At 40.7% G+C, this 72,089-nt stretch overlaps 1 protein-coding gene across 4 annotated transcripts; it reads right to left on the bottom strand.

Annotated features, from left to right (window-relative positions):
• Positions 1–14,308: 14,308 nt before the first annotated feature.
• LOC148016869 (CRM-domain containing factor CFM2, chloroplastic-like) lies at positions 14,309–47,304 on the bottom strand. Of its 4 annotated transcripts, none has more exons than XM_087663421.1 (12): positions 45,700–47,304; positions 44,965–45,487; positions 44,655–44,785; positions 44,251–44,562; positions 43,757–43,913; positions 43,288–43,580; positions 43,067–43,126; positions 42,902–42,982; positions 19,248–19,458; positions 15,846–15,976; positions 15,193–15,710; positions 14,309–15,036 (listed from the first exon to the last, which is right to left on the bottom strand). In XM_087663421.1, the coding sequence occupies exons 1-12, from the start codon at positions 47,221–47,223 to the stop codon at positions 14,868–14,870; spliced, it is 4,110 nt and encodes a 1,369-aa protein (XP_087519547.1). In that variant the 5' UTR covers positions 47,224–47,304; the 3' UTR covers positions 14,309–14,867. The 4 variants fall into 4 exon arrangements, with proteins under 4 accessions (XP_087519547.1, XP_087519545.1, XP_087519546.1 ...); XM_087663419.1 differs by having other exon boundaries at positions 14,309–15,026; XM_087663420.1 differs by having other exon boundaries at positions 14,309–15,026; positions 19,248–19,446.
• Between the last annotated feature and the right edge of the window lie 24,785 nt (positions 47,305–72,089).

Here is a 72,089-nt window from a genome sequence, read left to right as displayed (position 1 = left end):
AATTGAGCCTAGTACCATTGAAGTAATGCTAACTATCTTGACAATGAACTTAGAACCATCTTGGCATACCATCATGGGGTTAAATGTCCCCATCAACCATTGGGAGCTAAGGAAAATCCTCACTTTGTGGTGCTGGTGTCTCAAGGACCATCCTAAAGTAGGCCTACTCATTTTTCAAGAATTGCATCACCAATAAGAACAAAAATGGACAATAACCTTATTTGACTATCATGTGAAACTAGTGGCATCACTATTGGAATCTCAAAGGTCCCAAAGAAGAGGAATTCTATGATGCTTTGAAGATTATTTTTTTTAGGAGGATAGTGACAAAAAACAACAAACAATACAAAAAATCCCAAGATTATGAATCCAATGGAAAAATCATATAGTAGATTGCAACTAATCCCAAGCATGAAAAGGTGGAAGCATTGCTTATTGATGTTGGAGTAGTAAGAATGAAGCCAAAACTAGCATGGCTAGAGTATATAGGGTTCCTTGACAACAAATGAACAGGGTTTTAGCCCTTGGATCTTATCCTTGTTCTCAATGTTCTTATAGCAGAAGGAACCATAGAGTGCCAAAGACTCTCTACAAGAGTCACACTAATGAGCTTAGAGTCAAATGATAGCATGGATACCAATCTAAAGATTCCATAGTTGACCCAATCAAATCAATCTAAGATAAGTCAATGTGTTCATCTAAGGCAATGGGGAGATTGAATGAAACTTGGAAGAATTGAGACTTTGGACCATGATAACCAAAAGAAATTGCGAAATCTCCCAAGAAGGGGGATCACTTGTCACGTTGCTTGGAGTCAAACAATAAGAAAAATCAAAGTGAACCTCTCCAAACCCATCCACATTGCCAATGACCTTTCAAAAGGGGACAAGGGGCAACTTATCAAACTCCTCAAAAAAGGAATTCCAAGACATGTTCACATAGATATATACTAATCTTAAGGGAGTACTACCACACATACTCACCCATGCAATATCAATAGACCCAATTGTCAAACCTACTAAATAGAGACTCTACTTGTTGATGAACCCTATATACACATGGAAGAGATAGACTAACTTCTCAAGTTAGGGTTCATCTACAAAATAGAGATACAAACCGGCATCACTAATCATAGTTGTGCTAAAAAAACAAAAAGATCCAAGTATGCATAAATTACAAAAAGGTGAACGTAGCTACCAAGAGAGACTATTACCAATTACCATATAGTGAAACATGATTGATCATGTGGTGTGCAAGGAGACATATAGCTTCTTGGATGGCTTCTCAAGAAATAATGAAGTGCAAGTGATTGGCACAAGATTGCCTTTGCCACTGAATGGGGAGTGTATATTGTCATCCCCTTCAAGTTGACAAATGAATATGCAAATTTCCAATGCTTGACATGCAGAATCTTCAAGGATATGCATTGCAAGTATCTTGAAGTATTGTGGATGATCTCCACATTGATACTTCATGGAACAAACACTTGGAGAAGCTTTGAGCAATCTTTGAGATATGTAACTAATATCAATTCTCATTGAATCCACTCAAATATCAGTTTAGAGTAGAGTATAGCATCATTCTTGCCTATGCACTATCTAAGAATAGAATTGTAATGGATTCATCAAAGACTAGTTCAGCTCAAACTTGTTGCCTCTAGAGAATTCCAAAGAAGCACAATGATTCCCTTCGATACAACAATTACTATAGACACTTCCTGCCTAATCACACAATATTGGTACCACCACTGTATAAGGTCTTGGTAAACTAAGAGTGGACCAAGTAATATCAACAAGATTATGAAGTATTTAATATGGTTCTAATCACACACCTATTTTACAAGCACCTAACTTAGAAGATGACATTCCATGTGCACATTGATGCCTCTAAATCACAATAGAAGCACTACTTTACTAGCTAGGAGAACATAATATGAACTTTCCTATGGCTTCATAAGCTAACAACTCATGCAAAAATAAACGAATCATTTGAACATAGAATATGAGTGACTTGTCATGATGTACATTGTCAACAAGAAGTTTTGCTACTACCTTCTATAGCCACTCTCTTCACCTTCTTCTTAGACCATCAAGCCTTGTTGTCTCTAGTAATTGAGCCATGCACCACATGGCACATTGTGAGATGGCTACTACTACTATTCCAATTTGAGTTTAATGTTTTTGCAACAAATGAAAAAAAAATACTATATTATAGACCAAATGTCAAGAGTGGCAAATGGAGAAAAAGCAATGAGGATTGACACTAATCCTCTAGATTTCCAAATATTCATCTTATGGAAAGAGTCTTATGGTTAACCTAACCCCCTCTAATGGGTTGATGATGTTGTGGACATATTGGATAGTGGATTACCCAAACACCTCATAGAGAAATCTCAACTTATATGCCTACTCATTAAATTGAGGCCTAACTAGCTAATTGTAATTTAGTGGTATAGGCTAGGATAGAACATATCATTGAGGAGATCCATATGTGAACACAAATCCAAAAGCATATCTCAAGAGGCACATGCTAGAATAGTTGGAGGCCATTTCAATGCCACCACCATAGCTGGATAGATATTGCAATCAAAACTTTGGTAGCCAATACTATTTAAGGATGCAATACAATTATCAAGCATTGCAAGGAATACTCACACGTGAAGGTCCCCATTGAAAAGAACAAAAAGGGAGCTAGTACCAATTTTAGTCCACCAACCCTTTGAAAAATGGGGAATTGACTTTATGGAATCCATCACCCTCACATCATAGTATTCTCAAGTACCATACATCATAGTTGCCATAGACTCCATAATGCCCAAATAGGCTAAGTTATAAGCTACATAGAATAATAATGCAAGAAGAATATCCAAGTTCTTGTGGGGATAACTAATATCTAGGTTCCGGTGTCCAATAGAGATTGTAAGTGATTGAGGAACTCAATTCACAAAACGAAGTCACAGACAATCTATTCTCTACATTTCTAATCATTCACTAAAAGTTAGCACATTATTATCCATAGAAGAAATGACTATGCAAAGTCAATCAATGGAATTCCAGTCAACATATCAACAAAGATAGAAAATTCACTTTTTGGCCAACCTATGATATCAATGCTATTATGCCTATAGAATTTTTAATCCTTAGACCATGCATTCCAATATAAGAAATCTAGGAAGGAAAGAACAACACAATGAGTTAGAATGGTTGATGGAAACTCAACTTTTAGCGACCCATATAGTAATTATAGAGAATGCCCACAAAGAAGCTTGGTTTGACAAGCATGTACAATGACAATCTTTTGACCAATGAGATTGAGTTCTACTCTATTCATTCAAGGGACATAAACAAAACCTAAAATTTAGAGGTTGGGACCCTACTAAGTTTGTGTTATTATCCAAAACAAAAAATGTATGTAGAGCTTGAGATCATTGAAGGGGAAGGGATTTTTCACTTTAATGGTAGTGTTAGATATGCTGAATACCTTGCCCTTGTAAGATGCCACCAATGATCCATAATGCTCAAAGTTGTAAGGCCCCCATTAATGAGAAGAAGCCATGCGTGAGCATGGACATTGGTTGGGTCCTAACTTATATGTCAAATGAGGTCTATGTGGCTAGGTGGCAAAAAGGTGACCTTTGTGCATTTGGCTTTTGGGTTAATTAGAGTAGTTATGCTCATGGTAACTTAAGTGTAATGGGTTTACCTAATGGATATTGGTAGAACATATTTTAATAGCTCATCAAGAAGTAATTAGGGATACTCTCATTTGGAGCTCGTTAGAATAATTGGGCATTCGTAGTCTTGAGTTACTTAAGTCCACCTCGCTAGGGAAGCTACATGTCAACCCCATAAGGATAGACCCAAAAACAAGAATCTAATTTAAATGCTAAAGTCTCCTATTAGTCATCTAGCATTAGCTTCTAAGGTGACTGCATTGCTATCACCTCTAAAGCTAAAGCAAACCATTCTTACACTTGGTTCAAAGAGAGTGAGAAACAAGGGGAAGCGATGCACATCAAACCCTCTACATGTAGGATAAAGTCTCAGCTTTAGCCCCCCTAAAATGGTACAAGTTGGATTCTGATGATGACATACTAGGATAATCAACATTTGGCTCTTCTTAGACTTGCTTAACTAACGCTTAAATTGTGATGGAAGCTGCTCTGTGATCTAAGACCACTCTACCTTTGGCAAGATCTATCAGGGATCTAGCCAGCTACTTTCATGTTTTCTTTAGTTTACTAATTACTCCTACATGATTTAATTTGACATATAGCAACAAAATTTCTTAATTGACCTTTTAAAACAATGTTCCTTCACATAAATTAGGCATGGAGAAGAAAACAAAGAAAAATAATCTTTTGAAAAAGAAATTATATTTATTCAATGTTTATTTCAATAATTGTTCTAGTTGTCCATGTCCGGACTTTACGTGAAGGCCAAAATAACAATTTCAAGTTTGCCCATAGCTAGCATCGGGCCTTCCAAGAGATCCAGCCAAGATTGTAGGGGGTAGGCACATCCTAGAATACCTAAGGAATTATGACCAAAGGCCCCTAGCTCCTTGGCATCTCCTAGCCTACGAGGGGTCCCTATGGAGAGACCTCTTGCATCTGATGCTAGTCCTAACAATCGAGAGTGAAAAATAAAACTCCCTTGGTCCATAGCCCATACAACTATCCTTAGGGGAGGCACAGTGCATTCAATCATAGGCTTAATATGTATTTAAGTATTCCTTTTTTTAGAAAAAACAAAAATATTTTTTCAAAAAATATTTCAATGCAATAAGCAAATGCTCTTGTGCGTAAGTATCTCTATAGGTCCTAAGATTATAAACATAGGTTCCATAGTCTTGAATCATGAATTTAAGATCTTTCTTAATTGAGTTAGCCCCATCTAGGCAATAGTAATGCCTTTTTTTGAGTATCAGGGTCTATTTCCTAAGGATCGATTCCTATGCCTTTGGCCCTAACAAGATGTTTATCTCTCCTAGTAATGTTGATTCAATATCTCTTCATAACTAGATCTCCCATAGCCCATCACTTCTAAGGAAGCAATTGAATTGTCTAAAATCATAATTCCTTTCTAGTGGAAAATCATCAATTTATTTAAGACTCGATATGTGGACTAAGATGCTATCATCGAAGGATAATTCTAGTAAAATTCCCTCCTAAAAGTACCTAGTGTTCGTCCTTCTACTTGACATCCTAGGTGTCCACAAGAATCCTAGTCTGCTTAGTAGCTTATGAAACTATTTTTCTAACCATATTTTTATTAAAAAGATTACTATGAAAGAATAGCCTAGACTTGGGGTTGCAAAATGGTGGCATCATTTACACATGCTATCTCATGCCTAGCTCTCAAAATTCTTTGTTTAGGGACCATCTTTGTTAACACTTCCTTGAATTTCTCCCTCTCGTTGAACTTTGAATCATGAGTTGTAGAAGTAGGAGAGCACATATGAGGGAAGTGTGAATGGGATTTAGGAGATCAAAAATTTTGGTTGAGGGTGTTTGAGTAATGAGATTATGGCAAAACCTACTGAGAGTTTGAGGTGTAGTTCCATGGATAGAGAATATGATAAGAGTAAGGTGATGATATTAAGGGGTGGAGAGAGATGCAAGAGTTAGATAGGTTGCTCAAGTATAGGCAAACTAGGTGAAGAGAATGGTGAAGTACTTCAGTTGAACAAGGGGATCTTGGCACATTGAATGTGACCCGACCTTCAATCCTTGAGTATAGAGCAAGATCCTTGAATTCTATACCCAAGTCCGTGACTCCCCCCTCCCCTTCTATCTGCTACTTTCCTTCTCTCTCTCTCTCTCTCTCTCTCTCTCTCTCTCTCTCTCTCTCTCTCTCTCTCTCTCTCTCTCTCTCTCTCTCTCTCTCTCTCTCTCTCTCTCAAATATATATATATATATAGTGCAATGACCATGTGAACTAATCAATCATCCCAAGCCTTCATAGCAATAGTCTTTATATAGCCTCTATGCCATGCTCTTTTAGTGAGCCATGCCCTGCCAATTGATCAAAGTGTTGATTTTGTGATCAATGTTTCAGCTTTGTGATCCCAAGGATAACCACTCTACGAGCTTTTCTAGAGACAATCCTAATGTTAGAATTGAGCATGAAGGTGATGGCATACATGATGATGATGATGCGTGGGACACTGATGTTTTTGTTCTATGATAACCATTTTTTTGTTTTTATTTTTAAACATTTTAAATGGTCATTACATTCTCTCCCCTTAGAGGAATTGAGATGTCCTCATCTTGAAAGAATCTCGGCATATTGCTTAGTTAGGGCTTTCTCATCAACCCAAGTGACATCTTATTCAAGATCGTTTTTCCATTGGACAAGAAATTCCCTCAAAGTTCCATTTCTAAATATTTTCTCTTTTACATCAAGGATTCTCTTAAGTTGAAGCTCAAGAACTCCTTGGCTTGGCATTACAATTTTTCGATCATCCAATACATGATCGAGATTGGGTACATAAGATTTTACTAGACTAACATGAAAAACATTGTGGATCTTTAAGTGCTTGGGGAGCTATAACTTATAAGCATTGGTTCCTAGACACTTGAGAATCTTGTAGGGTCCATAGTATCTTAGGCTTAGCTTCTTGAATCCTCCCAATGATAGCAAGCTCTTCTTTGGATGAACATGAAGAAACACTATATCTCCCTCTTTAAAGATTTGCTCTTATCTTCCAAGGTCAGTGTCAGATTTTTGAGGATCCTAGCAGTTTGAATATAATGTCTTATGGCTCTAACTTTCTCAGCTATGTCCTCCAACCTTTTTTGAGAGGCTTCTATCCTCAATGTTGGATCAGAGAAATTAAGCAAAGTAAGACAATCATATCCATACAATGCCTAGAATGACTTAATGCCTTAATGGTAAGAGACATTGTAGGTGAATTCCATTAAGGGTAGATATTGCATCCACCACTTAGGTTCTCTATAGCAATATGCCCATATAATATCCTCTATGACCTCATTGACTCACTCTCTTTGGCCATCATTTTTTAGGTGATATGTTGTGCTAGAACATAGCTGCATGCAAATAGCTTCAAATAAGCTTTATAGTTTGTCATGACTAGAATAAGCTAGACGTCATGTACATGCACTTGGGGGGACTATCACAAAGGATTGATAGTACCGTAGGAGTGACTAGAATAAGCTAGCCATCATGTACACACTTGGGGGGCTATCACAAAGGATTGACATTACCATAGGAGTGACACAAGGTACTTAGAGAGTGCACAAAATCATGCTTTATCCGACCATCAATGGTGCTAATCCATAGTTACGCACTCTTTCTGATTTTGATCAGTGGTGGTTATGACACTAGAGTGTATTTTGTCTTAGTGCTTCATGTACATCATGGTGGAGGAAAAAGCATCTTGTTGTAAAATCCAATTATAAGGAAATCTTTATATCTATAATTAAGTGTATGTGGATCAATCAATGCATTGCAAACTTGGTTGTTGATTAGTCATTGCTTGCTGCTATCAATATTGATAGCCAAAAGGCTTTGACATTTGCAAATAACTTATTCTTTCATACTTACAAAGGGCATATAGAAGTGCATTATCATTATGTATGGGAGCAACTCTCTGTGGGTAATATTAACTTGGTATATATGCATACACTGGATAAATTGGCAACTCTGATCTTCCAAGAAACTTATAGCATATACTATGATAGTGATGCACATGGACACAATCAAATCCACCTAGGTATTTTTCCTCCTTAAGAGGTTTATTCTCTAGAGCTTGTATACAATTTTTCCAATCTATTTTAGGTCCGCTTGCTTATCTTTTATATCTTCTTCATTTTCATTATATGGCTAATAGTGCTATAAGCTTTGTTTTGCTCCTCTATTACTTTCTCCATTGTTGTTCTTGCTCTTGTTTTGCCCTCTTTCCATTGTTTTCGACATTTGGCTTTCATGGAAATCTTTCGTGTGTTGTCTCTTAGCTACTTTCTCACCTTCTAACATACTAAAGTGCACGTGCTTAGTCACTTATCTCCATATAAGTTTTCATTAGTACCCCACCCTCATAAGGTGCCACCAATGTTCCATGGTGCTCACTATTACAAGGCACCCATTATGAGGGGAAGCCATGTGTGATCTTGGGCACTTGTTAGGTCTTGATTTTGAGATCAAATGATGTCTATGTGGTTGAATGGTAAAAGGGTGACCTATGTGGGTCTAGCTTATGGGTTAGATAGACTAGTTAAGTTTGTAGCAACTTAAGACACAGTATGTGAAGTTGCAAGATGTGGGGGGCTATCAAGCATTCCTTATTTGAGTCCCACAAAATATTATTAGAATATGTCCTAATAGTAGCCTCCTATGAAATATTCCTAAAAACATTCTAGAATATTCCCAAAAGGGATATTCTAGGAATGTAAGTGATATTCTAAAACATTCCTAGAATATTATCTAGAATGTTCTTGTACAATACTCACATCCCTAGATATTCTTAGAATACTCTTTATACTTGGCACTTGTGTAAAAAGGTTATCCATTTACCCAAAAAAAGATCATCCAAGAAGCTTTAAGCTCCTTGCCTAGAATTCATCTAGATCACCATCTAAGCTTCAATGTGGAAGCATGCGAGTGCACACTGGTGAAAAAATCCATCATTATATCACTCGTTAGAAAATTAAAAGATATCAATCATGTAATTGATTGTGTGGTCTCTATTCTTCTTATCGTATAATTTTTCATAGTATCAAAACCTAGGGAGCTATAAGGATTGAAGAGTACAAGAGAGACAAGGGCTTCAACAACAAAAATGAATGATTTCTATATCAGGAAGTTCTAGTATATTAGGAAACAATACTACTACACCAATGATTCAAACCTCTAGGATTCATTCACTTCAATTAAGGCTAGTTAGATGGTGCACATTCCACTATGTAGAAGTTCAATGTTACAACTATCCATGATTTGTATAAGCTTCTCGAGACATTACCACCTACCCTTGACCCATCAAACTTGAATGTAATGGTTGATCTATCAAGATCTTGGAATGAAGGAAGGAAGATGCTCTATGTGCCTTAGTTAACAAAACAATTTGACATCCATCCATAAATGATTTGCATAAAAATAGAATAAGGCTAGTCTTATCACATTCAAATATGGCTAGATGTACATGAAATGAGATTCCATTGGGGAGATACTTTCAACCAGAAAACCATGTTGATGAATTGTTCAACTTAGAGCAAAGAGAGCCTCCCCTTACACTAAAATCTAGTAGCTGAAAGTAGACATAGCTTGCTCTGTGGCCTAGTCCATTGACCAACTACATGTGAGGTAGCATGTTTGTGCTCACCAACAAGGTTGACTTCTCATTTTCTCCACCCATGTCCCAAGATCGCCATCACATGCTATAATACAAAAAGCAATGGCCCATGCTTTTGACAAGTTGACGAGGATTATTAAAGACTAGATAGATGCATAGCATACCTTCTCCAAGCATACATCTCTTGTGATCTATGCCCAATTCCTCATGGCCATGCTACAATGTGCCATCACTTTTTTCATATTAGCACACTAGATAAGGAGTCAAGGTGGTGAGCCATTGGAATCAAAGAAGTATAAAGTGAAAAACAATTAACTTTTAATGGAATAATTGAGTGACATGGCTAATATGTAGAATACAAGGGTGGAGGCTCTAAAAGTTTTGGAACCCCACAAAAGAGGTTTCCTTAAGCATGTAAATATTACAAGTGGCAAAAAGGAAACTACCTTAAGTCACCATATTTCTCACCTAATATTAGGGTCTAGGTCACCTGCATATTCATACAATTGTGCCTTAATATGACAAGCTCTTAAAGAACAACATATGGTGGAAGGAGTTAAGCTTTGGGTATCTCCCCTAAGCCTTTGTGAAGGGTACATATACAACAAAATGACATGCATTTGTTCTCTCATATCAAAGTCCAAACCTATCAAAATTCAACATGCAATCCTTTATTTCTTCCCAAAATACTTACACATTTTCCTCTTTTCAGCAGCATTTGCCTTTGTGGAGAAATAATCAAATTATTGCCCTTTATAGGATAATGCATCTAGAGGCGTTCACTATGAAACTAGGGTAGCCTATGGTCCTCTAGAAAATGATGTTGCTAGAATTGAGCACTACTTAGTACCACTCAAACATTTTTCTAGCATTACTCAACCCTTCATTTTTCTAGTAGAAGTACCCCCTTTCTTGTGATAAGAAGTGGTTCAAATAGCTTGTTTTCTACAAAATCAATTTGAAGTCAAACATCACCCCATATTACTCCATGTAAATATTGGTGTCACCAAAACTAGGGTCTGTGATATCTAGATCTATGAAACTCCTTGTGCCTTTGTTCCTGAAGATAACCACTATAAAGTGCAATCTCCTACTAGCAAACATATATCAATCATTTGTTCATCTTGATAGGCTCGGTATAAATGCATATCTTCTTCTTGATCCCACAACTTGGACCCTTAAAGTTGGCAATCTTTGTTAGAGTAAGAGAGCTTTATTTTAAATAGATGACTCTTTTCTAGGTTTTTTTTCATCTATCCTATGCCAAATTTAATATGCCTAGACATCTAACTAATTTAGCACTTCAATAGAGCTTATCATTGACTTTCTAAACTTCAAACTTTGTTGTAGGCCATTATGGTGGCAATATGATTAAATTTGGTAGTACAATAGCATAAAGTTGATGCAACACAAAGGGATATGCATGGAATGATGTCCAAATTTATGACAAAGCATGTGCCGCAACCCCCCATTTGAGCTCAAAGTATATCTCTCCCATTGCACATTTTCTACCTCCATGCTTGTGAGGAGTGAGCTTATATCTTTCTCACAAGTTGTGGACTCTCTTCTAATCTTTTGTTCCTCTTATCACGCATAACCCAAATAGGCTACCACACCTAGAAGTTTTTCTCAAGTAGTTTGGGAAATTTATTCGCCCAACGCTCTCACATTGTTATATTGACATCATCAATCATCATGAATTGTTATAGTCTTGTTTGTGCAAACACACACTCATGCACACCCACACCCACACCGGCACCCCCACTCCTCAAATGGAGCTCCCAATATTTTTAACTTATATATTATGTTGTTGCGAATTTTCACTCTTTTTCTTCATCCTCTAAAATGCAACTTTCTAACCAAGCAAGGATCTTACTGCAACACGATAGTTGAGCATTGAACTTTATTAAGATGGCAAAATCATTGAAGGATAGAGAGAAGCAAGCTTTTGTCCAACCAAGCATGAGTACAATTTCATCAACCACACAATGATAGTAAGATGTACTAAAGGAGCATGCAAAGCATTGTATTCTTTATTTTTTGACTTTTCTAAGCCCCTTTGATAGACTATTGTGAAGCAAGCTTGGAGAGGCTTAAACCTTTGAATAATGCATTGGTGTCTAGTAAGGATGCCCACTACCACCAACACTTTCCATTGATGGACTTGAAGACTAGCAACTACGAATGCACAAACACAAACACTTCACAAGCCATTTCTCTCCATGTTGAAGTTGTAGTGCTACTTCCAAGAATGGAAACATGCTTCCCACAAAAAGGACGTCTTTTCTAGGGCAGCGAAGATGACCAATGACCATTACCAAAACTAACCCAAATAATTGTTTAACTACAAAAGACAAGCATCAATGGAGCTTGAAGGGAAGTCTTTTGAAAAAAACTATGAAATTTGCTCCTTCCAAGAAAATTTGCGCTTCAAACCAAATTATATACAATCTACTAAAAATTGTTGCAATGTAGTGTTTCTATTAAACTCTTGGTGGTTACCTTAGTAAGAGAATAGGCTAGAGAGACATATGTACGAAATCATAGTGTATGCTTCAAACAACTAACTATATGGGCAAATATAAACTGTACGTAGGAAACCAAAAATATTCTTGTGTTATCGCTAAATGAAGGTAGAGGATGAACAACATGCTTTCCCAAAGTGCCCAATTTTTCCAAAACATATAAGAATTTCACATGATATATCTTGTGTTATCACTACATGAAGGTAGAGCATAAACAACACACTAGTCTAACTGGACTAATTTTTCAAAACCTACAAAAATAATCACATGATAACTATGCATCTATTTCAATTGAGCTCCTATAAACATGGCCACCAAAGCTCAAGGACTAATTCACACTTAGTGAAACTACGTGAGGTGTTAAGATTACAAAATATTAATTGAATACTTGGAGATATGAAACTATGGAGGACTGGCTCTAGTGTATAGATGTCACCTATGTGGGGTGTATTGGTGTTTCCTTCTTCGTTATAGCATAAATGGGTGCTTGATGGGGCTTATAGGGCTTTCAACTAGCTAATGAACGAGTGTTCTTCAAACTAAATTGATAGCCCAAAGGCTTAGAGTGAGACCAAACAATGAAACAAGTGGTGCACAAAAAGGCTACTTAGCACTTGGAGGGCTACTGTGAGAGAAGACTAATGTTAAGGCTATTAAGAAAAATTTTGGGTTGGTGTTTGGTGGGACAAGAAATGTAGCCCATATGATAGATTTTTCATGAGAAAGTCCCATTAGGTGTACCAAGATTTAATTTTATCTATAGTAACCAAAAAAAGATATCTCCAATCATTAATAAGATAAATAATCAAGCCTACTTTTATCCCCTAATGCCCTCATCCACTTATTTTGAAAACAAGACACGTCATAATAGCACAATAAAGGATATATATATCTTGCATTCTATTCATCAAATGATATAGAAGGGATAAATTTTAGTAAAATATGTAACAAAAAATTGAAGTTATCATGATACTTATTACCTTAACTTTATAGCATGCTTTTCATTTATATCTTCACTCATGCATGTAATATTCACATTCTCTGCTACAAGGCTTTTTCTTGCACTCTTAAGGTGATTTAAAAAAGGATCACATCCTCTATCTTCAAATGCTGAACAAATTATTTATTTGTAAACTTAGCCCTTACAAGGTAACTTTTCCATAAATGTGTTGTTTAGTTGCAATAGGTTTTCTTCTAGCTTTTATACTTGCAACTAATTTATAAATCTAAATAATCTTTTTCAAAGTATGATGTGATGTAAAATCAAAGGTGTCATTATTTAATATATTTTACATTCTAAAACCTTATTATGTGTTGTCAATGTAGAAAGAGAGAAAACGTAGTGTTTCGTTGGTTTTTTCCTCTATAAGAAATAAAATGTGCATGTATCAAGCGCACACACGTGCATGCATGCATGTATGTGTGTGTGTGTGTGTGTGTGTGTGTGTGTGTGTGTGTGTGTGTGTGTGTGTGTGTGTGTGTGTGAAGGGATAGAGAAAGGGAGAGAGCGATGTCCAACTAATTCATCCATGCACATATAGAGAGAGAGAGAGAGAGAGAGAGAGAGAGAGTGTGTGTGTGTGTGTGTGTGTGTGTGTGTGTGTGACTTAGGTATACCAAGCATGTCATGATACCCATGCTTTACATTGATGAGCATGAAACACTACATGACCCTAAGGGGGGGGAAATAGATGAAGTATGGTCTTGCAAGGGTGGGGGGTACATTACCTTAGAGGGTGGTTGGAGGGGTTGTGCACATGCATGTGCAAGCACGCAAGTGCATAGTTCGTATACTCATATGCACCTTTATATATGCTTACCATGTCTTTTTGTGTGCAAGTATATGAGAGAGAGAGAGAGAGAGAGAGATTGAATACAATCTCAATTCTTACCATCATCAAATATCTTAATCCCCAATATTAAAGACCACATTAGCACACCATGTGCATTGCGAGTGTGTTGCTCCCTCTTCTCTTTTGGTAAGCGGCAACACAATCGGTGGGAAGGGGGGGGGGGGCGCTGTGAGTTGCTAGAGGTCTCTAGTTCAAAACCCACAAAGGCTGCTCTAGCTCGCACTGTACCAATCATATCAAATCTACCGCGTTTTTTTTATTGACAATGTTATCCCCCAAGTATGGACATCACTGAGTGAGTTCTATAGTCTCATGCTTAGGACGACACAACCTCAACCAGTGTTGGCTAACCAAACCAGGACTCCCTAGCTTCCTTACATACATCCTTCTCTATAGAGGATCCTGGAAACTTGGGTCGCCCACTAGAGCCGATTCAACACTTGGAGGACTATCCTTTCCCTGTGCAAACCTGACAGAAAATTTGATGCTAACACAAGCAAATTTGCTCATCCAAGACATTTTGATGATGTGCCGGGATGGAAACATTCCACAATACCCAAGTCAGTAAATTAAGGCAGCTCCCTCGTTCCGAATGCAGGAGCCATGATTCCAAGCCCATAGAAACTGGACAACCTGACCACATTCGTGTTAGTAGGAATCCTCTCCGAGAGCTTAAACGATTACAAACGAGGCCCAGTGGACATGCATATGTACAATGTGCATATCGACTGTGCTGCATTACATTAAGTACAGTATAGGTGCTATTGTTTGAGACTCCGAATTGAGGTGGTCCCTTAAGTACAGTTCCAACTCAGACCCGCTACACCCTTGAACAAATTCATACACTTCAAGGGGAGATTTGTGAATCTGCTATAGCTTCTTCTTAGCTATAGCTTCCTGATAAAGTCAGATTTATTGGAACACTTGGGTCAGAGACCGACCTCAAGGTGGCAAGAAGAATTACAATGATGCTACAGAGAGGGCCTTTTCTTTCTCCAAAGCCTCATAACTCAGGCCATTTTCCTCTCCAGCTTCTCTCCAATAGTAAATCACAGAGGGATCTGTAAAGCATCATAGAAATGCAGAGTGAAATTCTGACTTTCAACCCCAAGGAGCAGGGGTCTAAATTTTCTGGCAGCTACAAGAACAAGCTGACTGCAGGTGGACACTGCATCTCTCAACAACTGCAACAGGGGCCTCCATTTTCTGGCATCGAAAACAACAAAGCTGACTGCAGGTGGAGAGACCATCTCTTAACAACTGCAACAGCAGCCTCAATTTTCTGGCATCTAAAACAAGAAGATGACTGTAGATGGAAACTGCACCTCTTAAGAACCTGCAAAAATCTATGGTACAGATTTAATGTGAGCAGCACCAGAATCATGGAGATGCACAATTGTGTTCTATGAGAACTGTCCTTAAATGCAGATTTCCCTTTACAATAACTGTTTACCTCAGCCACTCCTTATAAATCATGGGACAACATAGCTATCATTTTTCACCTATCATTTGAGAATTTGTTGTCATCTGAAAACATTCCTGCTATGTAGTGGTCATCTTCATCTTCTCCTTCCTCGTAATCAGTACTATCCTCTTCCACAAAGTGATGTTCAAATTTGCCACCACCTTCCTCATCATCAGATGTATCATTTCTCGTCATGTAATCTTCATCTTCGTTGTATCCTTCTTGATCATCAGACATCATTCCTGAAAAAGGGCCATCCTCCGTATCTTTTCCTGCCTCGTCCACATCACCATCCGAAAGAATGTCTGTAATGCAATCTTCAACTTCATCTTCCTCATTATCTGTGTCAGAAGCATCATTCTCATATGGAGTAATACAGTCATCAACAGCTAGAGCATCATTCCAGAAACTTTGACCTTGTTCTAAAGCATCACACTGCTCTGGAGATAGCACATCATACAGGTCAGATGTAGGCATTTCTTCCCTGCTTTGCCACCCCCGATATAAGATGATATTCTTAGTGCCTTGATAATACAAAGTTCCACCAGTCAAGTCCTGAAAAAAGACAAAGTATCTTTTTGGTCCCTTCATAATACTAACTCCAGCAAGCAGGTCCCGAAGAAAGACGAAAAACAACATGAGCATGATAAGAATGGTGAGATAAGCAACAAGTTGAGAAGAAATACTGACCTCTAACTCTTGCACCACATCTTGGACTGATAAGCCAGCTGGTCTACCTTTTACTCCGATCTTCACAAGTGCATGGTCTACAAAGTGCACTCGAATAGCTCTGGCAATGGCTGATAAAGGGTGGGTGATCCCTGCCATTAATAGAAACAAAAATATCACACCCACTTCGATGCTGAACAAGAAAGAAAGAAATATTATGGCAGTAGAAATCGCAAATCAGAAGGGACATTAATAGCATAATGGGGGCAGTCTGAGACTTAAGAGACCACGGGACAGTGGATATAACTCTGTCCTCATTCCACTCCTACTCTCAGCTACATTTATCTGACCTTTCACTGTGCTCCTGCATGATGTACATGCAATCAAAGGCAAAACATTTCCATTGGCAGGACTACAGAAACATCCATGTGTATGTTATAACAGATCATGTTGCCCAGGATATCCTACCGACCATGTATGCATCCACTGGAGCCACATTGAAATACTATAAGCAATACTGGTAGCATGGTCACTTGGGTTCAGGATTCAAGTATTGCTGAAGGCAGTGTGGTACCACCATTGCGATAAAGTTGCTTGAGGTTAAGAAGCAAAATCTGACAGCTAACACTTGTGTATTACATAGAGGATGGTATGCATAGAGTGGTCCTTCCACACCTCAATCGTTCAAGAAAAGGGCTATTGCAACTGGGACAGACTGTAAACTGGAAAAACACAGCAGTTTGCAGCCACAAACAGGTGTCAAAGGCTAGGGAACTGCTGAATGCTGCTCAACCAGCACACATGATCAGCCAGAGGACTTGTGTCACGAAACATGTGTCTGGACTGCAATGCCCCCATGAACAACGATTATCCACCTTCTGGATAAGCTTCAATGGTAAGGGTAGGGTCTATGCTCTAATATCGTGATGATAGAGAATGGACAGGAGTAGACAGAAAATAAAAAATGGACATGAAGTTTTGTGAAGGTAGAAGCAAGGAAAACTGAAACTAGGTGCACTATGCAGAGGAGCTGTCTATATAAATAAGCAAACATGGAAAAACAGGTCCAACGGTGGGCTAGCTGGTTGGCCAAAAGTAAGACCTGTACCTGGAACCATAAAGTCTTTGAAAAGGTCCCCGGATAATATGTACAACCAGGAGTTAAGTTGTTTTTGAGAGAACTAGCTATAACCAGTAACGCCATGGCTCCTGGACAGTGCTCAATGACTGTGAAGTGTACAATAGCTGCAAGCTGCAGCCCTCTATCTACTATCATTGGAAGGATTTGAAAACTAAACACTTCCTCCTCGGCCTCATCAAGCTGACCAAGCTTCGCTTGAGCTCAAAACTTATTTGTAGTGATAATCATTTGTATTTAAGTGGTCATGATGTGTTAAAAGTGCAATATACAGAAGATTTACTGAAAGAGACAGTGCACATTTCTGCAATGCAGAGGACAAAGTACACAGGAATATAAGTCCACTTTGAAAATCAAGTTTATATCAGTCCAGCGTCAGCTCATCGGAGGATAAATAGAAATCAAGTTCTGTTCACTCTAGATTAAATATCTTCCAAAAAGGCATATAAAAGCCTCCTACCACCTCCTATAATAATGCACCTTTCCATCAACTTCACATGCGAATGGATTCCAATAGCGGCAAGTGGGCAATCTTATAAACTGTGATCCACCACTGTATGCATCTAGTTTGCTATTGCACAAAATCACACAGAATGTATCAAAGGGCGCAACTAAAATGGAGACATCACCATCTCCAAGAGAAATGCAATCATACAGGATGGCTGTAACAATCTATGGAACCAAAGGAAAGGACGGGCTTTCTTCTCCTCTAATAAAACATGAAGAGTCCAAAGAGCTCAATGTGTAGCCAAAACAAAGGACTCAGCATGCCAAGCACAGAGCCCTGAAAGCCATCGAAAAGGCCATAACTGCATTTGCCTGTTCCAAAATCTGAATCCATTGATCCAGCAAGTATTATATACATTAACTAGGCACTCAAACAAAAAGTTCTGGGAAGCTTAGTTTTGGTTAAGGAGAAGAATATGGCACGAGGTGGAAAGATCTATGGCACGGTGCACAGCTCAATAACTTCTCAGAAGAAACTCTTGTCAATGGAATAGTAAGAACAAGTGCTAATCATTGTGAACTCTACCTTTGTCACCAACTCTTAACCAATAAAGGGAGAATTCAAGAGAGGATTAGGTCATGTCCGACATGCATATATTTCAGAAAGGAAAAACACGGCAACCTCACATGAGGTCCAAAGCACATGTTATAGCTCCAAAACATTTAAATGACAAGAGTTGTATAGGCTTGAGGCAAACAACACAAGGGATGGGATTTGAGATAAAAGAGACTCTCTCTATTGAGGTCGTGTTTTTTCTCCCTTATAAATGTATACGTGTAGGCAAACATTTAAAACACAAAATACATGTTATAAAATAAATTCTACTTCGAACCTGACCTGACCTTACAAACAAAAGTGTCTCTAGATTGCCTGGATAAGAATAATGCCAGCTACAATCATTTATACTGTCTTTCAGAGTGTAGAAAGCAAGAAAGAAAGATGTATTTATGCGTCCAAAGAAGCCAAATGGCCTACGAGATAAAGTTACGAGTGCATCTGACCATGTTGTCTCAACTAGAGAATGACAATTAAATGAAAACAACTAAATATGCTTATGCTTACAATCCTAAGGACTGCAAGCATAGGCTAGTATCATGCACAAAATGATCTCTCAATGATCCTTTGGCTAACCCATAGGATCCCAACCTAATCAATAAAAATGACAAGAAATGTTGTCCTCTCCTCTAGGGAAAGATATCTCTCATGGGATGATCCAAGATGGTGAGTTCCCTGAAAGTTGGCGCTTTCTCATAGATGAGATAAGAGCCTCGCGTTATCACTAATAACAAGATTATCCTGTCAATAGATGCACACTATATGAAGACATACGAAGAAAATTCACAGCTCAAACCTAGTGAATCTGTGATGCGCTCAAGAAGGGACTCGTACATACATGAGTTTTACATCATATTACCATCTGTGTGGCCATCGTACAGTAACATAAAGAGCATATTTTGCAAGTGACAGCCTAAAATAACAGATTTATGTGATGTCAAGACAGAGTTTCACGTGCAATAACTGTGTGTTGAGCAAGAGAGAACAGATAAAGCACTGCTTTGTGCATTCATTTCTGACAGGTTTTTGTACATGCATCTATAAACTCTATATCATTAGCATCCAGATAAGCATTTGGGGAGGTTAATACAAAGCATGCACAGAAAAATATACTTTACAGCAATATGTCCCAAGAAGACACTCCAGAGTATTATATCAGTTCAAAAGAAGTTTCAAACTTTCACAAATCAAATTAACATTTTGGAAGTTGTAGATTCCATACCCACAAGAAAAGCAGGTGACTTCCTTAGTGAAAGAGCCTCTTTTCTCAATTCATGACGTTTCCTTTTTGTAAGTGGTTCTGCTTCAAAGATTGGCCCAAGGCAACTTAGGCTACGAAGCTTTCCCTTGTCCAAATGAGGGGTTTCGTTCGTCATTCCACCTTCAGCTTCACTTTCAACCATGTCACTTGAATCTCCTTGCTGATGGTCACACTTGAATGGTTCAAATATCACAATATCGAATGAGTAATACACAAGAAAATTCTAAGACCTGATTGGTTAGACCACAATATTAACAAGCTCACCATAATCTAACAAATTATATTGTACTTAAAGTAGGTCAATGAAAAGCAAATTTGCTAAAGAAGAAAGAATGGTATAAGCTTTTATGGCCTAAGCATTTAAAATATCCAATAGCAAGGAATGCACCTTGTAAGCAGCAAATTGATTGGATGCCACAAGACTTGAGAACAAAATCAGACTCTTGGAGACTTGCTAGAAGGCCTTTTGCATCTTGACCTCAAAACCCTTCAATTGATTTTGATCACTTATTTGGAATTTCAAATTTATCGGCCTTATGTGATCAGAAATAAGAATATGTTCATAGATTACTCAGCTCATGAGTGAGTCTAGTTGTAATTTGATGGGCTGGGCACAGCAGCATATTTTATGCATTTTTCTGGTGCCTATTTTTGTGATTTTATGCCATTATTTATTATTATTTTCTTGCTGGCCAACCTGATCCAGATTTAGGCATATTTTTGCCTATTTATTGCTGGGCTCCCTCCTCTGCATTTATCCATCACTTGCAGTCTTCCACAGCAGGTCTTGTTGGAGAGAGAGAGAGCCAATGCCAGTGTCACACAGCCATTAACTCACCGTTGTACATGACTGTCTCATGTTTGGTATGTGGATTCCATTTCCCGAGTATATCTCTATGTTCTCTCTTTGCAATGTTCCTCTGTTCTTGTTTTTTCTCTCCTCTCTCTTGTGTTGTGCAGTCTATTACAGCAGTCTTCTACACTTCCATCACTGCACACACTTCTAACATGGTATTAACATAGTTGCATTCGTACTACGTACGAACTAGTTCGTTCCGTACAGTTCATACAGTATGTATCCGTACCAATTCATACCAAAAAACAGACTATTATTGGCCTATGAAGACTACACCGCACAATATCTTCCAACTCCTAAGCCTTATGTTTATTATCATAATTTCAAGTCTCTCTTGCTCTCTCTCTCTCCCAACTTCCAAGATGATTATGCAATTCCAAGAGCATCCCCCCCCCCCCACACCTCTAGTCAGCTCATGAGTCTAGTTGTAGTTTGATGGGCTGGGCACAGCAGCATATTTTATGCATTTTTCTGGTGCCTATTTTTGTGATTTTATGCCATTATTTATTATTATTTTCTTGCTGGCCAACCTGATCCAGATTTAGGCATATTTTTGCCTATTTATTGCTGGGCTCCCTCCTCTGCATTTATCCATCACTTGCAGTCTTCCACAGCAGGTCTTGTTGGAAAGAGAGAGAGCCAACGCCAATGTCACACAGCCTTTAACTCACCATTGTACATGACTGTCTCATGTTTGGTATGTGGATTCCATTTCCTGAGTATATCTCTATGTTCTCTCTTTGCAATGTTCCTCTATTCTTGTTTTTTCTCTCCTCTCTCTTGCGTTGTGCAGTCTTCCACAGCAGGTCTTGTTGGAAAGAGAGAGAGCCAACGCCAGTGTCACATAGCCTTTAACTCACCGTTGTACATGACTGTCTCATGTTTGGTATGTGTATTCCATTTCCCGAGTATATCTCTATGTTCTCTCTTTGCAATGTTCCTCTATTCTTGTTTTTTCTCTCCTCTCTCGTGTTGTGCAGTCTATTACAGCAGTCTTCTACACTTCCATCACTGCACCCACTTCTAACATGGTATTAACATAGTTGCATTCGTACTACTACGAACTAGTTCGTTCCATACAGTTCATACAGTATGTATCCGTACCAATTGGTACCAAAAAACCGACTATTTTTGGCCTATGAAGACTACACCACACAATATCTTCCAGCTCCTAAGCCTTATGTTTATCATCATAATTTCAAGTCTCTCTCTCTCTCCCAACTTCCAAGATGAATATGCAATTCCAAGAGCATCCCCCCCCCCCCCCCCGGCCTAGTCAGCTCATGAGTGAGTCTAGTTGTAGTTTGATGGGCTGGGCACAGCAGCATATTTTATGCATTTTTCTGGTGCCTATTTTTGTGATGTTATGCCATTATTTATTATTATTTTCTTGCTGGCCAACCTGATCCAGATTTAGGCATATTTTTGCCTATTTATTGCTGGGCTCCCTCCTCTGCATTTATCCATCACTTGCAGTCTTCCACAGCAGGTCTTGTTGGAGAGAGAGAGAGAGCCAATGCCAGTGTCACACAGCCATTAACTCACCGTTGTACACGACTGTCTCATGTTTGGTATGTGGATTCCATTTCCTGAGTATATCTCTATGTTCTCTCTTTGCAATGTTCCTCTGTTTTTGTTTTTTCTCTCCTCTCTCTTGTGTTGTGCAGTCTATTACAGCAGTCTTCTACACTTCCATCACTGCACACACTTCTAACATGGTATTAACATAGTTGCATTTGTACTACGTACGAACTAGTTCGTTCTGTACAGTCCATACAGTATGTATCCGTACTAATTCGTACCAAAAAACAGACTATTTTTGGCCTATGAAGACTACACCACACAATATCTTCCAGCTCCTAAGCCTTATGTTTATTATCATAAAGAGAGAGAGAATTTCAAGTCTCTCTCTCTCTCTCTCTCTCTCTCTCTCTCTCTCTCTCTCTCAACTTCCAAGATGAATATGCAATTCCAAGAGCATCCCCCCCCTTGCCTAGTCAGCTCATGAGTGAGTCTAGTTGTAGTTTGATGGGCTGGGCACAGCAGCATATTTTATGCATTTTTCTGGTGCCTATTTTTGTGATGTTATGCCATTATTTATTATTATTTTCTTGCTGGCCAACCTGATCCAGATTTAGGCATATTTTTGCCTATTTATTGCTGGGCTCCCTCCTCTGCATTTATCCATCACTTGCAGTCTTCCACAGCAGGTCTTGTTGGAGAGAGAGAGAGAGCCAATGCCAGTGTCACACAGCCATTAACTCACTGTTGTACATGACTGTCTCATGTTTGGTATGTGGATTCCATTTCCTGAGTATATCTCTATGTTCTCTCTTTGCAATGTTCCTCTGTTTTTGTTTTTTCTCTCCTCTCTCTTGTGTTGTGCAGTCTATTACAGCAGTCTTCTACACTTCCATCACTGCACACACTTCTAACATGGTATTAACATAGTTGCATTTGTACTGCGTATGAACTAGTTCGTTCTGTACAGTCCATACAGTATGTATCTGTACCAATTCGTACCAAAAAACAGACTATTTTTGGCCTATGAAGACTACACCACACAATATCTTCCAGCTCCTAAGCCTTATGTTTATTATCATAAAGAGAGAGAGAATTTCAAGTCTCTCTCTCTCTCTCTCTCTCTCTCTCCCAACTTCCAAGATGAATATGCAATTCCAAGAGCATCCCCCCCCCCCTGCCTAGTCAGCTCATGAGTGAGTCTAGTTGTAGTTTGATGGGCTGGGCACAGCAGCATATTTTATGCATTTTTCTGGTGTCTATTTTTGTGATGTTATGCCATTATTTATTATTATTTTCTTGCTGGCCAACCTGATCCAGATTTAGGCATATTTTTGCCTATTTATTGCTGGGCTTCCTCCTCTGCATTTATCCATCACTTGCAGTCTTCCACAGCAGGTCTTGTTGGAGAGAGAGAGAGAGCCAATGCCAGTGTCACACAGCCTTTAACTCACCGTTGTACATGACTGTCTCATGTTTGGTATGTGGATTCCATTTCCTGAGTATATCTCTATGTTCTCTCTTTGCAATGTTCCTTTGTTTTTGTTTTTTCTCTCCTCTCTCGTGTTGTGCAGTCTATTACAGAACTCTTCTACACTTCCATCACTGCACACACTTCTAACATGGTATTAACATAGTTGCATTTGTACGTCGTACGAACTAGTTCGTTCCGTACAGTTCATACAGTATGTATCCGTACCAATTCATACCAAAAAACAGACTATTTTTGGCCTATGAAGACTACACCACACAATATCTTCCAGCTCCTAAGCCTTATGTTTTTTATCATAATTTCAAGTCTCTCTCGCTCTCTCTCTCTCCCAACTTCCAAGATGAATATGCAATTCCAAGAGCATCCCTCCCCCCCCCCCCAAAACTGCCGAGCCTCTCTCTCTCTCTCTCTCTCAAAAGAATAAAGGGCCTCTTTGTCCATCCACCCTACACTTTGCTTTATTGTATGATGTATTGCGTATACACTCCCATTTGTCTTCTAGTAGCGCATTGCACATGTTGTGCATGAGGTTTTACCTTGTTTACCCTCATGTATTCATCCTATTAACTCAAGTGACATTGCTATTTTAGCTCTAAACATGTGTTGTATTATCTATCATCCAAAATAACCAAGATTTTGGTTTTTTTTTTAAATACTAATATTGTACCGTACCTTATAAAATCATAAGGTACCAATTACTACCGTATTTTATCGTACCGTACCATATCATACATGACAACCTTGGGTATTAGGTATCCATATCTGGTCTTGGAATGCTGCTTTCTACTATTGTAGGTCTGCCAAGTATTGTTGATCAGTCTCTTCCAGTCAATTGCTGTCAGGCAACTTGTTGCTGCCCCAAATAGCATGTATCCAGCCATCGCACAATAGCATTTTGCTTTCAACAATTTGCATTTTGCTTTTTAGCACAATTTTTTGACTATTTTGCTGCATTTAATGCTCACCCTGCTACCCTAACACAAAAACACTAATAACATCGTACAACAAGGCACAAACTGATAGAAGTCTACAAAGGCAATGGTTATCTTACCAAGGGAGCCCAAGTGATCACCCCAGAGAGGCCAAGGCGTTGACGAACAAAGGGTGCACGGCGGCTACCTAGTGGCCTACCAAGTCCTGCAAAGGCGGATGGAATCAACTATGGACTTTTTTTGGGGGAGCTTTGTAGTTTTGATAGATTTAACATTAAGTAACGATTTCAAATTAGTTTTCATCCTATTGAGTATCCGTGCTCCAACGGGAGAGTGATGAGGGATAGTCAAACCCAAGACCTTCACAAAACAAGCATACTATCCCGGCCATTACTGGGTGTCAGTGAAGAAGGAAAATGGCCAAGGTATAGGTGACACAAAGATAGCAAAGATGTGAAGCAAGCAAGATAAGCAAAGCAAGCAAGCAAGCTAGGAAGAACTGCCTTGAAGACTGTCAGATGCAATGCCACGAATATGGTGGATCCAAAGTTGACCACTCCAAAAGACCGAAAAGGGATAAATATATACAAATGCATATTTACATGAACAAAATGCCAATGCATGGAGTAATGCAAAGGAAGATGCAAGATGTCATGCTGACGCAAAATACAATGCAACGGTGTCACTTGGACAATGCTCTCACAAGGGAATTATTCACTTGCCCTAGTGTCCTTTTACAATCAGGTCATCCTGACAGTGCGATGAAGTTACAAATGTTCATAAGTACAATATAAAAGAATAAATGAATGAATGAATGTCTAAAAATTGTAAGCATCATCACTGTCACTATCAAGAGAAGTAGTCGCCCCCTCTCCAACTGAAGGGAAAGCAAAAGGGAAGCACCCTCTTCCTGTCAATCTGAAGAAGTAGGAAAGGGTGTATCTTAGCCAATCCTAGGTAGAAGGTACTAAAGAACCAGCCGGTTGACCACTTTCGTCAAAATGTCTGCAAAATTGTCTGATGAAGGCACAAACTCTAGGCGGATAGTACCTAGCTCAACCTGCTCTCTAGAAAAGTGGAAGTGGACTCCCACATGCCGTATCCAGGGTGTCATGATGGTCCACCAGGGCAATGGCACTTTGGTTATTGCAGTAGACAATGGTAGGAAAGTCACAAGGAAGTGAAGCGTCGCCAATAAGCTCCTTAAGTAGATAGCCTCGATGGTACCATCAAAGAGAGACCTATACTCAACCTGGGCCGTGGAAGCCGCCACAGTCTCTTATTTACGGCTGGACCAAGAAATAAAAGTCGTGCCCAAGGTGAAGAGATAGCCGTCATGGCAACACCAGGTGTCAGGATCTCTTGCCTAATCAAAATCAGTGTACCCTATAAACATAAACCAAAACCATAAGTGAGGTCATAAGAATAGGTACACTGTAAATAACGCAACACACACAAACGTGCAATCCAATGTGACATCCTAGGTGCTATGAAATATTGACTAAAAATGCTAACTGAGTAAGCTAAGTCTAACCTAGTATGAATTAACCAAAGAAATTGCCCACATGCCATTTCCAAAACTATCTGGTTCCTATGCTCTACAACTCCATTCTCAGAGGGAGAGTTGGTAGAGGTGAGCTAGCGAGAGATGCCATATTGCTGTAGAAACTCGGAAAACTCGTAGGAGATGAACTTACCACCGCTATTACTCCTCATGCAACCAACACAACAACCCATCTAGTTATAAACCAGTAGCACATAAGTAGAGAAATATATGAAAGCATTTGACTTATGCTTAAGGAAGTACACCCTGTCAGAGTGCAGCGGTGCGGAAGCGTAGGACTGAGAGAGAGAGAACGCAGAGAGAGAAGAGAGAGAAAGAGACAGTGGACGATGAAGATCTGCTGTATAAAGAATGCTGAATACAAAGATATGCAGATATATACACGGGCGCAGTGCGCTGGACTGCGTGTCTCCACCTCGACGATGCAACCTGCTGTTCACGTCGAAGTCCGCTGCAGTCTGCACTGTCTGCTGTCTGAAATCTGCGAACAGAGACGGAATTTGCGCGTGTCACCGGTTTGTAATCTGCGAGCAGAGAAGTGTACCAGACTGCTGAAAGTGCCAGGTATAAATAGCTGAAAAACCGGGGGAAAGAGGGCGCCAGAAATGGCCAGGCGGCTGCAGCGACTCCCTGCCGCAGGTCGGACTGCCACGTGGTAGTCTGACTGCACCAGACCTGGCCTGCTGCCCTGATCTGATCTGATCTCTAACACCCCCTCTCAGAGCCTGGGCAAGGCAGAAGCCTGAGGGATCTGGAATGTCTCCGAAGTAGAGCCTGAGGAAGCGCCTTCATAAACAAATCCGCAAGATTGTCCTCCGTCTTGCAGTACTCCACAGTGATGGTCTCATCCAGAAGCTTTTCTCGGATGAAGTGGTACTGGATCTCAATGTGCTTCGTCCGGGCATGAAAAACAGGGTTCCTTGCCAAGGCAATGCAACTTTCATTGTCACATCGCAGCAATGTAGGACAAGTCTGGGGGCACCCAAGCTCCTCCAATAATCTCCGAAGCCACACAACCTCGCATGTGGTGGAAGACGCGGCCCGATACTCCGCCTCAATAGACGAAAGGGCTACCGTGGGCTGCTTCTTGCTACTCCATGAAATAACACCTACACCCAAAGTAAAACAATAACCTGTAGTAGACCTCCTGTGGTCCACATCACCGGCCCAATCCGAGTCGCTCCAACCTGCAAGTACAAGATCTGACCCATCTGTCCCTGCGGGGTAATGAATCCCTAAATCAGACATCCCCCTTAAATACCGAAGTATTCTCTGAGCAGCCTGCCAATGCACCGTCTTAGGTTCACTCATGAACCCTGCCAAGAGCCCAATAGCAAAACATAGATCAACCCTGGTGTTGAGAAGCCAAATCAAAGACCCAATCAACTGTCGATAGCGGGACGCATCCGCCAAAGGAGAAGCTGAATGAGAAGTGGCCTTCCAATTCGGATCTGTAGGAGTAGATAGGGCCCGACAATCCTCCATCTCAAAAGACACCAAGAGCTCCTGTACATATCTCTGTTGAGAGATAAAGATCCCCCTCTGAGACTGATAAATCTCATGGCCCAAAAAGAAATGGAGTAGACCCAAATCCGTCATCTCGAACGTCCGATGTAAAGCTGACTTCGTCTCTTGGACCTGCTGTGCATCATCACCTGTGACAATCAAATCATCAACATATAAGACAAACAGCACACAACCATCCTCGGAAGTGTGAACATACAGCTGCGGATCGGCCTTGGACCGCCGATATCCCAACTGAGATTGGAGGAACGAATCAATCTTCTCGTTCCATGCACGCGGAGCCTGCTTGAGGCCATACAAGGCCTTCTTCAACCTATAGACTTTCCCATCTGAAGATCCAAAGCCAGGAGGCTGCTCAACATAGATCTCCTCCTTCAAATCCCCATTGAGGAAGGCCGACTTCACATCCAACTGATAAACAGGCCATCTCCTATGGCCAGCCAAAGCAAGAACAGCTCTAATGGTCGCCATACAAGCTGTGGGGGCAAAAGTATCATGACAGTCAATACCTCGGCGCTATGCAAAACCTTTAGCAACAAGGCGAGCCTTGTGCTTATTCAAAGAACCATCGCTAAGGTATTTGGTCTTGAAGACCCACTTGACTCCAATCACCTTCTTCTTCGGGGGGCGGGGCACGAGTGACCAAGTGCCATTCCTCTCAATAACCTCCAACTCAGCTTCCATAGCTTTCTTCCATGGGGCGGACTGTAAAGCCTCCTTCACGGAGGTGGGCTCTCGATCCTACATAACACGGGTCGTCAAACAATAGTTGGAGCAAACAAGCTCTGTAGAATGTGCCTGGTGCCTCCGTGACCGCCGCGGACCATCCTGCAATCCCTACTCCTCAGGAACCCCCTCAATCCCTGAATCACGGAGTGTGTCACGGGCCCAACGAGGAGGAGGCCGAACCTCAACTCGACGTTCTCCATCAGCAGAAGACTCTGGAATATCCACCGGCGGTAACTCCTCAGAGGTGTCTAGTGGAACAGTAGACTCTGTGTCAGAAACAGAATCATAATCAAAAGGCACGGGCTCCAGTGGAACTGTAGAAGGAGCCCAACTCTCCCCTGGATCTCCAAGAACAGGATGCTCCTCACCCGTTGAAGTAGCCGGAACCTCCACAAACCGAACATCACCGCTAGTGTACACATCCCGCTTGACGGGATCATACAGTCGGTAGCCTTGGGACTGGGAGCTGTAGCCAACAAATACCTGTTTTCGGGAAGCTGCTTCAAATATATCACGGTGAGCCTTGGGAATGTGAACATAGGCATCACACCCAAAGACCCGAAAGTAAGAAACATCTGGCTTCGTCCCAAAATAAGCCTAAAATGGGGTCATCCCTTCCATGGCCGAAGTAGGGGATCGATTAAGGATGTGAACTGCAATAGCCACAGCCTCGGCCCACAGAACCTGAGGGGTCTGTTGGTGCTTCATCATGGTGCATGCCATCTCGATCACACTGCGGTTCTTCCGTTCAAGAATACCATTATCTTGAGGAGTGTTGGTATTGACAAACTCCTGGTGAATTCCTCTATCTGCACAAAACCGAGTAAACTCATTAGAAACAAATTCATCTCCCTTGTCTGATCGCAAAGTCTTCAACTTCCGGCCCGATCGGTTCTCCTCAAAGAGAAGCTAATCCTTGAAGTGCGAGAAAGCTTCTGACTTTAATGCCAAAAAGTAGGCCCATGTCATCCTGTTGTAGTCATCCACGATCAGCATGAAGTACGAGCTCCCACGCAAGGACTCATTCCTCATAGGGCCACATAAATCCGTAGATACTAGCTCCATCGGTGAAGTAGACCGCCGCGAAGCTGTGTGGGGAATGGCATCCCTATGCTACTTCCCCCGAATGCAGGAGACACATGGCTGCTGGCTCACCACTATATCCGGCAACCCTCAAACAAGTTGTCCACGTGACGCCCTCCGAAGATAATCATAGTTCAGGTGACCAAACCAAGCATGCCATAACTCTGACTGTGACTAAGAGGTAAGAAGAAGAGTAGAGAGGGTTGTGGAAGACTTCAGTTTGTAAATGCCGTTCTCCTCATATCCGGATGAGAGAACCTTCCTCGATCCACGATCAAGGACTCGCACCGTAGTATTGTCAAACTCCACCAAAAGGCCAAGGGAGCAAATCTTATGAACTGAAAAAAGATGGTACCCTAATCCTGGTACATGCAAAACCTCTGAGGTATGGGTACCACCTCGTCCATCGGGAATAAGCTACATCTTACCCCGACCTGCAATAGAAACTGAAGAGCTGTCTCCAATGAGAATCTGCCCACGCAACGGTCGCAACTGGGCAACACCATCTGATGAAGGAGTCATGTGCCGTGAGGCACCACTATCAACAACCCACTCTCGAGCCTGGGAAGCTGCCATCGCAGCATCAGAAGCATTCTGTGAAGCGTCCTCAATGACAGCTAGATGAAGAAATGCAGCTGATGATGGTGCAGCCACCGCTCCAGAATCCTTGGTGTCCTTCTTGGTGTCCTTCGTGTCTTTGTCAGGGCAATCCTTCTTCCAATGGCCAGTCTTTCCACAAAAATGGCATGTGGAATCTTTGTCCTTGTCCTTCTCCTTCTCCTTGTCCTTCTTGGACTTGTTATCCCCCTTCTTCTTCTTTTGGTCCTTCCCCTTCTTCTGAGAGGCTTGACCTGTCAATGCCTCCGACTTGGAAGCATTCTGTCCCTTTAATTGTTCCTATTGGTCCAAGACCATAGGAACCAACTCTTCCCACCGAAGAGTAGACTCTCGCCCCAAAGCAATAAGGGCAGAGTAACATGTACCGAATCGTGGCGGCAACTGGGACAATAGTGTGATCGCCATGTCTTCGGAGGAAATCGGCTTCCCCGCATTCTGAACCTGCATCTGAAGCTGCCTTAGCTTGTTAATGTGCTCCCGCAGCGAAGAAGACTTATTTACGGACAAGGTCCGCATCTGTACCTCCAAAGAAACCCGCTTCATAAGGGTCATCCGATTGTACATTTGATTAAGCTCCAACCATATCTCCCAAGCCACCGTCAAGTGCTCGATGTGAGCGATCACGGCTGTAGTGCATGATAGAAAGAGAAAGGATCGAATCCTGGCATTCCGTTTGTCCCAATGAGACTGGGCCTTGACCAACTCCGCACGAGCATCAGAAGAGAGTTTGGACTCATCTCTTACCGAGGGCCGGTCAATCTCCTCCTGTACCAACTCTGCCAAATCATAGGACTCAAGGATGGCCAACATCATGACGCGCCAAATGCGGTAGTTGTCGCCGTCGAGCTTCTGATCTGCAGCAGGAAGAGCCGGTAAGACAGGCACCTTCCGGTCCATAATGGCCTGGAACTCCAAGTCAATCTCTGTAGACATCTTCACCTGCAATGCCTTCACAAACGCAAAAGCAGCCCCCTCTGACTGGGAAAACTCAGCCTGCTAAGGCTTTTCCGCGTCCTGAAGCTTCTTCACCCGTCGGAGGCGATGAAAAAGCAAAACCTGCACTTGTAGGCTGAAAACTCAAACTTCCTCCGCGTCAAACAGCAGTAAACAGCAGCAAATCCACCACCTGTACTCCTTTCCTGTGCGCCCACACTCGTTTCAGCCTTGTTCCAAGGCGCAGCCCTCCTGTCTGCCCTTAAACGCAAAAAACACAAATTTGTGTCGCAATGGAAACTCCTCTTCAAGTTGATTCTGCGCTCAGTCAGCCCTCAAACACTGCTCTGATACCATGTCAGAGTGCAGCGGTGCGGAAGCGTAGGACTGAGAGAGAGAGAACGCAGAGAGAGAAGAGAGAGAAAGAGACAGTGGACAATGAAGATCTGTTGTATAAAGAATGCTGAATACAAAGATATGCAGATATATACACGGGCGCAGTGCGCTGGACTGCGTGTCTCCACCTCGACGATGCAACCTGCTATTCAACTCGAAGTCCGCTGCAGTCTGCACTGTCTGTTGTCTGAAATCTGCGAACAGAGACGGAATCTGCGCATGTCACCGGTCTGTAATCTGCGAGCAGAGAAGTGTACCAGACTGCTGAAAGTGCCAGGTATAAATAGCTGAAAAACCGGGGGAAAGAGGCCGCCAGAAATGGCCAGTCAGCCGACTGCCTGCTGCAGGTCGGACTACCACGTGGCAGTCCGACTGTGCAGTCCAACTGCACCAGACCTGGCCTGCTGCCCTGATCTGATCTGATCTCTAACACACCCACATGTATCTCGAGCCACTATTGAAAAGAAGTACAGTGCGCCGTTCAAGATGATATTAGATGTTGGCCCATAAAGATCAATGTGAATCAATCCAAGAGGCGCCTCAGCCCTATGTGTAGACTGTTGAGGAAATGGGTTATGGTGCGGCTTCCCAAGCTGACAAGCTGACATACTCTACAGACATCTTGAGCTAGCTTCAAGTGAGAAAGGCCCTCACGGCGAGACAGCTCATAAAGAGAGTCATAGCCAAGATGCCCTAGGTGGAAATGCCAAAGACGCTCATTGTTTGTAGGCTCCCAAGGTGTGGCTAATGCCTAGAAGCTATGGAACACGGAGATCTCGGTTGTCAACTCGGTAAGAAAATGGATCGTGTGGTATAGACCATTAGGCTATGCCTCACCCTGAGCAATCACTAAACCAGTCTAAGAGTCAAGGATCTCAATTGTGGTCGCTGCAAAGAAAACTAGTTGTCCCAACATGCAAAGCTACTAAATAAATAACAAGTTCATCCCAAGTTGAGGGACATGGTATACATTGACCAGCAAACCCTTGTTAGTAGGAAAACAGACACAACCTTAAGCGTGGAACTTGACCAAGGGCTTGTTTCCTACACGAACCCTCGCATCTACAAGGGCTCAGGTATAAAAGATGTCCTCTATAGGAGTCATATGATGTGTAGCTCCACTATCCACAATCCAAACAGGTGCTGATGTGCTCAGATGTGACGAGTAGGCCTCTACGGTAACCTCGTCCTGGAAGCAACTCACAGATATAGACGAGACTCGCATCAAATGTCTCTATGGAGACGATGTCGTGACAATGTGAAAAAACCTAGAGTGCATCATCATCCGGCTTTCTTATGAATCTAGAGAGTCAACGTCATCTTAGTCATTAGTGCTAGTGTCCATAGTATGGTTAGTTAAAAAATAAAAGATTTTTAGAGAAGTTTAGTCTATATTTGATATTTTGGATAATATTTCTTGTAAATATCCTAAAAAGGTGTAGAAAACTTCTAGAATAGAGTGACTGTTAGCAGATTAGTCAGTTCATGGTTGAGGCTGTACATGTGATACAGCAAGCTGAACACAGAGATATTTGAGGCATTTTATTTACCAACACTTATTATGTTTTGGCATTATTTGCAGCCAGTCAATGGACCAATCATATTTGTGGCATTTATTTAGCCTATATATTCTCAGGCTCCCTCCTCTACATTCATTGATCACCTGATAGTTCTTGGAGAGAGGGAGCATGTGCTAGTGTCTCCACAACCGATGACTCACATTGCTTCTGTATTGTCTCATGTCTTGGTATATGGATTCCATTTCCCAAGCATACATCTGAGTTCTCATCTATATTGTGTTATTTATTTCCCTTTCTCTTTTGTCTTGTGATTCAGCAGTTTATTACAGCTTATGTTTGCGCTTCCATTGCTGCACCACTTCTGACATGGTATCAAATTTCAGGATTTGTGTTCCTGTTGTGTTTTCTTGCTAATTTCAAGACTGTTTTTACCCTTGCTGATCAAGCGACTGCTGCTCCAACCAAGCGACCTGTTTTGCCTACGTTTTTTGCTGACGTCAGCATCCCTATAACCTGTGCATCAATTTCAACCTACATTTTGGTGTCTCAGCATCTCCTCCTAATTGGGCGCTTGCATTATCAAGCCGTTTTTGCTGTTTTTGGCAGTTTTTTACTGATTTTTTGAATTTTTACAACATCTTTTGTCTTATTTTGGTCAGATTTTGGATTATACTGTATGTGAACTCTTACTTTTTTGCAATCTGTGCTCATGTTATGGCTATGTTCCCTCTCCAAATACCTTCTTTTCTCTACTTCTCTTCTAAATTGTAATATTTTCACACAATAAAAATTAGTTGGTTAGTTCGAAAGTTAGTTAGTCAATTAATAAGTTAGTAAGATTACTAACTAAAGTTTTAAAAAACTAACTAATGTTAATAATTAAGGATTTTTATTTAATTAAAAATATATGTTTAAAAAATTGAGTCGTAAATCCAATATTTTCATCGGATTAACAAGGACCGTAGCCACCCTTCACGGAAGTTACAACGTGAACGACTTATGAGCTATATTAATCACTAGTATTAATGTGTATAGTTTGGAAGGTCCAAAAATATTAGATTTTGGGCAAAACTAACATATTCTAGATATTTTAAATATTATCATTCTTCTATTTTTAAAGATATTGAGATTTCTAGAATTGGATGTCATTTAAAAGAAAAGACAAGTGATGTATTAGTTAGTTTGAAGATTTTATAAAAAGAAAAGAAAGAGAGAGAGATTGGTGAGATCGCGCGCCCCGCGATCGTAGTCTACAGATAGAAAACAACACTTCAAACAGAGAAAAGGAGTGAACTGAGAGCTTTCTAATCAAGTGTCTTAAAGTTTTACCCCCCTTTCGGAGCCAATGGAACCATCAAATTTATGATCTAAGCACCACATCATTGATTTTTCCCAAGATCCCCTCCACAAAGAGCTTCACTTCTCAGCCACAAGCCCTATTCTCTAATTTACTATAAATATGAGGCATGGGGAGGCACAAGAAGCATAAGGAGACCCCGAGAGGCTGCGAAAGAGAGGTAGAGGGAAGGATATCCCTCCAAGAGATTGTAAGAAAGAGCTTGAGAGAGAGAGAGAAGACCCCGAGAGGCTGCGAGAGAGGTAGAGAGAAGGATACTCCTAGAGATTGTGTGTGTGTGTGTGTGTGTGTGTGTGTGTGTGTGTGTGTGAGAGAGAGAGAATAGTCACCCCGAGAGGCTGCAAGAAAGAGAGCTAGCTCAATTCCCTCTATCTCGATCCTCGACTTAACTATCTTCTCTTCTGCTCTCCCATCTTGAATTTATTCCACCTTCTTAATCTCTTGAGTCTACTTACGGACGATCACCCCCAAGTGAAGAATATCACGTGAGAATGGCAATCCCATAACCAACAACTAAGACATCACTATCAATCCAACTGTGGTACCGATCGTAAATAAATATATTTTCAAATTGATAGATGCTTGTTTTGATTCTCGTATGAGATACGTTAGGCCCATACTATGATGCATGAGTATAAGTCATTTCATCTCACGTATTTAAAAGATCGAGCTTGCAAAGTACATGTATCAAGGGAAGTTAATTACACCTAGTTGCATATGGCTTATTTGTTGATAGAGCAATTATAAGAAAGAATTGGTTAGGGGTTATCAATGGCATAATCATGACATTAAAAATTGTGCATACAAGAGTTAAGTAAATTTTATATAGAATCGCTCTTTAATCCCAAGGGGGAGAGAGGATATGCGATGAAAATGTTATCACAACTATTCTTGCATTGTTTGGGAAGAATACAATAGGTTTTTTGTTGGTTGATCGAACAACATCCTAAATGCTTTTACATTCAACTGGTTGTTAGTTGGATGATTGTTCCAAGTGCTTGTGATTTATGGTAAATGCATGGCAAGGGTTTGTGATGACAAGTTGCCATGGGGATAGAGAAATGTTTTCCTAGAAAATGATATTAGGGCTAAATGCCTTGTTGTGCTGGATTCTTAAAGGATTTAATTAAGAAAGAATATATTGCATGGGTGGATCACCTCCATGATCGCACCGCGGATTAACCCAAAGAGGGCACTCCTCGATTAATGGGTTGAAGGTCGAGTGGTGAAAAGGCCAACCACGGGAATAATGTTTCGCTCCTAGATAGCTTGCGGGTCAGGTGGAGCTCTGGACACCCCTTACTAGATCTAGAATGGAATTAAAGACCTCCGTGGCCCCCAATGTATAGGCATGTTGGGAGATCCTATTCTAAATAAAGGATTGAATTTGTGGTGCCATGTGATTTGGACCAGTTATTTCTGCAGAGCAGAAGGGATACTTCTGTTGGACAGAATGGATACATAATTTCTCTTGTATGGGTGGGAGATAAAGATTAACTTGAAGATAAGTTAAGGAACTTGTTTATCAAAGGATTGCTTGCTCTGTTTTCGTATCTGTGCCATAAATTACGCAAACGAACCCTATTTCCTAAAAGGCTTAATTAATGAAGCTGACTTTAAGTGTCACACATAAATGTGATAGGACCTAATTAGAAAACTAAAGCTGTTAAGGAAGCGGGTGGACGGAACCCCCGACGGGTCTGTTCTACGCTAGGGTAGTCCCTGAGAACTGGGGGGCTTCTCACAAGATTTCACCATCTTTGACCTTAGAAATTGTTAGGATAGAACCCCGATTCATACCATTTTAGAGGATCAGAATGGGACTATGCCCTAAGGATAGAGAGGTCAAGTAGCGCATCCCTCTCGTTTCCCATTCTCCTTGAACCAAGCGCGGTATGGGTTAGCTTCGGCTTGTGTATCTCTGCGTAAAGTAGGATGTCCAAGACCCGACATTAGAATGCGATTAGGAGACCTTGGCTACTAGGAGCCCAAATTTTAAGTCAATCCTAGTGGGTCTGGCCGTAAACATTTCGTTGCGAGGGGGATTCAAGAAACCCTAGGCAACAAACACCGAAACATTCCATGGGAGTGTCGGGCAGCAACGCTTAGAATCGTTTCTCGATAGACCGCTAAAAGCGTACCTGGATAGCTGATAGGCAGGCACGTTACGTAAGTCCTCTACAGATGGCTTCTCCATGCACATCCACTAATAATACGCTACATGGAGATTCCAATGAGGCTCTTGTAGCTTCACAGAGGGGTTTGAAGACGAAGTCATTGAATGCCCAGTGTTACCACTTTGGCAAGAACGGTCATCTATGGAAAGACTACAAAGAGTTAGTGGCTTCCAGGAAGAAAAAGGAGCAAAAGACGAAGTGGGATGCGGACTCCTCCGACGAGTCATCATCTGCCTCAAATTCCAACTCAAATCCTCTAGCCAAGGTGAAGTCCAAGGCGTGAAAGGGATCCTCTTCTTCGGATTGTGGAAAGGGCTTGGTAGCCTCTTCCTCAGCTGCTTTCTAGCAGTGGTGATGAGGTCATCCCTCACGACTCTCCAGTGCCAGAGAGGGAGTGTAAGAGGGTGGTGAGATGGGGCAGTCGTGTCTCATCTATATTTCTATTTAGATGCACAAGATCTAAAGAGGAACATCCCTGACACATCAACTGAAGTTTGCTGGCAAATTCAAATCCTAGAGCTGGGATTGACATCCAGGTTTATGATGGGCTGGTTACGTGACAGAGAGCGGGTGACTTTCGTCTGGAGCTCACATGAGGAGACACTTTCGCGGTCTGGCCAAAGAAGGGAAATTCATGGTCATTTCTGTGTTGCGGCATTGGTGACAAGGTGATCACGTATGCTACATCAAAGGCATCATTGACAGACATTAAGAGTTACTATGATTTTCTCTATTTTCAGGAGCTGGTACGATCGACATCCACATCAAGTTCTCTCCAAGGCACCTTGGTGGTGGCTTGTGCACCCACTACTTGGGTATCCATGGTTCTACTCTGATGGACATTGTTGTATGTACTATGATGCACCACATTGTATATTGTATTGTATCAAATCATCCATGATCTGAGAGAGGGTATTAGCAAATTAGTCAGTTCATGGTTGAGTTTGTACATGCTGTACCACAAGCCGGGCACAGAGATATTTTAGGCATTTTATTTGCCAGCATTTGTTGTGTTTTGGCATTATTTGCAACCAATCAGCCAGCATTTAATGTTGGCCGACTAATCATTTTTGTGGAATTTATTTGGCCTATATATTCTCAGGCTCCCTCCACATTCATTGATCAGCTGACATTTCTTCGAGAGAGGGAGCATGTGCCAATGCCTCCACAGCCGGTGACTCACATTGCTTCTGTACTGTCTATGTCTTGGTATATGGATTCTATTTCCCAAGCATACATCTAAGTTCTCAACTGTATTGCGTTCTTTCTTTTCCTTTCTCTTTTGTCTTGTGTTTCAGCAGTTTATTACAGCTTGTGTTTACGCTTTCATTGCTACACCACTTCTGACAGTGACATGCAAAAAACAAGAGCCTTTTCAGCCAATTTTGGAAGATCTCATGCAAAAAAAAGGGGATTCCGAATTCGTGGGATGCGCAATCATAGTTTACAAGCAGCAAACAACACTCCGAATGGGGAGAAGGAGTGACCTGGAAGAAGTCTAATCAGGAGTCCTAAGGTTTTACCTCCCTATCGGAACCAACGAAACCATCAAATTTGTTGTCTGAGCAACATAGAAGAAGCTAGTATTTGGTGCGCGTTTTTTGTCTACCAGGGAGCTCCAGGAGATCTAATGCTTGGAGATTGCTTCCAAGTAGTCCCAGACAAGGATTTTCCTCTATGCTTGGAGTTTACTTCCGCGTAGTCCCAGATAAGGATTTTGCTCATCTTCTCAGGTTCTATCAATACATAGTGCTTTAATTCATTGAGCTTTGTCTTTACCTTGTGTACATGTTGTCTATTTTTTTTCTTCTCTTCTATCTCCTATTCTCTACTTCTTTCTCTCTCTAATCCCCGGTGGATATGACCTTTTGGCTAAAAACTCTTCGATAATTATGTGGGCCTCTATAGACCATTCAGACAAGCCCTCTGGAGTTGAGGACATTGTTGATTGAGATGGCGGACCAGTGGCAATGTGAGTCTGGCCTTTCCACTACTCCTTGCCATCACTCTATCTCCCCTTGGGGGTTGCCCGACTAAGAAGTGAGGATCTGTGACTTGGGTTTTGGGGCGGTGCCTCTTGCCTTTGATCAACACTCGTCGTCAAAATGACTAGTCTTCTAAGAATGTTGACAATACCTATTCTTCTTAGGTATATTTTGCCATCCGGGTCTAAGTTGAGACTAGGAGTTTCCTTGTGATTCCCCTACTTGATTTTGATTTTGATTTTGATTTTGATTTGAAGTTTGATTTTGTTTACTCTTCCTTTGTTGCCCCTTCTAAGAATGAGTAACAAGAGCCCCCTCTGAGGGATTATTCATATGAAACTGATCGAACAGCCATACATAACGCAATAGCTAATACTCAAATTCATAGAATAAGGATAAATTGGATAGAGAAATCACTTGTTGCACAAAATTGAAGTATTTACGCGGTAACTTGTTAAGAAACAATGTGACTTAATCGTCAAAGGACTTAGGAGTCCCTGTAGTGGAGAATTCGGCAAGGAGATGTCAATACTCAACCAACTTGACTTTCAAGTCATCCCGGTTAGAGATTTTGATGTTCTGAAGCTTATGGTCAAGATTTATTCGATAGGTCCTACACCAAGCCGCATAGCAATCAATCAAGTGTGCCCATCACTCTGACACTAAGTCAAAACCCTGAAGCTGAGAATGAAACTCAAGCAATAAGCCCTACATCAGCTCGATAATAGCAAAGGCATTCGTAGCCTTAAATGAGTGGATGACCTCATATGAAGCAAGTGCGAGATCAGGTTGGGGTTCCAACCCCTGCACAAGATCCCATAGATTCTGTGAGTCAAGGACATATCTCATGAAATTCAACCAAGTTGTAAAGTTTAACCCGTTAAAACAAGTCTTGTCATTGAATGCATCCTTAGTGAAAGATGAGGTAGAACCATGAGGTATCGAGAATGTGGGGTAAACTGGATGTGGAGGATAAGATGGTGGTAGTAGTGGTGGTGGAGATGTCTAATAAGGAGGAGGAGGAAGAGGTGGGTAGGCAAAAATAGACTGCGAATCTCCAATGAGTGTCAATTGACACGGAGGCACTAAAACATGAATGCTTCCATAGGGTACCAATGGAGATGAAGGTACTGAGACACATAGACCCTGCCCAAATGGCGGCTAGGACACAGCATAATGACCAGAGTCCATTAGGTAATGCCATGGAGGCAAACTGTGGCACCAACTAATCCACACTCTAGAGAGATTGGGGGAAATACCTCGGCTGCAATAATCCCAAAAGTGTGTGAGAAAAAGGTGGAACACCATCCAGCTGAGAAAGAGATAAGGTCCTAACAGTTATACATAAGTTTAAAGAACCCCCCAGTGTGATAAATGAAAACACATGTGATCCTACATGAGATCCAACATGCAATGCACTTAATGGAGTGCTAAAAGGATGTGGCAGCAAAATAAAAGGGTGGGATGGGAGAGAGATTAAATGGATTTGTGATAAGTGTACATGTGGAAAATAATGTGGGTTTTTTTTTTCCATTAAATGCATTAAATTGAAATGATGATGACACAAGATGCACCTACTTCATTTTGATCTTTGAAAACATAATTTTTTAAAGGAAAAGAAGAGAAAGGAGTACTCACAGTTTCTTGTTTCAACTACTTATCTAGTCTTGAGTTTATAGAGAAATATATGTCTTTCTTATTACTCATAAACCAAAAATTGTTTTGCATACGTCCATCATGAAAATCATCCATACCAATAGGAGAAGGAAAATCATCATTAACAAAATCTAAAATGGTAGATATGGATGGTACCAGAGAGAATAAGTATAAAGGCAATGGAGTATACTCTATGCCAGTTTCCACTTGCGGATGGCCAGTCCTAAGTGGAGATTCTGCCCTTCCTGCATGGTCAATAGATCAGTGTACCAAATCTAAAGGGTGAAATTCAAACTTACATTCTATCTACTATTGGACTCTATGTTTAAAAATAAGATCGTACTCAGCTGTAGTGATCTCCTAAGGTCATGGAACTCCATGGTAGTCCAATGTCTATCCAGCCATGTCAGGAGCTTATGAACCTCACTATGAGACCCACTTCAACTCGTTACTCCATAGATTTAGCTCGAATGTGAGAAGTGGTGCGGAAGTAGTGTTCGAAGTCATCAATCCTTCTGTTGTTCCTACTTCTTGTATAGAGCTTTCAAATCAAGGCCTAGATTTCTCTCAGAGAACTCGACTCTGATACCATATGAAGAAATATCCTAACACAGAAACACAAATAACACCGTACAACAAAGCACAAACTAATAGAACACAGTTACAGTTAGGGTAACTCAGAGACAATGAGCGCAAAGAATGAATGAAGTGATATAATTATTGAATATACAATGCTCATGCAACAAACACACAATGCAGTGAATGAATATTGTACCTTGAACTCTTGTATCTCAAGGATCAGGGCAAGGGTAATGAGCTGGAGGGTGTCGTACTCCGAACGGATCCCAAATCGCAGCAAGGCAGTCTCCGGATATCGAACACCAACAAACGCAGCCAAGGAAGGTTGAATCTGATGCAAAGAGTAGTGCAGGAGAGAAAAAACAACAAACGCAGGTTGCAGGAGAAAGTAAACAGCAATTACAAGCTGAGGAGATGATGACAATAACTGGAGGAGAGAGAAACCTGCAAGGCAGCAGCTAGGCTCTACAAATGCAGCAGTATGCTGACATGGCAGGCTGTACAACAACTGGATGATGGATAGCAACAGTTGCCTAGCTGGAAACAGCAGCAAACTAATGACGGAGGGCCGAAAATAAGTGCTTGATGAGTAAAGACTGCAATGGACAACTTGGACTGCAATATCCTCCGCAAACAGGGTGTGGGCAACAAGCTGAAAACACCTCAAACCTGCAAAAACGAGATTAGGGCTGAATGGAGGGTAGCATATCTATTTATTTAAAGTTTGGGCCCTCCCAGGTGGGTTTGTGCTAATGGGATAAAGACACTCTCTAGGAACGCATTTCCTTTTAAATAAACAAGGTTTCTTCCTTAATTAAGCATGTTTTGGGCCTATTTAAGTGAAGCTAATGCATTTTTAGCTCAACAACCCTGCTCAAGCCCAACAACGGTGCCACGAGAAGTAGACCAAACAAGTCCTTTTTTTTCTGTATCTTTTGCCCCAAGGCGTCCCACTTTAAAGTAACCAGAGCATCGGACAAAGGGTGCGCATCAGTTGCACAATGGCCTACTAAGACCACCGCTGCTATTATTCAAACCCATATCGCACACAATAGTGCCTTCACTACTAAGTGTGCCTTTTATTCCCATACAACCACAAGGTTGTGTTAGATGGTTGTGATATTGTTATTTTACAAATTATATGCCAAAATATTTCAAGATCATTGAATCCATATAGCACAAATTTCTATCATCAACATTTACAATCACATTCAACGTTCTTTAACCATTCTAGAGCATAAAGCCCAAAAATTGTTCATTATTCCATAATCCACAAGCAATGCATTGGTACTTGAATTAATGATTCTCTATTCTAAGTATGCACAGTGCATGGTCACAAAGAACATATCACTTTGTACAGTTAAAACTGAAAATGAAGCCCTTTTCTTTTATGCAAAAGAACGATTTGCAAAATGAGATTGTACATAGAGATTGGGGATTGGGGATGCAGTGTGGAGTTACAGTGAAACATAAACTCTTCTAACATGGTCCCCTTTCTATTTACTAATTACAACCAGATCCTGATTGGAACAAGTGCTCCTTAGAAATGAAGAAAGGCCCAACACTGGCATTGTCTAACATAAACAACACATCGATCAATCTTGGCTTATAAGACATGGTTGCTGTTGGAAACCAGATCCAGAAATCTAAAACTCGTATTTTTTTCAATCTCAGTAGTATATTTTTGGAGACATTTGGCAAGAGCCTCCTGGTGAGTCAGATGCCCCATGCTGTCCTATGACTATCACCTGCTGCCTGAAATGATGCCTTCCTGGCTCAATCTCCATTCATCTTTCCACTGCCAACCACACCTTTGGCACTCCTGCACCTGCCACTGCATTAGCAAAAGAGGCAGGAAGCATTGCACCAAAGAGGCGCCCAGAGTCCACCAGCTACCAGTATTCGACCACAAGAAAGTAAAAGAAGCGGGTGACAGGATGGCTGGGGAAGCAATGAAGAAGCCTGAAGTCCAAAATCGTGAACCTCCTATACCACAGAACCCTATAAATGACTTCCATAGGGGATACAATCGAAGATCTGTCAATAAGCTCTTACAGCGCATCCACTGAGGTGAGTTTAACCAAAAAAATGCTTTGACCCACCAGCACTACCTCTGCTATCCACAAGGTGCAGATGCTCAAGGTGGAATGAAGCCAGTCCCAAGGCTGTGCTCTGGAGAGGGAGTGACCCACGACCTGTCCAAAAATCGCAGTCTCCTCCAGTTCCTTTCTCATGGCATGAACTGACTGAAGCTACTCCTCGGTGAGGATGACATGTAGCACGAGGCTGGGGGCACCCGTGGAGTGCTCCAGTATCAAACTAGAGGTTTCCATTGCATGTGTTCTTTCAAGGACCACCCGTGTGGGCAGCTGACTGGCCAAGGAGGAAAGTATCCTTTGATAGTATCACCGGCGAGTTTAGTTTGTTGGACACTTGAACATGCCTAAATTCGTACAACTCTCTCACATGCGTTGGATTCTAGGTTTCACAGAACGTCCTCTCGATGATAGTCTGGCTTTTTGGCAAAACTATTTCTTCTTTGTGTGGACTCCTTGTACTTAGGCATTTAAAAACCTCCTCAAATAAATAGCTAGTAGATTAAAAACCAGTAAAAACAAATGCAAAGAGGAAACCTTATAATGCCTAAAGGGAACATGAAGGCTTTGATGCATACTATGTCTCCAAAACCATACCTTCTCGACTTCTGGCTTCACACGACCAGATCCCTCATCATAAATGCCAACCTCAGCAGGCCTATCTTGATTCATTTTGCTCTGAAACAGAAAACAGCAACTCTAGATGGAAACAAAAAGTGAAAAATTATAGCAGAGTTTTAGTGAATATACTAGATTGCTCACCAGCCCAGATTTCATATAGACTAATTGCCGCTCCAAAACAGCAATATTCCTGGTAAGCGTCTGCAACCACCCCACACAAATGCACGTTATTTAGATGGAAAGTATCAAAAACAAATTAGCTGCATTCTGAACTCAGTGAAACTAGATATCCCAGACACACAAAATAAAACTGAATCTTGCTTCGGAAGCTAAGTATAACTATTTGCCTCAATAATGAGTACCTGACATCTCTGAATTTCAATAGAACGTTTCAATGCCAGTCGCTTAGTCAAGAGGTTTGCTGGCCTCAGCTCCGGTGGCCGCTTGTAGTTCTTGCCACGATACATTATCACTGCTTGGCCCTTTGATGTAGGTTCAATTGCAACCAAAACCCCTCCACTTTCATACTCCAACATTTTAGCAGTGTGTTCAAGTTCTATGGGGTCTCTTATTTTTATTATGAGTTTAACTAGCTCTCTGTGCTTCCAATGCAAATGCATGTTCTGCACAACACCGGAAAAGACACCCCGCCTACCTGCATGCCATCAAAAATATTTTCCATCAGAGAAATGAGGAAGACAGAGAAACCAAGAAACAAATTACCAATCACCAACATCCTACTGCATGTAAGATGGAAGGGTCAATTTTGAAGAAAAAGAGACCAACATTGTGAAGAGCTCCTAACACCAAGCCAATTCAAATTAAACTTACCAACCAGAAGAAAAGCACCCATTCTTAATCCAAGCTTTTTAAACATAAACCTTTCTTCCTCTGTGATGGTTTCCCTGTCAGCTGGCTGACCAGCAGGCTTTAAAACCTTTTCCACCTTGGCCAGCTCTGTCTCAGCCTTCTCCTTTTTTTTCAAAATCTGCCAGCAAGAAGAACAGAATTTGTTAGCTAAAATTAGCAAAGCCTCTAAAGAAGCATGCAACTTTCAGGGAACCAACAAGATCGACCATTCTTCATTCCTCAAAGAACAGATAGTTGTAGCGATGCATCATCTCAGAACACCATGACTTATTCTCTAGCAAGGGCTTACGTTTAAAGAACTATGCCTAAGAGTTACATAACAAGCATATCAACTTTGCTCCCTTACAAAAAAAACCTTGATACTACACGTGTAGCCATTGCAAATCACCATTGCTTAGTCTTCATCAAACCTTACATAAAAGACCAGGAAAGCCATTCAACTTGAGGAAACTTACTGTATTTATCTTCATCTCAACCCTCTGCACCATTTGCAACCATCTTGATCTGGCAGCCTCTTGTTTAAGCCTAATTTGTTCATCAACATCCAACAGTCGTACCCATGATGGTTCTACATCCAATGCTCTCTGACCATACTGAACTGCTATGCTCCTGTCAGATCGCACTCTCTCCTCCTCTTCCTGCAAGGTTTGTCCCACACCTTCTCTCTCTGACAGTGAAGCAGCCAGTTGTTTGGGTAAGAAATCATTTCCCCTGTAAAAGGTCATGGATTGCTTGTCCCGGGAGAGGAGGACACCTCCAGTTAAGCGCTGGAAACAAGTAGGACAACAACATTAGAAGGTTATGTGTTACAAGTTTGATAATGAGAGTTCGCCTTTACAAAATTTTAATGTGTACGGACCTTGAGATCTTCTGCAATTCTCTCTTGGCTGGTGTTTAGCACAGTCTTCTTGAGGCCAACTTTGGCAATTTCACTCTTTTCCCATAATTCTACAACTGCAGCAGCTAGACCTTCTGAAACGCTATTCCTCCCTTTTAACCACAGCCAGGCAGGAAACACGGTTCTCAACAATGAGAAAACAGAACATTCACAGACAACTGAAAGGCTGCACGAAGGCCATGCTCATTATTCTTGTTGCTTTAGTGCAAGCTTTGAGAACACTGGACATTGAACAAGATATAGATAAAAAATGACCAGAATTTTACTGTACCAATAACAAAATGAGGCGATAATGGGCGCGAAAGCCTGCGAAGTCGAGTCGCATCTGTGTTGCTTATTTTTGGTTTAACACCATATGGCAGAAGCCTGTAAGGAGGGCGATAGTCTGGAATCTGTTCAGCAAGTAAATCTGCATCCACTGGTATTGGCTCTTGACCTGTCCAATCCTCATACCGTGGGCCAAAATGTTTCAATATCTCTTCAACTTCCGCTTCATACTCTCCGCGGTCCTTGGGTTCAAATCTTGACCTTTTGCTCTTCTGCGAACCATCCATACTAGGCTTTGGTTCACCAGTGTCCTCCAATGGACCAACATCTGGCGTTTCCTCAGACTGGTTGGGTTTCATCAGCAATTCCATGGTGGGTGTTTTCTTATCATCTGCCGCAAGTAAACTGTCCAGTTTTTTCTCCAGAAAACTTTCGGCAATTTCAGACACAGGCTGACCAAAGTCCTTTCCCCTGTAGAGCACTACTACACTTCCTGCTTTCCAGATAACCAAGCCTCCGGTTTTCCTCTGTACACAGGAGAAAACACAGATTAATGACTGCTGGATGGCTTCATTTTCTATTCAAAAGGAAAAAAAAGTAACATGCCAAGGAAATTTTTGCTTCACTGGGCTGTTTAGCTTTCCCATCACAGAAACATTCTTAGTTCCCAAGAGGAGGCCTAGGCACATGACAATCAAGGGTCATGGTTATATACATTGAGAGTAAACAAAGAGCTAACCTCTAGTTCTTCAACCGTCTTTTTCATGTTTGCTGCAAGCATCCCTTCACATTTGACTCTTACCAACTCACAACTGCACCACCTCTGCTTGATGCCTTTAGCAATGGCATCTGACACCCCTTTCTTATCAATCTTGACATACTCTTTCACATGACGTGCCAATGTTCGAAGCCTTTTTAATTCAAATCCAGGAATTGTAAGCTCGGCTAGAGTCGGAGGAATCACCCGCTGCTCCTTGGCAGCATCTTCTTGCATGCTCGTCCCCTCTATTTCCCAGGGGAATCTTGTGTCTAAAGCTGGCTCCAACACTGATTCCTGTCTTAGAACAGCACTCTTATCATGGAGGTAATCTCTTGCTCGGGGCAGGGACAAAGATTGTGCAGTCTTGCTAAAAGATCGATGAGGGGATTTTGGCTGCTCAGTGATAGTGTCGTTCTCCCTGATGCCTCGAAGTTTTTGCACTATCTGTGCGATGGCAGAAGAGCCCCTTTCTTCTTGCACTTCTTCTCTGCCACTTCTCCCAGTGCCATTGCCTTCTTCTGTAGTTGTATGTGGGCGTTCTAGCTCCCATGGTGTGTGATATGTATTGACCTCCATTTTTGACCATGTGCTCACAGAACCCGGAGGTTTGTCAATGCCTTCTCTGGAAACTAGGTTCTCCAACCTTCCATACCTTCTCTGTGGAGTCCATGGTGTCTTGGGCATATTTCTCGGAGGTTCCATATTCCCAGTCTCCATCCAATTGGGCTCTTTCCTCCAGCTTCTCTCGTAATGTCTTTGAGAAACTCTAACGGTCTCTCTGTTATCCTTCCAAGTCCGTCTCCCTTCTTCCCTGTCTACCACTCTATATTCAGCTCCTGGTTTTCCAAACTGCGACTGAGGATTGTGGCCAAAGCGAACCCATGGCATCTGAGGTGAGTTTCTGGATGTATGGGTGTTCCCAACTCTCATTCCATAAACCTCCCCCTTAAAATCCCTCTGAGACTGTCCTGGTAGATTTGATGACCGTGGTCGATCATTCTCTCTGGCACCACCAATCACTCCCCCTCCAGCCCCTCTATGCACTCCCGTTTGGCGAAGCTGCGACTGTGCACTGCGGCCGCCATTGAGAGCCAGTGAGGATGCAGTTCTGCCACCATTGTAGGGGGGAACGAATCTATGTGTGCGGGGCCGATGAGCATTAACGTCCACTTGATCATAGCCATCTTCGGGGAGTCCCTCCCCATCATCCCCTCTGCCATGGTCAAAGGGCGGGTGTTCTCTGCGCCGAGCATGGTCGTATTCTCTGAGCTGAGCATAATCCCCTCTGCCGTAAGGGTGCTGGAGGCTGTGGGAGCCCTCCTCGACCTCCAGGAGGCTGGCAGAGATGGGGGTGCATGTGGTGGGGCGCGGGCGGAAATGGAGGAGGCTGAATTGGGAACATGAGGAGGCATTGCCGCCGCCGCGGGAGGAGGCCGATGAGAGGGCCGGGCTAGGCTCCCTTACGCGCACAGGCAAAAGCAGGCGAGACGGAATGAGCGCCATAGAGTACCTATGGCATCCTCCTCTTCATCGCGGTCACCTCCCTTCGTCGCCAATATTAGCACTGTGAGCAGCTGCAAGTGTAGTAGCTTGGATTTTTTACCTTTTCTTTTGGGATGCACACGGTGCAATAATCTTAAAATATCTACTATTTAGTCCCTATCATAAAGTGACAGGTCATGTAACAAAAAGACCCTCTAAAGCATAGGGTCTTTCTCTCGAGACTAATTTCAAGGGAGAAAATATGAGATAGAGTGCCCTAGTAGATCGCAAGTGTTGATCTCGAAGTGAGAAAGTTCTAGAATGGGTGCATAGCCAACAACATACAAGCTCAAGTGACTCATCTCAACATTACAAGTAATGATCCCAAGACCGGTCACTCCTCTCGAAATGGAGGCCCCTTACCATGCTTAACTTCAGCTACGAGGTGCTTGCCAAAGCGTTGGCAACAAGGGTTAAATATCTTCTTGGCAGGCTGATTCACCCGAAGCAATATGGATTTGTTCATGGTCGTAAGATCCATGATGTTGTGTTGGACCTCATAATGTCAATTGACCATGCAATGACCCTGCAGAAAGACTTTGTCCTAATCAACATGGATTTTCACATTAATGGCACGGTCACAGCACCCTTTGAGCTGCATAGGTCCATAGGCAGGGGTCCGCTGGCCCCCCTCCTATTTGTGCTTATAACAGACCCACTGTTTAGGAGGATCGATAAAGCTTTACAAACAAGTACAATTAGAGGCCTTCCTTTCCGGTTGGTTCGCAAGCTGCAGTGTCCAATTTTTTGTTGATAACAATTTGTCTGGTGATTGAAGCTAATAAACAATATGTGTCCAATCTAATGGAGATATACAAGGAATTCTTGGTGCTTATTGCTTCTAAGATTAATGAAAAGAAAACTGAGCTTTTTTTTTTCCATGGAAGGAGCCGAAGGACTGGATTATGCAATTGGGGTTTAAACTCATAAAGCATGGTCAAATGATGAGATACTTAGGAGTACCAATAGGTGTGGGTGTCGCTCTTAAGCAAATGTTCAATTGGTTCAGTGATAAATTTCAAGGAAAAGTGAAAAGTAGGCTAGATGGCCCATTTTCATTTGCCGGTAATTTGACCATAATCAAGAACATTCTCTCCTCAACAATTGTCTATGTAGGCTCGGTTCTGCCATTCTCTTTGACTACTTGGAATCAGGTTGAAAAAACTTTGAGAGGCTTTTTATGGAGTATAGGAGATTCTACTGGCTATTTGGTTATTGGATGGGATCTCCTAACTACTGATAAAATTTAGGAGGTGCAGGACTAGACTTGCTAAGCCTTAAGGCCCAAAGTCTCTCCTTTGCCCTTCTTAAAAGAATGGATAGCTCACAGTCGTGGATGTTATTGACGAATCACTAGATTGCGAACACTAAAATCTATGGCCAAAACTGGAAGGATGTGCAGTGGCAAGGTGTCCTAGCTTGTCCACACCTCTTTGTCAGGATCCCAATGTCTAAAGTTTGTCAAGGCCTGGCTAGACAATGGCAGAGGATTCTGGTAAATGAAGATTGGAAGTCCAAAGGGCCATTGAAAGGTGACTCTTCACTGAGCAGGAGTATGTGGTTATCTCCAATGGCATATGACCCGAGTTTTGCTCTAGTACATATAAATAGCAAGTTGTCAAGAGCTATGCACTGCAAAGGATTAAAGAACTGGATTGATGCTTGGGATGCATCTAGTATGTGCATGATGATTTTGCAAGCTCTGGAGGGTAATTATGGTATGAACAAGTGGGAGTGTGACTGGCTACGAACAGTGATGCAATCGTGCAGATCAGATTGGCCAACGTCTTTTGTGCGAAAAATGACTCTATACTTTCTGACATTGTGAGTCCTTCCGGGAAAGCCCTGGCCTTGTGTAAGAGTCTAGTCGACCTCAAGACTCCTTCACCTACAGTTTTGGTGGAGCTGAAGCACAAGTGGAAAAAGGAATGCCCCATGGCAGCAAGGGGCAGCAATGAATACTTGGAAAAGAAGAGCTATTAATGTGTGGAAAGCCTCGCCATCCTTTAGAATTAATGTATTAAGATGGAGAAATCTGATCAGAAAGTTGCCCTTGAGGACCAGGCTTACGAAGAGGATCAGAGTTTCTCCTTTCTACCCATTCTGTGGAAAAGATGAGGAGACTGAAAAGCATGTCTTCTGGGACTGCCTGCATGTTAGACCAGTGTGGATGACCATCAAAAAATGGCCTAAGGAAGCTAATCTGAGGTTTGAATTTGGGATGTCAAATGCCTTCTTTGCAGATCGCTCGAATTTTGATGATAAGACTTGGAATCTCATCAGTCTATTGGTCACTAGAGTGGCGTTGAAATTTATATGGCACAAGCATAATAAAAGAAGCTAAGCTTCCTGATAAGAGCTTAGATCAACTTAGAGTTGAAGTCCTTACATCTACAGGTAGCTGCATGAAGAAGTTTTGGATATATAGGCTCTTTTGAAGGAAGTTAAGCATTTTGTCTTGGAGCCTGTTGCATCTGTTAGATGTTGTACTCACTTTATCTTTTATTGGAAATACAGCTTCACTGCATTATTTTTTTTAAAAAACATTACGGGTAGTGAGCAACAACAAAAGCTACTATTTTGTATATTTGACGGGATTGAAAGCACTAACAAGGCTAAGAGGCTAGCCGTACATTATTCCATTAGACTACACACTTTACATTCAATCCAGGAGGTCAAAACCACTTTGACCTTCGATTGAGCTTATTAGAGTCATGGTATCTTGGGCTCAAATAATGTATAAGGTTGTGTAGTATTGGGACGTATCTTGTAAGTCAAGTAAAATTAATGTTAGGAACCTAACTAAAATTACCAAAGCCATTAGTTAGCTAGTCCCACTTTTGTAATTGTACAATATTATTTAATTAAATATATTTTCATGTCTAAATTTTGAGATGTTGAGCTCTACATGAGCTAACATCCACTACCTGCCTTGGTGATGTGGGTGGATATTATTCACTAGTGTGTTATGTGACCAACATGAGGATATGCTAATGATCATACAGCTCGACTACACCCACGTAGTACACCCTCGATTTTTTATGGCATATTTATTGTGCCACCTCTTCTTTCCTAGTAGGTTCACACTTAGTGACCATGTGTACATACGTTGTACTTTCATATAAGTATTTTATCATGTTGTAGACTTAGTTCTTTGTTGTGAAGAAGAAGAAGATTTCAACCCTATCTCTCTGTGTTCTCAAGTCTCCATTGCTTCTGTGTGTGTACTGTACTTCACCTCTCTCCTGTCTTGTCTATTTTCATGGTATCAGAATCATCACACGACTATGCAAAGCTCAATTGAAGGCTAAGGTGAAGGTGTTGGAGCACGAAAGCAAGCAAGCAAGCAACGGGTAAGAAGCTCTTCCACCTTGCTCGATTTGCCTTAGGTTATAGCCGCAAGAGGCTCCTAATGCTAGTAGGGATGCAGTTTTTGATTGCAATAAAACTTGGTAAGCATGGCTGTGATTTTTTGCATGTGAGGTCATTTAGTCCTCCATTTTGGACCTGTAATTGGTCTTGACAATGGTTTTTGGGTATACTATAATTTTGACTATGACCATTATAGGTGCACATGTTACAAATTTTGGATTTGTAAGGTTTCAGGTGTTTGTTGCATTCCAGAGACAAAAAGCATTTGTATACAGATTGCAAATTGCAATTATTATTGTGCAATCAGTGAAAAAGGCTATGTGTTTAGTTGTGGTGCATGCGGTATCAGCTTGCTTGCATATATACAAGTTTTTGCAAGGTTTTCTATTTTGTCAAAATATCTAACAACTTCAACCAAATTGTCCAGTGAGAAGCTTGATAAGAACTATTATCTTGCATAGAAGTTTAGAATGACAAATTTCTTGAAGGAAAAAGGTGTTTGGAATTACATTAAAGGAGACCTGGTAGTAGCACCTGAAGTTCCTATGCAAAATGCTATTGCAGAATAGTTAAAGGCTAAGAAAGATTGGGAGCAAACACAGAGTAAAGTGATGGTTGTCTATTAGTGTGTCACAAATAGCATGATGGGCTATTTGCAAGAAATTAAAACCCCCACTATTACATGGAATAATTTGACAAGGCTATTTGACATAAATACAAAGGCCAAAAAGCTACATCTCAAAGTCAAAGTTGAACCAACTAAAAAGAGAGAACTTGTCTATCAATGATTATGCCTTGAAGAAGAAGAGTATTGTGGAAGCCCTTGGATCTATTAGTGTGGTACTGATGATGATGATGTTGTGCATGTATACTTAAATGGACTTGGAGATGAATACAAGAGCTTTAGGTTATCTACAAATACAAGGGATGATATCCCTAATTTTGTAAACTTAATTTCTATATTGACACTTGAGGAGAAGAACCTTGGTTTGGATCCCTCTTCTTCTCAAAGCAAAAACAAGTTCGAATAGGTGTTTTACTCTACTAGCAGAGGTAAAGGTCATGGTAGAGGCCAAGGTGGTGGTCATGGTCAATGTTATAATCCACATCAAAATACAGGAGGACATTCTCGAGAAAAGGATAGCCAAAGAGGACAAGTTGCATATTCTAATAGGCAATAGAATTTTGGTGATAATAAAGAGTGTTGGCATTGTGGTTAGAAAGGCCACGTTTCTAAAAATTGCTTCAAAAAGAAGGTTGAAATTAGAAATGGAAAAACGTATCAAGGTAACTATGCATCTAGTAGAAACAATGATGATAGACGTAAACAGTTGTTTGTTATGCAACACTTTATGAATACTATAATTGTTGATGGTTCATCAAAGAATGATGTATGGCATGTAGATTTAGGTGCCTCTAACCACATGACTTTCATGGAGATTGGCTTTGAGAGATGCGCAATCCAAAGTCTTTGGGCTATGTGGAGACAAGGGATGATATAGCTCACCCCATTACTCATGTTGGAAATGTTCCTTTGGTTATGCAAGATGGCAAAACTAAGTACTTGGCTAACGTGTTGCATGTACCAAATATTACAAAAACATTGGTCTCTATTAATTAGATGGTAGAACAAGGATTGCAAAGTTCAGTTCACATATAATGGTTGTTATGTAGAAGATCTAAAAAATGATTGCAAGTTGATTGCAAAATGGAAACATGTTGGCAGATGGTTTACTCTTGATGTAAGTCTACCTAAAATGGATGCTACCATGTTTGTACAAGGTTCAATGTTGGCTGATATTGAAATTTGGCAAAAGAGAATTGGTCATGTGAATGTGCAATGCCTGAAAGACACGCAGTCAAAACACATTGTGGATGGCTTGCCTAAGTTTGGAGTTAATGGGATACACAAAGTATGCAAAGTATGTCGACTTAGAAAGCAAGCAAGGTATGCAGTTCCACATGAAAATCATGCATGCAAGAAGCCACTTGAATTGATACATTCTCATGTGTGGGGTTCTACAAAGACTGCAACTTTGAGTGGTTGCAAGTATTATGTTTCCTTCATTTATTATCATACTCACAAAGTATGGGTTTACTTTATGCATGAGAAAAGTGGGGTGTTCACTCACTTTAAAAGCTTTAAGACTTTGATTGAGAAGGAGACATGATTGCATATTAAATCCCTAAGATCAAATGGAGAGGGAGAATATCTCTATAACGAGTTTTCTGATTTTTTGCAAAAAATAATATATAGAGACAATATGCATGTAGATATACTTTGCATCAAAATGAAGTTGCTAAGTGAAAAAATAAGCATATTGCAGAGGTGGCTCGTCCATTGATGTCAGAAAGAAACTTATATGATTACTATTGGGCTAAAGCAGTTGCTACTACCATATACATTATGAATAAGACACCCACTACTGTTATACATGGTATGGCACTTGAAGAGAATGTTACGAGTACATAGCCAAATATATCCCATTTGAAAGTATATTGGATGTATTGCTTATGTGCATATTCTTGATGAGTTGTGTAGTAAATTGGATTCCAAAGCAAAAAAAACATATATTTGTTGGATATTCTCTTGGCAAAAGGGATATATATGTTATAACCCTGTTACCTGTTAGCTGAGAGTTAGTAGGGATGTTGTTTTTTATGAAATGAGTAGCTAGTATAGTAATGTGCAGAATACAATTGGGGTTGATGAGCATGAGAGTGTGGTTGTGCAAAAAATAGGTCAACAATCACAAATATTAAGTGGATCACAAGAATCTCCTAGTCATGGTTCTATTGATAGACCTTGGAGTGGCAAATTGAGATCACATGCTACTCCACCAAGTGCATCATATATATTTAAAAAAACATAAAGAGAAAGTTGGGGACTCACCTATTGTGACAAATGTGTCATCGGGTTTCTCTCATGTTGATGCTGATTCAGATGGCTCTGAGTAAAGCTTGGATAAGGAGTTTGGGATTCCGTCTATTAAGACACCTAGTGTACAAAAGGCACAAGAGGATACTAAAGCACTTGGCAGTGATCTAGCTAGGTCTATGCATGTCAAGTAGAGTAAGAAAGCCAACGCAACGACTGGCATATGATAGCTATGTAGCTCATCACTATGCATATATAGCTAAGGTTGTGAAAGATATGGAATCCACTTGTTTTGAGGATGCAGTAGGTAATGAGTATTAGGATCGGGCTATGGATTAAAAAAATGGCTACACTTATGGATAATGACACATGGGAGTTAGTGCCCTTACCTAAAGGCAAGAAAGCTATTGGCTACAAATGGGCTTACAAGGTTAAGCAAAAGTCAGATGGATCAATTGAGAGCTATAAGGCATGGTTGGTTGCCAAAGGGTATGCATAGACTCATGGGATTGATTATGAGGGACCTTTCCTCCAGTGGCTGAAATGGCGACTATAAGGGATGTTATAGCAGTGGCTGCATCAAAAGGTTGGATCATGCATCAAATGGATGTTAAGGATGCCTTCTTATAGGGGGAGTTTCAAGTGCAAGTTTATGTGGAGCAGCCACTTGGTTATGTGAATGAGAATCATCCATATTATGTATGTAGAGTTCATAAGGCCTTGTATGGGATGAAGCAAACACTTAGGGCATGGCATGATAGGATTATAGAATACCTTGTCAGCATTGGATTTTACAGAGCATAGGCTAATCACTCACTCTATGTATGTGAGAGTGATGAAGGTATTGTTGTCATTATTATATATATAGATGATTTGAACATTGCGGGTTATACTAAGACTAAGATTGACAATGTGAAGGATCTTCTCAAGGCTAAATTTGAGATTAAGGATCTAGGAGAGTTGTGCTACTTTCTTGGTGTAGAGATAATCAAGACTCTAGAGGGTATATGGTTGTCACAAAAACAATATGCGTTAGATATGTTGAAGAAGTATGGTATTGTTGATTGCAAGCCTATTTCTATACCCTTGGGTGTTAATGCTAAGCTTAATGTGTATGAGGGTGACTTGATTGAGGATGTTACTATGTATTGGAATATTCCATGTAGCCTTATCTATTTAATGATCACTAGGCTAGACCTAAACTACACAGTTGGTTTGGAGAGTCAGCTTATGCAACTTTCATGGAAGCCACATTTGCAATGTGACACACATTGTGCTATGTCAAGTCCACATTGGACTATGCCTTATTCTATAGTGGAAGTGTACCATTTGGAGTTGCATGGTTATCCAAATGCAAATTGGGCTGGTAGTATTTTAGATAGGAGATCTACCAATGGTTTTGTGTTTTCCTTTGGGAGTCTTATTGTTACTTGGAGTAGCAAGAAACAACCAACAATTGCCTTGTCTAGTACAGAGGTGCTACAATTGCAACATGTGAGATAACTTAGTTGTGCAAACTACTTGGTGATTTGGGGATATGGGTGGATAAGAAGTTTATCATCTAGTATGATAACCTTAGTAGCACTCAATTAGCTAGGAACCTAATGTATCATGCGCGGACCAAACACATAGAGATCCATTACCATTTCATTCAGGAGAAGGTTCTAGCATGTGATATTGACTTGGTTTATGTCAGCACAGAGGATTAAGCTACTAACATTTTCACCAAGGCCTTGGGAGCTAAGAAGCTTCAATGCTTCAAGACTATGCTTGGAGTTCACAAGCTCATGTTGAGCTTGAGGAGGAATGTTGAGATGTCGAGCTCTACATGAGCTTGCATCCACTACTTGCATTGGTGATGTGGTAGGATATTACTCATTGGCATATTAGGTGACCAACATGAATATATGCCAATGATTTTATAGCTAGACTACACCCACGTAGTCCATCCTCAGTTATGGCATATTTATTGTGCCACCTCTTCTTTCCTAGCAAGTTCACGCCTAGTGACCGTGTGTACATATGCCATGGTACTTTCACATTAGTCTTTTATCATATTGTAGATTTCGTTCTTTTGTGGTGAAGAAGAAGAAAGAAGAAGAAGAAGATTTTTGCATTGTCTCTGTGTGTTCTTGAGTCTCCATTGCTTTTGTGTGTGTGTGCTCTTGGGTGCTTCAACTCTCTCCCCTCTTGTCTATTTTCATAAAAAGTCATGTAACAAGGGCTCATCTAGAAAGTTCTCTTAATCATCCCAACAATTTCCCTAGAAGTACTATTGTTAAAAGCATTGCATCTCATAGCTATGGCACCTATTTTGGGCTTGCCTAAAACTCAAGCCTACATGGTCTAAGTTGCACAAGGCATTGTTTTGATGTTAAAATCTAAAATATCCTAGGGGCAACTGTCTTGTTTTGTGCAATATGTGGAATGCTAGGAATGAAGTTCTCTTTCACAAGGTTGAAAAGTTGTTTTTGTCTCCTTGCTAAAATATCTACTATTATTGTTTTGGTAATTTTGTGATTTTGAAAGGGCATCATGCTACGTGGCAATGGAAATGTGTAAACTAAAATTCAATCCCTAAAAGGACATTTGATGCCATGTGGTAGAGTTCTAATTAGATCATGTGAGCACCAAGACCATGTGGTAATGTGAAAATTAAAATATTGAGCACACAAAAGCATAATGAGAAAGAAATACAAGTAGTCAAATAATGAGAACAATTACCTTGCAATCATGTCTTCTAGTTAATTATAATGGCAACCTTTAGATTATAAGTGTGTCTTCATCAACATGTAGAAACACTATATCCTTGAACATTGTGAATGCTATAGGACTAGCATTGATTTTTGGAGACCAAAGCTCATACATGGGATCTATTGGTCTAGATGCGAAGTAATTGCACAATTAATTGATAATAAAGAATGAAAGATGATGAATGAATTGATCAATCCACAATGATAGTTGATCACAAAGTGAGAAGCGATGTATTAATGGATAGGAGAGAGTACAACACTCAGAAGTAATCACTATGAATAATGCAAGACTTGTGTGCTAATGACTCACAAAGTGCCTTTTGATAGTAAACCCTAACCCTAAATGGATAAACCATCATATGCAACCCTAACCCTCATGTCACTTAGGTTCTACGACACTAATTACATTTAATAACAATTTAAATGCCATAGGAGCTTGGATCATAGATCAAAGGGTATCAATGTGTAGCCATGAGATGGGCTACAAAACTCCCTCCATGGAATGGGTAGACTAATTTATGAAAGATGAAAAAAATCCTGTAAGAAGTAATATATGTGGTCATGGTTCCACATATTTCTCCTTATGGATACATCAACCTATGACAATACAATGAATGATAGATTTGTTTTAAAAGGTATCACATATAAAGATAGCTCAAAAGTGCAAACAAGGATAAACTTCACAAAAAGATATGTCAAAATCACAATCCATGATCCATGCATAGGTGAAGATTTTGCCTTGAAGAAAAGGCTTAAATCCTTAGTATTAGTAAGATATGTGCATACACTCTTCACTACTTGCCAGTGATTGAAAAAAGGGCTATCAATCATGAAGCTTGATTGGGCAACTAACAACTATATTGGTGATGGAAAGATGCCCCCCTCAATGGTGACAAATTGGGGAGCCAAAGGTGGATGAAGAATACCAACATAAATGCCAACACATGGTTGTTGGAAATGATGCTATGATGTTGTAATTTGGATAGCATAGATCCCAATAACAAGCAAATCATCAAAATATAAAGTGAAAATCAAGGAATTTAAAATATTTGGGGTTGAAGGAACATGTGCCATAAAAGGATCGCTTGTTGAAGGAGCATGATCAAGATTAATTTCAGCATGCTACTGATCAAGAATCAAGACAATCAATTCTTGACGTGTTCTTTATGTGAGAGTATCGGTCAATACAATGGAAGAAGGTCCCTATCTTCAGAAATCACACACTAAGGGCCACCAAAGAGAACATGAGAGTGTGAAGTAGCAAAGTTCAAAATGGAAAGAAGGTTATTCTTAATTCATGGCACATAGAGGACATCCTACAAGGTCATAGAAGTGCCAAAGACAATAGTAGCATGCATATTATCAATGCATTCAATTGCATAGGAGACATTGTGATGGTGTGCTCCCTTATGTACGTGAGAAATAGATGAGAATAATTCTCAATAAGAAGTCATGTGCTTAGGAAACACTACTATTGAAATGCTAAGTAGAAGCCACATCGATGAGAGAAAAATGACCATCATCACTGTCAATGAAGAAAGTATACTCCTTATGCTTGGCAAGGTTATCATTCTCATTGGTGCAACAAGTCTGAACGTCTGAACTCCTTTTTCTTCTTCTCCAATGCAATGCGCTTACAACATTCAATAATAGTGCGTCCCATCTTTCAGTAGTAATTGTAACTCTTTGGTTTGCTGGATGTATCTTCTGAAGGATTGGAAGAAGATAGACTAGCATGGAAAGGTATCTAGGAGGAATTATTTGATGAAGATGATGAATGACTAGCATGGATAGCTTGTTTTTCACCAATATGCTTGCTCTTTACTTAATTCTCACCTTTTCCACAATGGTGAGTAGAAAAGGCTTGTTCGATTGCCATGGTGGCATTATAGTTGAGACGGCTTTGTTCTTTCAATAATAAGAGAGAAACAATTTAATCAAAATTATAGATAACTTAGTTACCCATAGTTACCAGCTGTTGCAAAGTGGTAGCAAAATCACGATTTGACTCCAATAGACCATTAGGAGTAATGAAAACAAGCTAATTATCTGAAACCACTTCATCAATATTTATTAATTGCTCTATACGATTTTTGACACTTGTAAAGCATCCATATTATTGCATTCTTCCATGCAAACGGCTTTTGGTTACTAACATAAGTAAGTAATACACGCTTCATTATGTATTTAAGACAATGATGCAAGCTTTTCCCATGCATCCTTGGAAGCTGAATTTTAGAAAAGCCCCAAAATTTCTAAAGAATTTTGACCAATATTGAGAGTGAATGATAAGAAGCCCCAAAATTTATTGGAAATTGAAGGAAAACATGAATAAATTTTGAAATATATACTTGAGAGTGCTTAATCTCATGCCAAATATTGAATTTGGTCTCATCTTGGAAGACTTTGATCAAAATTGTCAAAAGCCCCAAATTTGCTTGTGAAATTTGAAGTTTTTTTGCAAAATTTTTACTTGAATGATGTCAAATGTCATTAAGAAATGTCAAATGTTATGCCTACGGATGAATTAGGCCTCAATGTTGATGAGAAATGCAAAATTCTTGAAAAGCCCCAAATTTTTCGTGAAATTCAGGCTAAATTGAAGGCAAGCCTCACAATTGTTGATGATTGGCGACAAATCTTAGCAATTCAATGATGAATTTAGGGAAATTGATGAAAATCCCTAAAATTTTGATGAAAATTGAACTAGATTGGCAAACTTTAATGAAATGCCCCAATTTGGCCCAAAATTGTGATTGAGAAGGATAGCATGTGAGAACGAGGACATTGCTAGTAAAGAAAACCAGTTTTAAGAAAGAAGGATTTTGATATGTCGAGGGTGTTTTGGTAGTAGTAACTAAATTGCAAATGTGGCAATCATGTTGGCTGAATGGTCAGCAAATCCTAAATATACAATGGATAGACATGCAAACGCATAGAGGGCAATGTGTAAGTCACTTCCTAGATGTCGTGACAAGGCAAGCATTGGCAATTGTGGGGTCGAAGACTCTAGATGATGCTTTGAGCTATAAGTTTGTGCTATAGTAGGTAGCATATGTGCATAAGTTGCAAGCAATATGGTTGCAAAAGATCAATATGACACTAATGCTAGTTGTAGGTTGCATAGGGGGCAACCATAAGATGAGGCAAGGCAACTTTAAGTTGCTATTGGGCAAGTAGCAACAATAGTGTTGTTGTAATCTTGGATGTGTGGCAACTACCAAATGTGACAAATAGAGTGTGGACATGTACTGGTAGCAACCTAGTAGTTTGGGATACAAGTAGAGGTAGGACAACTATGGCCACTACACTTGCTACTCATTCACATGATAGAAGGGGCCAAATAGCATAAACAATAGGTGAAATAGTGACGTACGAATGTCACTATAATAAACATCACTTGTTGAAGCTAATGGAAGTCAACGCACTAGCAATGGCTTTGGGTGGCAATTGACCAAGGTGCAACACAAAATGGCAATGATTACATAAAGGTGGTCATGACAAGCAATGGTTGCTGGCATAACATGACAATCAATTTTCATGGACACATCATATACCTTAACTTTCAAATTTTAAATTATACCTAAGCACCTCACTTTAGTATGATTAGCAAGCCTGATTCGAACCTTTGACCCTTCAACAATTTGAAGTCTAAACTGCTCTACACAAACCTGAGTAATCACACTAATTTGTGCTCCTCCATCAATATATGCTTCACCTATGTTTTGATTCTTATACCAAGCATTCACAATAGGACAAATATCAGGCAATTCTTCTACACTTAAAACTCTCATGATTCCTTTCTTTTTTTCCTTGAACTTTGGATTCACTAATTTCTTCCACTGTCCTCTCATCTTAGGGCATAACTCCATCAACTGGGCAAAATATATATAAGCTTTCTCACCCATTATATCTCTTTTAAGGTCATAATCACTCTCTCCTGGAATACTAGCAACATGATAATGTTTTCTAGGCGCTCTTGATTTATTTTCTTCTCTCTTCTCTCTCTTCTCTCCTCTCTTTGTTTTTCTTTCTCTTTCTTCGATAGCTTTACTAGTTTCAGGTTCATCTCTCTCAATATCTCTCTTTCTTTTATAGGCATTACATCAATAGTTTTCCTTTTATTACAGACATTACATCAATAGTTTTCTTTTCCTCATTTTATTTTCTAGAGGAATACAATTAATGGCACTATTTCCTTTCTCCTCTTTAGTCAACCTAGGAACTTGCAATGTAGAATCATTTTTTATTTCTATCCCAAAATTATTTTGTCTGTTAGGCAAGTTTTGAGGTAAAGGATGCATATCCCCTCTTGCTCTACATGGATAAGGACAATTTGTGCTTACATGACCTAACTCTCCACCACAAGAAAAACAAGTCACCATTGGTCTTCGAAAATATCCTCTCCCATTTCCTCCCCTTCCACTTCCTAAATTTTCATGACTAGTTTGTCCTATAGGTCCTCCATTTCCTCTTCCCCAAGGTCTTCCTCTCAAAGCTCCTAATCTCATATTTTGAATTTGACTTGACAATTGATCTTCAACCTCCAATGCTAATTGAGCATTCTATCTTGTTAGAATCTAAAAATTTTGACCATCCCCTTGCCAATTGTTGTCTCTATTTTCAATGTTAGGTGTCACCAACTGATTCTCTTTCTAATTTTCTCAAATTTTATCCATTTTTCTATGGCAATCATTATAGCTTCCTCAAAAGCACTCGACTCTTTAATTTCCAATTTTGTTCTCACCTCTCCCTACAATTTCAACAAAATGTTATATTTTCAACATTTTTGGTGCTCTCTCTCCTAGGCCTAGAGATGCATTCCAACGATCCAAAAGTCTAGTGTACTCTAAGGCAAAAAATTCTATGGTCTATTCCTTTTTTTTTTTACAAGTTTCTATTCTTCTACAAAGGTCTTGGAAAGTTTCAGTTTCCTTAAAACGGTTAAGAAATGCTTGCTTGGTTGCTTCATATTCCATAGGAACATGAGGATTTCTCAATCTGAGAGTTTTTTCATAATCTTTAAACCAATTATGACCTTTATCCAACAATTGAAATTTTAGAATTCGGAGTTTCAGGATTGAGTCACTTATTACCTAGATGATACATCTCCGAGCTCCAATTTTTTGAGGAATTGCTAAGGATCCTCTCCTTTCTTTCCATAAATTAAGGAAATGAACCGGCCATTGGAAAAAAATAGTCTCAAACAAAAAATCAATCGACAAATCGCAAACAAGGTCAACATTTTTGGCACTCCTCTATGGAGACACCAAAAAAGAGATATTAAGGTAGCGGTGTGATCGAAGTCAAACCTCTCTTACAACTCGATAACGAGATGTTAAGGAGTGTTAGATAGAGTATTGACTTTGTTGACAAACAACTCAAAACAATAATTTTTAATATTTCACAAACACTACAAAACCCACATACAAATCCAAACGACCAATAGTGCCTCTTATAGCTCAAAAACTCCTAAAATAAAACTCAAATTAGAGCATTGGTGCATAGATTGGATGATGCATGCATGCATAATGAATGCTAGAAGGTCCCCAAGAACAAAGAACACTACAAAACCTTCATAAAAGCAAAAAGAGAGTTTGCATTACATGAGACAAAAAGACAAATCGGGTGCAATCTCCCCTGATGCCTTGTGTGAGCGCTTCACAAGGCATGCATTTATAGATTTATTTATCTTAAAGCTAAAAAATAGCTCACTTTACAAATACCATGCTTTTGGCTTTTGTGTTTGCTTTTGCCCAAACATAAAGTAAGGTGTTTGGGCGTCCAAAAATCGAGTTGTGTCCAAATACAAATATCAAATAATAAAATATTTAACCGAGCGCCTATGTGCATACAAGATAATAAATGTTTTGTCAAAGCACTTTAATAAATAAGTGCGCTTAAATAATATTGGCGACACGTCTTTAGAGATAAGGTGCATGCCCATAAGAAATAGTAATTCTTCTAGGCATTTTGAATTCACGCCATTGCCCGATGCTACCCAATGCCTTCACCACCTGCTCTATACATCAACTGAAGCATTCACAATTTTTAGAAAATAATAAGATAAAATCCAACAAAAGTGAATACCTAGCAGTCTTCAACTACAAAATAATTAAATAGGTTGGAGCTCTATCCTAACCTTAATTTAATTCGAGTGCGCACTCTAAACTCATAAACGTCCATTAATTTGATATGTATTATGTGGAATCACCCGCTATGGAATCACCCACATGCATATTAAATTAATCTGATGCCCGAAAAGGATAGGCATCCCCGTCAACTTCCCGTGCAAGGAATCCACCTTGTGTATGAGTCCCGGCAAATAAATAGTTTTACGGAATCCATTGAAAAACCTCACGAAATCCACTGTGGAATATGCCTCGTGGCATCATACCCTTGGGGTGGGATAGCAATTTCCCTCAATTGCTATTAGCTCAATGTGGAGTGAGGAGTGAGGGGTAAGAACTTAAGTCGCGGGTGTGCATCCATTAGGCCTCTTCAACATGATGATCTTTAAACTAACCAAATATCTAGAATATATACAGCCAGTTCTAGTGGTCATAAAGTCAGTATCTAGAATAGTTTCAGGTTCAAGAATTTCAGGTTCTTCTTCTAACAAAGGAGGGTTTCCATAGACAAGGTGGATAGGTAATTGGCCTTTAAAAGGTCGTAGCAAATTGATATGAAAAGTATTATGGATCTTCCAATGTCGGGGTAGTTCTAATTTAAATTCATTGTCATTGATCTTGTGAATTATTTTGAAAGGTCCATAAAACCTAGGTGCTAATTTAACAATAGGGTGTTTCTCAACAATTTGCAATCTTCTCTTTTCAATGCGTAACCATATATAATCACCAACATTAAAACTCATGGCTTTTCTTTTCTTTTTAGCTTATTTAATGTATGATTGCTAGCGTTAACTTGAGCAAAAATAGTAGCATGTGTATTGGCAATATCATCAGCAGCTTTAACTTTATTCGACAATGATGTAACATGTATAGGCAATCTATGTCCATAAATGATTTCAAAGGTACTTTCTGAGTAGCTGTGTGTGGTGTATTATTGTATGCAATTTGAAGTAGATGAAAATGTGTATCCCATGTTTGTGGTTTTGCAATTGTTTATGCACACAAAAGATCCAAAATTGTACTATTAGTAGGTTCTGTTTGCCCATTGATTTCAGGATAGAATGCAGATGAGAAATCAATCTTAGTACCCAAATTAGCAAACAAAGTAGTCCAAAAATTAGTACAAAATCTAGAATCATGATCATAAATAATAACTTTTGGCAAACCATGATTAGTGAAAATAGTCTTAAAAAACAATTGTGTAGCTTGAGATGCAATTAATGTTTTCTTGCATGGTACAAAATATACTTGTTTGCTAAATCAATTTACTATAGTCCAAATCATATTATGATTAGCTTGTGTATTAGGCAAACCAGTTATAAAATCCATTGAAATATGCTCCCATGGATGGTCAGGAATTGGTAAAGGTATTAACAAACCATATTGCTTACCATGGTGTCGCTTGACTCTTTGGCAAATTAAACACTAAAAAATAAAGCTAGAAATATCAGATTCCATTTGTGGCCAATAAAAATCTTCAACCAATGTTCTTAAAGTGAAAATAATACCTCTATGTCCTTGATATGGAGAACAATGAATTTCATGCGACACAAATGATCTAAATTGAACAATGACACATAATCATTTCTCATAAAACATAAATCCATCAGAATAAGATAAAGAATCAATTGGAATCTAGTTATTAGCAACTAATTTGTTTCAATCAGCTTGAAAACTGGGGTCATGGTCATAGGTATCCTTCATAGGAATAAGAGAATCAAAATATAGAATAAAAATATTATGGATACGTGGTCTTCTACTCAATGCATCAGCAAAACAACAATTTCTCTTCGTGGTTGATATTGGATAAGTGGATGAAAACTTTGAATGAAAGTAGTCCATTTAATATGACAGTCAGAAATTTGTGGCTGACTAAAGAGATGTTTGATACTTTGCCGGTTAGTTTTAATCATAAATTCGGATCCCATCAAATAGTGTTTCCATTGACGTAAGGCTTGAACTACAACTAACAATTATTTATCATAGGTGCAATACTTAAACTCAGAAGGTTTAAGTTTGCAACTAGAATAGGCTATGGGATATGAATCTTGCATGAGAACAACTCCTATTCCTGATCCGCTAGCATCAATGACTACTAAAAAGAGTGGCCGATAAAAATCAGGTAATTGCAAGATAGGTGCATGTGTTAAAGCATGTTTCAACAAATCAAAAGACTTTTGCTGGTTATCAAACCGATAATACACAACACCTTTCTTTAACAATTTCGTCAAAGGCAATGCAAGCAATGAAAAATTTCTCACAAATTTTCTATAAAAGCTGGCAAGACCTAAGAAAGAATGTAACTCATGCACATTTTTAGGGATTGGCCAATTCAAAATTGCCTCTATCTTTTTAGGATCAATGTGAATACCATAAGAAGAAACAATGTGACCTAAGTATTCAATTTGGGTTTGGAAAAATTCACTCTTATTAGGGTTAGCATACAATTGATTCTCTTTCAACAATTTGAAATCCAAAGATAGATGTTCACAATGCTCATTCTAGTTCTTACTAAAGACCAATATATCATCAAAGAAAACAATCACACAATTTTGATACTTCAAAAATATATGATTCATCACTGAATGTAGCTGGCGCGTTGATCAAACTGAAAGGCATAACAAGAAATTCATAATGACCAAACTGAGTTCTAAATGTAGTCTTAAAAATATCATGTGTATCTAATCGTACTTGATTATATCCAGATTTGAGATCTATCTTGCTAAAAACAGTGGCCTCTTGTAGTTTATCCATGAGGTCGACTACCCTAGGAACTAGATATCTATTCTTAACAGTGATTTCGTTTAGGGCACGATAGTCAACGCACATCCTATAGGTATTATTTTTCTTCTTAACTAATATGATAGGTACACCAAAAGGAGAACTACGAGGCCTAATGAGTCCTCGGTTCAATAGTTCCTCAACTTGTGTTTGGGTTTCTTTATGTTCAATTTGATTGTGTCTATAAGGTGCTTTACATGGTGGTTGAGAACCTGGGATTAAATCTTTTTTATGGTCTTCAAGGCGTGTAGGTGGTAAACCAAGTGGTAGATCAACAACAAAATAATCTTTAAATTGTGAAAGAAATTGTGCATGTCTAGGATGCATCTGATTTTCCTTAGCTTCAATTTTATTCACCCATACTAAATATAATTTATTACATTTTCTCAATGCACGCTTAGCTTGTGTGTGACTAAGCAGTGAAAAATTATCAAAGGTGTGCAATCCATGTAATATGATTTGATTTCCGTTAAAATGAATTTTCATGGAATGTGTGGAATAACCTATGTCACATTTATATTTGTGACGCCAAGGCATTCCTAAAATAATATCACTAGCTTGCAAATGTACAACCAAGAAATTTCTACGCTCAACATAATCACAATTTTAATCTCTAATCATGCATTTCTTGTGTACCATTGCATCTAGTGCCTAAGAATGCGGTGTTGTGGGAGCTTTCGGTCAACTGCCAAGACCCACAGACCGCTTATTGTTTTAAGCGTTTCAAGCTGAGCACTAATGGCTACTTCTCACATAGCCGATGTGCCATCCATATCTATGGGTGTAGTGAGCTTACCTCCATGCCGTTCGAGTTACCTCCTCTCCCGCGCACTCCGGTAGGTCCACGATCCAAGTGCAAGCTTCAAGCAAGCTCCATCCTCAAGCTCCACGTTCCAAGCTCCATCACCACGAGCAAGAGAAGAGAAGAGAAGAAGAGAGGAGAAGATGGAGAGCTTCTCCATCCCACGGTCCCTCACCCTCACACACTCACTCCCTCACACTCTTACACTCCCTCTCTCAAGTACAAGCTCAAGCAAGCAAGAACAAGAAGAAGAAGAATAAGAAGAGGACAACTACTTTTGGCCACACACAAGAATGAGCTTCTCATTCACTTTTCAACTTTATATACAAAACCCTAAATTCCTTTTGGGTGGTCATCCCCTTTTTCCCTTTTTTACATGGCCGGCTGTAGCCTAGGCCCTTTTTCCCATTGTCCTTCTATCTTCCTAGCTTCCTTTCCACCGCTCATCTACATTTACAAATTGCACGGGTGAGAGCCCAGCGCTCCTTGAATTAAACCATGATGCGCTTGCACTGTTTTACAAAAGTTTTGACTTGCGCTTTTCTTTGTGCGCCTTTGTCTTCCATTTCTCTTTGCCTTGGCCTTTGTCTTTGTCTTCTGTTTTAGCTTTTTGAAATTTCCACCGCCTGGCACTTTTTTACAAGATTTCAAGGTGTGCCTTTGTATTTTAAAATACACATTTTCCCTTTTGCATTTGCCTTGGACTTTTTAAGGTTGCCCTTGCTCTTTTGGCCTTTTCTCCTCTTCTTTCTTCAGTCGGGCTACCTTTTTTCCGCCTTTGCCCTGCGTCTTTTTTATTTCATTTTGCTTTCTTCGTGTTGGGGTTAACATTATCCACCTCTTAGATGAGTGCTAGTCCCATGGCACTCACCGTCGTAGGTAGCAGGCAGTAGCATGCACCGAAGACATGTGTGGTATGGGCGTCTATAGTTGCCATGGCGGAGTGTTGGTAGTGGTGGGGAGGAAGGTCGTTGGGGGCATGTTGGTGGGTTAAATGGTAAGTGGTAGGACAATGGGAGTTGGTGGTAGGGCTGTTCTTTGGGGGGGTTGCACTGATGGAGTACAATGGCAGGCTTACAGGGTGGTAAGGATAGGAATTCAGAGAGTTGAGTGTTGATGAAGAGCGAATGACACCCTCGTTGGAGTCTTCAATACCTGCAATTGAAAACCTCTCATAGGTGGTTTCTCCCTAGGGGTAGTGCGAGTCTTCTTTATCGTGCACAAGAGAGAGTTGAATTAGTTTGGGAGACAGGTCGAACTCTAAGCAAGCTGAGAGTATTATCATGTACTTGAGGACCCAAACTGTGTATATATTTTGGTGCAGATATTATGTGAGTGCTCGTGCATACTTAGATATTACGTAGGTAGAAGATTGCGGGCTAGTTTTTCATAAGGACGTGTGGATGAAGCAAAGTCGTCCATGGTCGGAAGAAGTACGTGTGAAGGCGTATGCGACATCTTGTGCATTGTGATTGCACGATGTAATAAAATAGAACACATGGATACTGCACCTAGCTGGTAGACATTGGGCCTGTGCGATGAGGACAGTATACTGTTCATGGCCATTCATGCAGTGTTCACCACAATTGATTGCAATGGTATTAAGGCAGAGTGCAAGAGGAAAATGTGTGAATGGGTCAGGGTGATAGGTTTAACCATAGGCGAGACAAGCTCTTAGGTCTGGCCTGCCCTTGATGTGCCCTGAACTATCGTGGGTGATGCTAGGGGGCTAGGGACGGAGCCAGCCGACCAAGGTCATTGGACAAACCTAATTTGAGGACCCCTAGGTGCGGCGTTGTGATCGTGGGTGCTTCTTATCTTTTCGCTTGTTTGTTTTCTTTTCTTTTCTTTTCTCTCTCTTTTTTTTTTGCGTGCCTGAGTACAACCATTGCAATATGTTGAGGCTATCAGCCTTTGGATGGGTTGGAAAATGTCAAGCTTCAAAGGCTCAGGACATGGATATGACAGTGATGATTGTACCCTAGCCTCGTTGTTAGAGAAGCCGTTGTCGCGATGTTGGTACGATTGAGGTGACAACTGTCGTGAGCTCACTGTAGAATTTGACCCAAGAAGAGAGCCTAGCCCATGACCATGCTTTGGTTCGTGTGATGTGGGCACTTGCAAGGGTGATTTTTCGCGTTCGGCAGTGTGGCTTTGTTGCGGTTCTTTGTGCGGTTGGTGGTCTTGTGGTGACTTGGGCATCTAACAAGTTTGCACGAAGACCTGTGTCACCCTACATCCACTTGTCACTTCATGAGAGTATATGCAAGTCGTATGCGTCAATTACATCGAACAAATACAATCATGTCAAGATATAACTTTTCAAAATGCTATGATACTGATTGCAATGCCTATTTCAGTGCTTGTTGAAGATGTGGCATATATTAACGATAGGCAAAGGAAGTGTGTACAAGTGGGGAGCCTACCCCTTTAATCATCAAAAGACAAAAAGTTATGGCATGATGGTTTGTTAAGCTGCTTGCATATCATAGGGGCTACTCGATTTGCACAAGGCGGGGTGAGTCCGGGTGGTTAGGCAACTGAAGCTCCGTTGGTGAGGGGCTCGTGTGTGGTTGGGCAGGGAAGATGTCGGCCGGGACGTGAATGATGTAGTCTCTGGCCGCGATCGTTTCCAAGATGCTTTTGAACAAGGCATCGAATTCTTCCTTGTCTCAAGTAGCCCTTTCAGTCTTTGAGCACCTGGTGCCCGAGCATCTATTGGGGGCTGGTACGACCGGTGCTGGCACACCTTGTGCGCTTCTTTGAGCTTCTACTCCTGTGACCTGGGGATTCTTTGGCCTACGTCCGGGGCAGTGTCGCTTGGGTCCTCGTTTCTTTGCATACCTTTTAAGGGTAGGCATATAGCGCACAGGTGGAGGGGCGTGTGCTGTATGTTCTCGTCGATAGTAGAGAGCGTCTTTGCAAGCCAGCTGTCCTAGGTGCTCCATGTCTTCCTCGTAGAGGGACCTGCAAAATGCGAACCAAGGATTAGTCCTTGATACAGGATAAAACCATTCGCATGTAAAGGATCATAGTGTGGGTTATCAAGCGCATATGACGAGAAGGGGAGAGGTGAGACGTGCAGTGCTTGTTGTAGAGGGATGGTCCCCATGTGATGTTCATTTAGCCTCCAACCATTAGTAGATCTTGGCTCACGCTGAGTTACGTGGACTGGTGGTCATGGATTGGGGTAGGGATCATCCTCGAAAGGATAGACGGGAAAGGGAAAGGTGTATAGAAAGAGACTGCACCCTGCCTACACCATCAGAGATGTTGGTCAGGGCTTCCCATGGTGGTAGTGAGGGGTGCATGCCCTCCGCCCAGAGGTGGAAATCGTCACGCAACTTCTAAATATGTGGTGAGAGGAGGACCGGACGAGCTTAGCCTGTTGACCCCAACTCTTCTCCCTGCGCTTGACTATTATTGCTTGTGTGTGTTGATAGTGTCTATACAGGGTCACAAAAGTCATTGTTTATTTACATACATATCCATGAATCCATGTCACTTCATGAGGATAAAAGCCAATTGTAGAACTCTAGATTGTACTGGAGCGTGGTGCACGCGTCCAGCACTCGTGGAGCAGCTTACTCAATACCAATAGATATTTTGCAACATCGAGTAGCATGGAACCTTGTCCGAGTCTACTGGCAACATGTAAATCCTCCTCAGTGAGAACCTTATCAAGCAGAGAGTTCTCTTGGCTAGGTTTAGTTAAGTCCGTACCCCGAATGGCTGTTAGCACTAGAAGGGAAGTTGGTGCCATATAGGTTGGGTCTCTTCGAGACCGCCATTTGGCCAATTGCTCCTCTGAGACTATCATGATCTGGGCTCCTAGTTTGGCCATTGCAACGCGGTTCTCACACACCAACGCTATTCAAATTGACTTCGGCCCTCTGATAGTCGCTTTAGTTGCTCTATCTCTAAGAGATTTGGTTGGCAGAGCGCATCATTGAACGTGACAATTAAGCGCAGTTCATCGGCGTCCTCGCTAGAGATGAGTCGCATGCGTTCATATAGGATCCTGTTGTTATAGTGCTTGTCAAGATGTTCTTGCTCCTCCCAATATAAGGGAAATGGCAAGTATACTTCGAGCTGCTCTTTAGGGAATGCACGTATGTCTGCTAGGACATAGACACGTGCAAACACTTTGAGCTTAGCATCCAACTCAGTTAAGCACTCTGTGACACTTCTATGTTCAACGAGGGCTTGCTCGGTTGCTATTTTATGCAAGGTTCTAGGAGTTTGCCTGAGCTTTAGCATAGCTGGGGGCTCAGGCCTAGACGAGCAAGATTGGTCAACGCTAGGATTGCTTATGCTCTCGGGGATTATGCGTTTTTCTTGAGGTTTTGCTACTATTTTGTCATGGTTCTCCTCGGATGTGACTGGTATAGATTTGTCATCCTATTGTGACAGCATTGTATCCACTCTTGATTGGTCGATGCGAGTTCTATTGTCGGTGGATTGAGTGTTGAAAGCAACTGTTGACGGCACCGGCTGCTTTGATTTTTCAGAGCACACGGATGTGTCTGAGGTTTCATCGCTATTAGGAGAGACATCAATGGGTTCATTGGTGGATGGACTTAATGCTCTATTCCCCAGCTCTCCAGCGCTCTTGGTCTCAATGCTCTTGGGGTCCACGACCACGTGGAGTTGCTGTTGTTTCCGCTGTTTTCTCCTCTTTTCTTGGTTAGTGAAGGTGCATCTCTCAACGACTCAGGACCCTCAGCCCGTTGATGTGCTTGGTTGGGCCTCAGCATTTTCTTTCTCTAGCGTGTCCTCATGGGACATAGCCATGGCCTATTGATTAGCCTCGCCAGGTTGTGAGGGTACAACTGTCTCCCTTTTGGGAGAATCTAGCTCTTTAGCCAATTCCCATGTGTTTAACTCCTCTAGCCTAGGCTTTAGGCGCTTTGGAAGTGCTGGAGTTGTTAATGAAGTTGGTTGCAACATCTCCTCCATAGGTAAATTACTAAGGACACGTTCCGCAATGGGTATTGTCACGGCCAAGGGCTGTGACTGATGTGATCCCTGATTTGAAGTACTAGCAGCTAGTTTAGTGGACTTGCTACTATTGGTGGATTGCGGTGTCAAGTCCTTAGGGAAATTGGAAGTGGTTGTGTCTTTTGTCGCCCTTAGAGCATTCACTTGCGTAGATCGAGTATCAATTGAGCTAGCCATGGTGAATTGCATATGCATATCCTTAGGTTGAGAGCTAAGGGTGGAGTCGTGTCCTGCCTCTTGGACATGTGGAAGCTTTGATGGAGATAGAGATTGAGAGTGAAAAGCCGCCATTGATGACCGCTGTTGTGCTTCCTATGTCTGTTTGGAAAAAGAGGATGTAGGAGATCTAGGACTCTTAGGTGGACTTGGCACTGGCTGAAATATTTGCTCGAGGCTATTAGACGATTGTGCCATTTGCTTTGTTGAGCGATTAGCCTTGCCATGAGCAATGTTGTGCCTATGATGCCTGTTATCCTCTTGGAAAATTACAGGCTCTTTGGGCACTAATGGCTTTTGTGCACGCTCAATGGCTACATATGACATCTGCTTAGCAAGCATGCTAAGATGAGGCTCTTTTTTTCGAACACTCATGTCCGGTCTCTTGCCTCGAGACCTAGAGTTTCTCTTAGATTTCCTCTTGTGCTTCATTGCTTTTGATGCAATCTTGCCTTCAGCTGATAGAGATGGTTTAGAAGGGGATTTTGGTACCCACATCCATCGATTACCTGTGTAATACCCTTGAGCATGTAGCAATGCTTTGGATATCCATTGCGGCATTGTGTTGACCCTCCATCGATGCCTTTGTTTATAAGGCTTGGGCTTCTTTTGGGGTCTTCTACGATATTTGTAAGGCCAAAGCCCATCCTTGGCATTGTCTCTTGACCTTCTTGTTTCAAGCGTGGCCTCACTCACTGGTTCTTGTTGTTCGGCCTGTGCTTGTATCATCTCTTCTAACAAGTCCTTGCTCTCGATAATAGGCTTGACTATTATGTTAACACCTTCCTTGCCTTTCCCTCGAGGTTCGATGAGGTCACCCTTGCTAAAGATTGTGACTATCCTCACACCCAATAGTGTCAGGTGTATCCTCTGTGCTACATAGTCAGAGTCTC

The sequence above is a fragment of the Lygodium microphyllum genome, chromosome 22, assembly GCF_053477565.2.
Source record: "Lygodium microphyllum isolate KBCC chromosome 22, Lygodium_microphyllum_v1.1.10, whole genome shotgun sequence".
NCBI lineage: Eukaryota > Viridiplantae > Streptophyta > Polypodiopsida > Schizaeales > Lygodiaceae > Lygodium > Lygodium microphyllum.
This window is presented reverse-complemented; position numbering and strand designations above follow the sequence as displayed.

Coding starts and splice junctions, on each gene's coding strand:
- LOC148016869 (XM_087663419.1), bottom strand. CDS start 47,223: ATGGCGCTCATTCCGTCTCGCCTGCTTTTGCCTGTGCGCGTAAGGGAG. Junction 44,786..44,964: donor ATCGCCTCATTTTGTTATTG/GTACAGTAAAAT, acceptor TGTGGTTAAAAG/GGAGGAATAGCGTTTCAGAA. Junction 44,563..44,654: donor GAATTGCAGAAGATCTCAAG/GTCCGTACACAT, acceptor ACTTGTTTCCAG/CGCTTAACTGGAGGTGTCCT.